The sequence below is a fragment of the Zingiber officinale genome, chromosome 10B (assembly GCF_018446385.1).
Source record: "Zingiber officinale cultivar Zhangliang chromosome 10B, Zo_v1.1, whole genome shotgun sequence".
Taxonomy (NCBI): domain Eukaryota; kingdom Viridiplantae; phylum Streptophyta; class Magnoliopsida; order Zingiberales; family Zingiberaceae; genus Zingiber; species Zingiber officinale.
Genome location: NC_056005.1, coordinates 17,522,256 through 17,594,344, shown reverse-complemented (window position 1 = coordinate 17,594,344; position 72,089 = coordinate 17,522,256). Strand labels below are relative to the sequence as shown.

The 72,089-nt window shown below is 37.7% G+C and overlaps 3 protein-coding genes across 3 annotated transcripts; all 3 read left to right on the top strand.

Annotated features, from left to right (window-relative positions):
- Window positions 1–26,338: 26,338 nt before the first annotated feature.
- Window positions 26,339–26,736, top strand: LOC122030232. Its single transcript, XM_042589405.1, has one exon. The coding sequence runs from the start codon at window positions 26,402–26,404 to the stop codon at window positions 26,636–26,638; it is 237 nt and encodes a 78-aa protein (XP_042445339.1). The 5' UTR covers window positions 26,339–26,401; the 3' UTR covers window positions 26,639–26,736.
- Window positions 26,737–27,508: 772 nt separating this feature from the next.
- LOC122029824 (serine/threonine-protein kinase STY13-like) lies at window positions 27,509–41,959 on the top strand. The gene is made up of 7 exons (XM_042588954.1): window positions 27,509–27,809; window positions 27,887–28,114; window positions 28,235–28,367; window positions 28,478–28,673; window positions 40,876–41,000; window positions 41,101–41,259; window positions 41,329–41,959. Exons 2-7 carry the CDS (start codon window positions 28,005–28,007, stop codon window positions 41,776–41,778), a joined length of 1,173 nt encoding a protein of 390 aa, XP_042444888.1. The 5' UTR covers window positions 27,509–27,809; window positions 27,887–28,004; the 3' UTR covers window positions 41,779–41,959.
- Window positions 41,960–50,816: 8,857 nt separating this feature from the next.
- On the top strand, window positions 50,817–54,641 carry LOC122029492 (cytochrome b5-like). Its single transcript, XM_042588494.1, has 3 exons — window positions 50,817–51,024; window positions 54,018–54,084; window positions 54,179–54,641. The coding sequence occupies exons 1-3, from the start codon at window positions 50,938–50,940 to the stop codon at window positions 54,427–54,429; spliced, it is 405 nt and encodes a 134-aa protein (XP_042444428.1). The 5' UTR covers window positions 50,817–50,937; the 3' UTR covers window positions 54,430–54,641.
- Window positions 54,642–72,089: the final 17,448 nt, after the last annotated feature.

Sequence of the window (72,089 nt, the reverse complement as noted above, 5' to 3'; positions counted from 1 at the left end):
TTATGCAAGGCTTTAGATCAGCTGAGAGGTTTGAAGTTTAGCCTACCTGAGCTGACTATAGAGGGCTTACTATACATTTTTGGGCTTACTCCTATTGACCTCGGGCTAAGTGCTATTTTTAGTGAGGAATTTTTCTCTCCCTTTTAGTTGTTTGTGGAGACTTTTCTCTTCTAATATTTGCTTATTTTATAGAAGAGGCTATTACGCGACCTTCCTTTTCAAAAATAATTGACTAAAGGGGGATGTTTTTGTTGGTGCGGTTAACACTAACGATTTAACCCAGGTTTTGATGAATGACAAATAGGTTAAGTTAGGTTTGTCGTTATCTAATGCTTTGATCGAGTATGCAGGTTAAGTCCAGACAGGTCGACGGGCTGACCGGATGTCTAGCACGAAGTCCAAGAGGGTCGACGGGCTGATCGGACGCTTGGCGAGAAGTCCAGCTAGGTCGACGGGTTGACCAGATAGCTGGCACGAAGTCCAAGCGGGTCGACGGGCTGACGGGACGCTTGGCACGAAGTCCAGCTAGGCCGACGGGCTGACCGGATAGCTGGCACAAAGTCCAAACGGGTCGAAGGGCTGACCGAATGTCTGGCAGGTAAGTAAAGGTAAGTCACTGGAGGAGAGTGACTGTGAGGATGCATCCCAGTTAAGGGACAGTAGGCGTCGGTCTAGTTTAGGTCTATTTTGGATCCCTAAATTGAGACCCTGACTAGGTTCTGATCTCGGGAAGACAGGACCTAACTCATAAATCTATATAAAATGTCTATACATATATTTTTCTAACTCTATTTTGTAGATACAAATGTAGAGCTTCAAATTCTGCACGCGTAACAACTGACAGAGCTTGATTCCGAGTTCGGAGTCAAAAGTTATGACCTTCGGAAGATGACTGTGTCAAACAAGTAGTTGGAGATGACTCGGATCAGCCAGATTCGAACTCTCCTCATCTGATCCGAATTTTTGAGATCTGATAAGCTCTGGAGACCCCTCCAAGGGGCTATAAAAGGAGGGGGTGAGCAAGCTTCAAGAACACAACTCTCAGAACGAAGAATCTGCTTCCTTGTGCTCCTGCTGCGCTGCGATCTCCGACAAGCTTTTCCTTTCTATTCTAAGTTTTTTTATTGTCGGTAATTTTTCCTTATTAGCAATATTGTACTTAACTTGTAATCTATATTTCGAATTGCTAGTGAATTGCCCAACGAAAGTACTCATGGAGTACGGGCCTTCGAGTAGGAGTCGTCACAGGCTCCGAACGAAGTAAATCCACTGTGTTCAATTTTCTTATTCCGCTGCGTTTATACTCATTGTTTTTCGAATCGATATTCACCCCCCCCTCTATCGACGTTTCACGATCCAACAAGTGGTATCAGAGCAGGTACCGCTCTGATTTGGTGCAACCATCAATCAGACAGGGGGAGAAACATTTCTTTTAATTTTTTTTCGGCTTTCAGTTTTTCGCATAACTTCAAACTGGTATTATTACCTTTTTGAAAAAAAATTTCGTAATTAAAACTAAATTGGTGCAACACCGATTTAGCTCTTTTTCATTACTCTTCTTTCTTCCTGCACTGCTAATCCAAGACCAAGTCTTGACACCACTTTTTAGTTTTCCATCTTCAGCATTCAATGACTCTTCTAGAAGGACGGAACCCTCACGAACCATCACCATACGATCAAGATTTCAACTACTGGAAGCGATTAATGGAATGCTTCTTAGGAAGCTTAGATTTCGATTATGTGCTAATATTGAGAAAACTCTCTCAGGACTCGGAACTGAACAAAAATGTAAGTAAAATTATTTGTAGTGTTTTACCTAACAATGTTTTATGCAGACTAGAAAAGTGCAAGAATGCGTGTGAGCTTTGGACCCAGTTGATCAAGCTTCACGAGAAGCCGTTAGAGTCAGACGATCAAGCCAAAATTGAATCCGAACTCGAGTCAGATCCAACGGAGAAGTTTGCTGAATTAGGGGTTGTGCTCAAGGTTAGTAATATTTACCAAAACACCCTTGCTAGTAGTAGTTTAAAATATGTGCATGTTAATTTGGATATGTCTGAAAGTATATGTGAAAATAGTGTACATGACAATACTTGCAAAAATACTCATAGGATATTTTCTGATAAAACAAATATAATTAATTCAGAAAATACCCCTAGGATATTTTCTGATAAAACAAATATAATTAATTTAGAAAATGCAGAAAATCTGAAAATAATTAATAAATCTAAAAATTCGAATTTAAACCTAAAAAAATTTGAAAATTCAAACAAAAAAGATGACAAGGTTAATATTGATCTAGATAAAATTAATAAATTATTTAATCTAGACAATATTAATCTAGAAAGTCTTATTCAGATAATCTAATTAACAAACAATTAAATATTAAAGATAAAACTTATCTAATAAATTCCACTAATTATATCAACTTAAAAGGTAAAGAAAATATAAGGATAAACTCAAACATTAAATCAAAAATAAATATAATAAATTTAAAATTAAATGTTAAAGATAACATATTAAACAAAGATAATCTGAAAAATTTAAAATTAACGGTTAATAAAAGATTAAAAGATAAACCTTTAAAGAAATATAATTTAATTAATTCAAATTTAAAAATTAATAAAAACTCAGTCGTTAACGATAATCCATTAAATAAAGACAATTCAATTAATTTAATAAAATTAAAATTGAAAGAAAATTTAAATATTAAATACACTCTTTTAAAGAAGGATAATTTGACCAATTTAATTAATTCAAAATTAAAAACTTAAATCTAAATTACAAATTAAAACTAAAACAAAAAAATCTTAAAAGGAAAATCAATAATTTAGGGGGAGGCTCCAGAATAGTTGGCACCTCCAAAACTAACTTACCCGACAGGGTAACAAATAACTAACGTACCTGGCAGGGTAATTAGGACTAGTTCAAAAGGGATAATAATTTAACTTGACCAGCAGTACTGGTGAAGTCTTGGATGATAGTACGTTAGGGAAGTTTAGTCTATGCATGTCTAGGAAGATATGGCTTCGACCTGGTGCATTTGGCTAAGTGGAACTGACCGAAGCTACCATTTATGGATCCTTACCAGTTAAACCAAGGTTTTGTACTAAGTCCAGTGGATAGGACTATTTGGAAAACCTCGAAGGCATGGTTACTCTAATGATGTCCAAGTAATTCACCATAGCCCAGAAGTTTATCCAAAAAATGCCTATTTGTTAGATCCAAAGCTAAACCTAAATCTAACACAAAGCTAACCCAAACCCTAAAATGGAATCTAATTCATCTCATAAAATAATAGGTTTCCCTTATTGATAATTTAGATCAGGTGAGATGACTAAGGACTTAAAATTAAATTAAAATGAAGGAAAATTAAATTAAAATTACAATTAATTTAAAATTAAAATTAAAATTAAGTTAAAATTAAAATTAAATTTATTTTAAAAATATTTTTTAAAAAAAAATAGTTTTAAAAAAATTAACTTAAAAGAAATTATTTTCTTTAAAAAAAATAATTTTAAAAACTATTTTAAAAATTATTTTAAAAATCTTTTTATAAAAATTATTTTAAAAATCTTTAAAAAAAACTATTTTAAAAATCCTTTTAAAAATACTTTTAAAAACTATTTAAAAATTATTTTAAAAATATTTTTTAAAAACTATTTTAAAAATCCTATTAAAAATTATTTTAAAAATCCTATTAAAAATTATTTTAAAAAATACTTTTAAAAATCCTTTCAAAAATTATTTTAAAAATCATTTTAAAAACTCTTAAAATTATTTTAAAAAAAAACTTTTTTAAAATCATTTTTAAAAATTATTTAAAAAATCTTTTAAAAACCCTTTTGAAATAATTAAAAAATTATTTTAAAAATTATTTAAAAACTATTTTAAAAATTATTTTAAAACTATTTTTAAAAATTCTTTAAAACTATTTTAAAAAATTCTTAAAAAAACTATTTAAAAAAAAATCTTTAAAAAAAAATTATTTAAAAAATTCAATAAAAACTATTTAAAAAATTCTTTTAAAACTATTTAAAAAATTCTTTAAAAAACTATTTTAAAAATTCTTTAAAAAAACTATTTTAAAATTTCTTTAAAAACTATTTTAAAAATTCTTTTAAAAATATTTTAAAATTCTTTAAAAACTATTTTAAAAATTCTTTTAAAACTATTTTTAAAAATTCTTTAAAACTATTTAAAAAAAATTCTTTTAAAAAAACTATTTTAAAAAAAAATCTTTAAAAAAAATATTTTAAAATTTCTTTAAAAACTATTTAAAAAATTCTTTTAAAACTTTTTTAAAAATTCTTTTAAAAACTATTTTAAAAGTTCTTTAAAAACTATTTAAAAAATTCTTTAAAATCTATTTTGAAAATTCTTTAAAAACTATTTTAAAAATTCTTTAAAAACTATTTAAAAAAAATCTTTAAAAACTATTTTGAAAATTCTTTAAAAACTATTTTAAAAATTCTTTAAAAAACTATTTTCAAAATTCTTTAAAAACTATTTTAAAAATTCTTTTAATACCATTTTAAAAATTCTTTAAAAAACTATTTTAAAAATTCTTTTAAAAACTATTTTAAAAATTCTTTAAAAACTATTTAAAAAATCTTTAAAATCTATTTTGAAAATTCTTAAAAAACTATTTTAAAAATTCTTTAAAAAACTATTTTCAAAATTCTTTAAAAACTATTTAAAAAAAATAGTTAAAAACTATTTTGAAAATTCTTAAATTCTTTAAAAACTATTTTAAAAATTCTTTAAAAACTATTTTGAAAATTCTTTAAAAACTAGCCTAAAAATTCTTTTAAAACTATTTTAAAAATTCTTTAAAAAACTATTTTAAAAATTCTTTAAAAAAATTATTTTAAAAATTCTTTAAAAACTATTTTAAAAATTCTTTAAAAACTATTATAAAAATTCTCTAAAAACTTTTTAAAATTCTTTTTTAAATTCTTTTAAAAACTTTTATAAAATCATTTTACATTTTAAAAATTATTTTAAAAACTTTTTTAAAAAATCATTTGAAAAAAAAAACTTTTAAAAATTATTTTAAAAACTTTTAAAAAATCATTTAAAAAATTCTGTTAAAAATTTTATTAATTTTTTTTTAAAAAAAAATCATTTTGAAAATTTTTTTAAAAATTATTTTAAAAACCTTTTTAAAAAAAATCAATTTGAAAAAAAAACTTTTAAAAATTATTTTAAAAACTTTTAAAAAATCATTTTAAAAAATAATTTAAAAAATTATTTTTAAAACTTTTTTTAAAAAAAATCATTTGAAAAAAAAACTTTTAAAAATTATTTTAAAACTTTTAAAAAATCATTTTAAAAAAATTATTTTTAAAACTTTAAAAAATCATTTTTGTTTTATAAACTTTAAAAAAAATCATTTTAAAAATTCTTTTAAAAACTTTTAAAAAATCATTTTAAAAATTCTTTTAAAAACTTTTGAAAATCATTTTTAAAAAATTCTTTTAAATATTATTTTTCACTTTAATAAAATTTTGTTAACTTTGAAAAAAATAATTTTATAGATTATTTTCACTTTAAAAATATTATTTAGACTTTAAAATTATTTTTAATCTTAAATATTATTTTAATCTTAAAATTATTTTTAAACTTAATTTAACTTAACTGGAAATTAAAACTTAAATTAAAACTTAATATTGAAATTACAATTAAAATTTTAACTTAAACTTAAAATTAATCTTAAACTTAAATTAATCACTAATATTAATTTAAATCTAAAATCAAAACTGAATCAAACGTATGTTAATTGTCATGTAATATATTATAAAAATCATTTTAAATCCCTTTTAAACACCGTTTTAGAAATCCTGTTAGAAATCTCTTTTAAAAAAATTTTATAATAATAAATAAATAAATAAATAAAAATAGTAATAATAATAAATAAATAAATAAAATAATAATAACAATAATAATAATAATAATAATCTTCTAAATTCATTTAAAACTTAGACACCTATCTTAAAAACTTAAATTCCATTAACTTAAACTTTAAACCTAATTATGTATAACTTAATTGTTTAAGTCTAACCTTAGTTGAGAACTAAAATTGACTTGAATTAAACCTTACTTAACTGTGTTTAATAACTTTAACTTCATGCTAACCTCAAACTAAATTAATCCTACTTAAAAGGAAGTAAATAAAAATAATAATAATTATAACTAACACTTTCAGTGACCAACTCTATCAATTAATACGAAATTTAAATTATTTCACTAAGTATTAAATTATTTAATCAAGTAAAAAATTAATCAATAAATTATTGATAATGGCCAACTGTTTTTGATTTATCTTATTAAACCTTAAACTGAAGCTTAAGCGCATGAATCTAATATTAATTATTGATTAATCAAACTCAAATAAACAATTATATCAAGGATACAGAGATAAATATGTAAATAATATAAGTGTTACCAAATCCCCTAGAATACTTAGGTAGACAAATGTGTTAGGGCTTGAAATTTAACACACTCAAACCTTAGCATTATATTAAGGGGGAGTAATAAATAAGGAGGATTAATAAATTAAAGGAGTATCAAATTAAGGGGGAGGTTTATTTTTTAATTATCTCCTTAAGTGTTATTTTTTTCTTCTCTTTAAAATCACTTTAGAAAGTTCTACCTCAATTTTTTTTTTAAAAAATTCTACTTTGAATATTTTTAGCAAATATTTTCAAAATTTTATGTCAGGTTCAGGGGGAGGAATTAATTAAAAATTTCCCTTTATTTAAAATATTTTAAAATTTGTGTTTGAAAAATGTTTTCTTAAAAATTTCTTAAATCTATTTTTGAAAACTAACTCTTATAAAACTAAATTGTTTTTAAGAATTGGGTTTTACTTTTTATTGAAAATTGATTTTTGAAAATTAGATTTAACTTAGTTTTGAAAATTGAATTTAAAAATCTAGTTCTTAAAATTTGATTTTACTTAATTTTAACAATTTGATTTGAAAGTTAAATTTTACAAAAATTAGTTTTAAAAATTGCTTTGTTATTGAAAATTGTGGAAATTAGATTTTTCAAAACTTAAATTTACAAACTAAGCTTCTCAAAATCATTTTCCTTAATTTTGAAAATTGAATCTTTTACAAACTTAGTGTTGAAAAATAAATTTCAATCAGTTTTGAAAAATAGATTTTTCAAACTTAGTTTTGGAATTTTGATTTTGAAAACTTAAATTTTTAACTTTGACCTTAAAAACTATACTTGAAAAATTAGCTATCTTTCAAAATTACAAAGTTATAAATCAGCTATCTTTCAAGACTTAGTTTTTTTTTCAAAAATTTTAGAAATAAAAGTAAAATAATCTATGTTTTAAACTCCCCCAGATTAACTTGACATTATTTCTTACTTTGTCTGAAGTCTGTATTTATGCTTACTTAATCCATGCTTACTTTTGATGAATGCCAAAGGGGGAGGGTTAGGTGGTTAAGTTAGCTAAATCAAACTGAAAATACAAACTAACTTAAAAACCACATAAATGCACGTTGTTACTTGTTTTTCCTTGCATATGTTTTCACTAACTTAACCAGGTTGTCATTCCATCAAAAAGGGGGAGATTGTTGGTGCGGTTAACACTAACGATTTAACCCAGGTTTTGATGAATGACAAATAGGTTAAGTTAGGTTTGTCGTTATCTAATGCTTTGATCGAGTATGCAGACTAAGTCTAGATAGGTCGACGAGCTGACCGGATGTCTGGCACGAAGTCCAAGCGGGTCAACGGGCTGATCGGGCGCTTGGCGAGAAGTCCAGCTAGGTCGATGGGCTGACCAGATAGCTGGCACGAAGTTCAAGTGGGTCGACGGGCTGACCGGACGCTTGGCACGAAATCCAGCTAGGTCGACGGGCTGACCGGATAGCTGGCACAAAGTCCAGACGGGTCGAAGGGCTGACCGAACGTCTGGCAGGTAAGTAAAGGTAAGTCACTGGAGGAGAGTGACTGTGAGGATGCATCCCAGTTAAGGGGCAGTAGGCGTCAGTCCAGTTTAGGTCCATTTTGGATCCCTAAATTGAGACCCTAACTAGGTTCTTGTCTCGGGAAGACAGGACCTAACTCATAAATCTATATAAAATGTCTATACATATATTTTTCTAACTCTATTTTGTAGATATAAATGTAGATCTTCAAATTCTTCACGCGTAGCAACTGACAGAGCTTGATTCCGAGTTCGGAGCCAAAAGTTATGACCTTCGGAAGATGACTGTGTCAAACAAGTAGTTGGAGACGACTCGGATCAGCCATATTCGAACTCTCCTCATCTGATCCGAATTTTTGGGATCTGATAAGCTCTGGAGACCCCTCCAAGGGCTATAAAAGGAGGGGGTGAACAAGCTTCAAGAACACAACTCTCAGAACGAAGAATCTGCTTCCTTGTGCTCCTGCTGCGTTGCGATCTCCGACAAGCTTTTCCTTTCTGTTCTAAGTCTTTTTATTGTCGGTAATTTTTCCTTATTAGCAATATTGTACTTAACTTGTAATCTATATTTCGAATTGCTAGTGAATTGCCCAACGAAAGTACTCACAGAGTACGGGCCTTCGAGTAGGAGTCGTCACAGACTCCGAACGAAGTAAATCCACTGTGTTCAATTTTCTTATTCCGCTGCATTTATACTCGTTTTTTGAATCAATATTCACCCCCCCCTCTATCGACGTTTCACGATCCAACAGTTTTAAATCAACGGGGTGAGGAATTACTAAAGGAACACCAATTCGAGCAAGCCTCAACTTCTATCGGCCTCCTCCCTCCAGCAGAACCTCCTTCTAGTTCCTCTTCTACTTCTTCAAACTCAAACACTCCTCTCATACTTAAGCATAAGAGGCCCTAATCAGAAGCCCTGGATTTATCTGGGCAGGCATCAGATGAGCGGGCTTCACTTAATCTGACCGAAGTTTCTTCTGGTCAAGGAAAAGAGCCCAGGCTCCCAAAACATTGTCGGCCTCACTCTAGACTCGTTTGGATGAGGTCGTCCTGTATTATGTCCGCGTCCCATGTGATCACCTAGGATCCTCAACCAGTCGAGACAACAATAGAGCCTTTACCTGCTCGACTGGCATAGTACAAGCTTTGAACACCCCCATCATCTTAGGGAGCCTTAAACAAACATTTGATACAAGGCTGGTTGGTACTACATCCCACATTTAGCAGTCGCGCTGGATCCTGGGTTGGTCAGGGTAGTGCTAGAACCATCCTCATATGTTTGTTCAAGGTCACCAAGGGTGTCCGATGCTCCTCCTTCAAGGCCTAACTCTCTGGTTGGCCCTCATCAACATTTCAAATAGTCCTACGGCTTGCCCTCTAAAAAAGGACTAGGGTCCGCTGCCTCATTCTCGTATGGGATTTTGAAGTTGAATAGTCCATTAGCCAAATCTTGGGTAAAGGCACGTGGACAGTCAAAAGGGGCCAGGGTGTCATCCTGCGTTGATGAACACACTCAAAATGCTACTATGGTAAGCTCCTAATTCAGCCTACCTCATGAATTAAGATCTCATCGTTGTTCCTTTTTCTCAGCTCTACGCTTCTGGACTATATTTAAGCCAACTAACTATGGATTTGGAGCGGGCTAACAAAACCCTTAGAGAATGAATAGAGGAATTAGAGGTTATTGCATCCACTCCAAATACCGAAGTGACTGCCCTGCGAGAAGAGGTTAAAGTGCAGGTTAGGCATCTTTCAGACATGGGTCAGCCCCTAAAGAAGTCTCAACTATTGGTGGTTTCTCACCAAGCGAATAAGGAAAGAGTAGAAGTCTTGTTACAAGCCAGCGAATCCAAACATCGGGCGGAAATCGCAATGAGGGCCAGAGCCATTTCTGACTTGACTCAGAAAAATGCTCAACTAGAGGAGCTAAAACTTTCTCATGCGTCCGTCTCCTTTGAGAAAATTGATGGATTATCTTCCAAAGACTTAATGATACTAGACCAACGGAGGAAATTAGACGCGCGAGAAGTCCAGCTAGAGTTGCAATAAGCTAAGTTAGAATCTGCTAAGGTTGAGCTGGAAACATATAAGGCTGGTGAGGACGAATGATTTGAGGCCAAGCGGAGGGCTTATCTCAAATCTCTTGATGGATTTAATAAGAAATTTGCCTAGCGCATTTCGAGGACTCTCTTCCATGCAGTTGCAGGAGTTATTCAACAACTAAGAGAGGGTGGATATCTATCAACTGACTTTCCTCGACAAGCCATAGATCGTCACCGACTACTTAAAGAGCCCCTAAAGGATCTATTAAGCAGATTTGACTAAGTGTATTTTTTCATATTATATAATCGCTGAAGGGAGTAAACTTTGAATGTCAAAATATGTATATAATGTTGGAACCCCAAGGTATTTTGATGTGATCAAACAAGTTAAGTTAGGTCCTGCTTTGTCTAACCCTTGTGTCTAAGTGTGTAGGAGCTTATGAACACAAGAAGTCGAGCGGAAGACGCGGCTAGAGAGAAGGACGGCACGGGAGAGAGCCAACGGGCTCGGTGCGTCCGAGGGACGAGGTGACTGCGGAAGAGTACACCGGTGGACGAGAAGAACATGCACGACGTTCGAGGGACGAGAAACTGGGAAGGAAAGCTGCTCGAGGAGAAGGCCGGAACTTGGGTTCGGGTGAGCCCTATTCCGGATGGCCGAGATCACCCAAGCTAGCGGAGCTGGAGCGAAAGAACCGGACCGAGACGAGCTGAACCGGAGCAGAGGTCCCCGACTGAGAAAAGTCAACTCTGTTGACTTTTCTAGTCCGGGCGCCCGGACCCGGATTTTGACCAGGATCGCGTCAAACACGATCTGATTGTTGGGGGATAAAATTTTATCCCCCCCAGGGCGCCCGGAATCCCTTCGGGGCGCCCCGACCAGTGCTATAAATATAACACTAATCTGCACAGTTAAATCATCTCACTTGTAATCAGTTTTCTCTGTGCTTTCATTTCTGTTTCTTTTATTTGTGCTGTCAAAGCTGTAAAGAGGTTACTCCGCCCGAAGGAGATCATCAGATAGTGCGCTTACTTTCCTTAGATTAGCAATCCCCTTATTGCAAACCAAGTAAATTTCTTGTGTCTGCTCTTTTCTTTTAGTCTCTTAGTTTTATTATTACAAGTGTCTGTTAAATTAGTTGAATATCCGAGAAATATTTTTTTGGTTTAATTTTTGTAGGGCAATTCACGCCTCCCCTCTTGCCGGCCTCCAAAGGGACCAACAAGTGGTATCAGAGCAAGGCGCTTCAGGAGGACTAACCGCCGATCGAAGCAACGAGATGGCCGGACCAAATATCGTTCCACCAAAATTTGAGGGGGTCTTTGCAGACTGGAAGCGACGTATGGAGGTATTCCTAAGAACTGATTTTAAAATTCGGTTTATTATGAAGTATGGTTTTGTAGCTCCGATGAATCAAGATGGAGAAGAAAAAGAAGAGAGTCATTGGACAAAGAAGGAGCAGAATGAGTCTGTAGCGAATAGCCGTGCGGAATATCACCTGCTGAGCGTGTTGCTGCCTCAAGAGGTCAACCGCATCGGAAGTTATTCATCTGCTAAAGAACTCTGGGAGAAGTTCCTGGAACTCCACGAAGGCACGTCCGAAGCGAAGCTAGCTAGAAGAGACATCCTCCGGAACAAGCTGATGAACATTCGTCTGGAAAAAGGTGAGAAGGTAGCTAGTCTCTATGCGAAGGTAAAAGAACTGATTACTGGTCTCGAGAACCTCGGAGAAACGGTAATAAATCGGGAAACAATACGCTACGCACTCAACGCGTTTCCCAGAACTTCAGAATGGGCATCAATCGTCAACGCCTACTATATTTCGAAAGATTTAGAGGTAAGTACTTTAGAAGAACTATTCTCCACTCTTTAATTGCATGAAACCAGGTGTGCAGGAACAAAGGAATCAAGCCAGATGATCGCACTAAACGCAACCAAGAAGGATGAACCCGAGTCAGATTCAGAAGATGATCAAGAAGCATACATGGTAAAGAACTTTAAAAAGTTTTTTAGATCTAATAAATTCAAAGAAATGTAGAATAAAAAGAATCCAAGAAATAGAAGAAGGATGCGTTGCAACCAGTGTCAAAAGGAAGGACACCTAAAAGAGGATTGCCCAGAACTAAAGAAGGACAAAGGCAAAATTCCTAAGAAGCACAAGAACCTAAAAGCTACTTGGGACGACACTTCATCATCTGAGTTCGAGATTCAAGAATATGTCGGGCTAGTGCTGATGGAAAGTTACGAAGGGGAAAGCACATCAGAACCTAGCATCGATGAAGGGGGAGCGACCTCAGATGAAAGCAGCGAAGCAAGGGGAGATTCAGGCTTCAAGTCTGATATGGTAAGTGAGGTATGCCTCTTACCCCCCTGATCAACTTTACTTTGGTATTAAGGCAATGGCTAAATCCATGTATAAATTAGAAAATAAAAATACCAAATTAGAAAATAAAATTTTAGAAACAAAAAGAATTTTGGCAAAATCATGTCTTATAGAGGATTTAGATAAATTGAAAATGAAAAACTAAAAGAAGAAATAGAAAGATTGAAAAAGTCTAATGGTTCAAATATTTTTAGAAATTATAGAGGACTAAACTGGTATTATAGATTTCACCAAAATCAAATTAGAAAAATATGAAAGGCCTATGTACCTAGAAAATATTTAATTAACCCTGTAGGAAGGAACCTCTATTGGGTTCCAAAAACCTGTTTAATTTAAAATTAAAATTAGACTTAGCATTTTCAGCAAAGAAATTAAACAACTAATTTCTTTATGAGGCTTTGCCTAAGGAAGTGGTTGTTGCTCCAATAACTAAGAAGGCCTAGTGCCTCGCCACGACTTGGAAGCCAAATATCGAAATGAAAAGTTTAATTGACTAACTGAAAAAACATTAATTTAATTTACTTAATGCTTTAAAAAGAGTTATTCAATTTGTGTTAGAAAATATTTAAAATTGATTAAAAAAAATTTTTCTTTGAAATTTTTTTTATGAAAATTGACTTAGAAATTTACCTTAGGATTTTTTTTTATAAAAATTGCCTTTAATTTTTTTTTTACTAAGAATTTTTTTATGATAACTGGCTTCGAATTTTTTTTTTATGAATATTGACTTAGAAATATTTTTTTAAATTAAAAATTTTTTAGAAATTGTTTTTAAGATTTGTCATAGAAACTTTTTTACCTTAGACTTGTTTAAGAACCCCTATTTTTTATATGATCAAAGGGGGAGAAGGATGTTAAGTCTAGGGGGAGGTAATATATTTTTTTAATTGAAAAATCTTTAGACTTATTTGCAAATTAATTAAAAATTAACTTATTTTATTACATCTGTTTTACCCTAACTTAACTTGGGTTGCTCACATAAAAAAGGAGGAGATTGTTGGAACCCCAAGGTGTTTTGATGTGATCAAACAAGTTAAGTTAGGTCCTGCTTTGTCTAACCCTTGTGTCTAAGTGTGCAGGAGCTTAGAAACACAGGAAGTCGAGCGGAAGACGCGGCTAGTGAGAAGGACGACACGGGAGAGAGCCGACGGGCTTGGTGCATCCGAGGGACGAGGTGACCGAGGAAGAGTACACCGGTGGACGAGAAGAACGTGTGCGGTATTCAAGGGACGAGAAACCAAGAAGGAAGGCTGCTCGAGGAGAAGGCCGGAACTTGGGTTCAGGTGAGCCCTATTCCAGATGGCCGAGATCACCCAAGCTAGCGGAGCTGCAGCGAAAGAACCGGACCGAGACGAGCTGAACCGGAGCAGAGGTCCCGGACCGAGAAAAGTCAACTCTGTTGACTTTCCTGGTCCGGGCGCCCGGACCTTGATTTTGACCAGGATCGCATCAAACACGATCTGATCGTTGGGGGATAAAATTTTATCCCCCCAGGGCGCCCGAAACCCCTTCGGGGCGCCCCGACCAGTGCTATAAATATAGCACTGATCTGCACAGTTAAATCATCTCACTTGTAATCAGTTTTCTCTGTGCTTTCATTTCTGTTTCTTTTATTTGTGTTGTCAATGCTGTAAAGAGGCTACTCCGCCCGAAGGAGATCATCAGATAGTGCGCTTACTTTCCTTGGATTAACAATCCTCTTATTGCAAACCAAGTAAATCTCTTGTGTCTGCTCTTTTCTTTTAGTCTCTTAGTTTTATTATTACAAGTGTCTGTTAAATTAGTTGAATATCCGAGAAAGGTTTTTTTGGTTTAATATTTGTAGGGCAATTCACGTCTCCCCTCTTGCCGGCCTCCAAAGGGACCAACATATAAAACATTATTAAATGGCACCTATTTTTTCACGTATCTTCAAAACCACATGTATCTTGTTTTTTTGTGCATTCTTGCATAAAATAGTTTGCCTGATGAACTGAGTGAGGTAATAACACCATGCAGAATAATCAAGTCAGGCAATTATTGTTGGTTAATCCTAGGAAAACGTACCGGTTTCACTGTACAAAATTTTTGTACAAGTGTCGAACCTTTCCTTAAATAACCTATTGTGTTCTTTAGAAGTTAAATTAGGAATCGCAGACAAAACATAACATCATTGATTCCAAATTTAACTTATCTGTTCTTAATGGTTTAGATTTGAATCGCAAGCGGAACTTAACACTATTGATTCAAACCTACCTAGATTATTAATTCCATAAATATTAATTTCCAAAATTGGCTTCCAGGACTGCATGGCGAGGCACATGGCCTTCTTTGATATGGGAGCAACCACCACCGCCTAGGCAAAGCCTTTTAAGGAAAGCTAATATTTATTTCCTTAAATAACTCTAGGTCAACCAAAAGGAACAATCGAAACACAAGTTCGAAAAAGAAGAAAACACAAATTCGAAAAACTATTTCGAAAAACTAGATCTAATTGCCTCTTGTATTTAGAATTCTTACAAAAAGAAAAACTAGCATGATGCGGAAAACAATTGCTAATTATACCTTCTTTTTGTATGCTAATGACCTCAAGATCTTCTGCCGTATTCCTCGCCTCGCCTTGGACGTCGTGTGGGCGACGATCTTCCAAGATGAACACCACCCTAGAGAGTCCTTCTCCTCCTTGCAATATTCGGCCACCACCACCTCTAATAGAAAAGAGAGCAAAGGGAGAAGAGAAGGGAGAGGGCCGGCCACCAAAAGATCACCCAAGCAAAAGAATAAGAGTTGTGTCTCATGAAGCCCCCTTACCCCTTCTTTTATATTACTTGCCTAAGGCAAATAAGGAAAGATTTTAATAATTTTCCTTTTCCCTTTTTATTTTCCTTTTCCTTCCTATTGATTGAATTAATTATCAATCAATGGTTCAGATCAATCCTATTTGGTTTAGGATTGGGATTGATTTAATCCTATTGGTCGGCCCTTGCTTGGGCACCAAGCAAGGTGGCCGGCACATTAAAAGGAAAAAAAAATTTTATATAAAATTTTACAAGATAAACTCTTATAAAATTTTACAAGCTCTCTTTCCTTAAGTAGGAGTTAAAAAAGGAAAGTTTCTAAAAATTAAAACCATGTTTTAAAATTTAAAAACTCTCTTATAAAATTTCCTTTTTTAACATGATGATAGAAAATTTTAATTTTAAAACTTATCTCCCTTTTTTCTTAAACCATGAGGATGGTTAAAAAGGAAAGTTTTAAAACTTTTAAAACTCTCTATTAAAACATGTGGCCAAATTCAAATTAGGAAAATTTTAAAAAATTAAAATCTCTCTTTTAAAACTTATAGTTTTCTACAAAGAGAAGATTTTAAAAATTCAAAACAACCTTCCCTTTTGGAATTATTGTGGCCGGCCCCTACAAGCTTGGTCACCAAGCTATAGGGTCGGCCCCTTCAAGAGGATATGGTCGGCCATTGCTTGGTCACCAAGCAATGGTCCGGCTCCCTTCTTGGACACCAAGAAGAGCCTTTCATTTGGATGGACTTGAGGCTATAATAAGGCTACGACAGGGATCTAGAGGAGAAATTGGTTTTGGCCTTCCGATGAGCTTGAGTATTCCGTGTTCGCCCCGAACACACAACTCAAGTTCATCGATAACAACTCATTCCACTAAAGAGTTATTACCGCACTACCGCACCAATCCCAAATTACATTATGGGCTCCTTCATATCATGAGTGTGTTAGTCTCCCTGTGTTTAAGATTATGAATGTCCACTAATTAAGTAAATTACTGACAACTCACTTAATTAATATCTAGCTCCAAGAGTAGTACCACTCAACTTTATTGTCATGTCGGACTAAGTCCACCTGCAGGGTTTAACATGGCAATCCTTATGAGCTCCTCTTGGGGACATTCTCAACCTAGATAACTAGGACACAGATTCCTTCTATAATTAACAACACACACTATAAGTAATATCATTTCCCAACTTATCGGGCATATTGATTTATCGAGCTAAACCTCACCCTTTGATAAATCAAAGAAATAAATATTAAATATATGTGCTTGTTATTATATTAGGATTAAGAGCACACACTTCCATAATAACTAAGGTTTAGTTCTTTTACTAAGTCAGTACAAAAATAACTTACCTAAATGATCCTACTCAATACACTTAAAGTGTATCAGTGTAATTTATTAGTTAAGATAAACTAATACTTAATTACACTACGACTATACTGATAGTTTGTTCCTTTCTATCTTATTCGCGAGCAACTGTTTATAATTTATAAAGAACTGACAACATGATCTTCTAAGTGTGACACCACACTTCATGTTGTCTACTATATAAATTAATTGAACAATTACATTTAATAAATAAATACAGATATTGACCAATATGATTCTTTTATTTTAGCAAATAAATGTTTACAAAAGCTAGGCTTTTAGTATACACTCTAACAATTATAACCCTTTAATATAATTATTATGATATAGCATTACGGGTAACTCTTCATAATTGATTACCAAACTAAATATTAAACCAGGAGGATGATACCGAATAGAATAACTAGGTCGGTACTTTTTCAACATTGATTGTCAGATTGAATAATAAACTAGACAAAATAATAACATCGAGCGAAATAATCCGACCGACTAATATAATGAACCCCTTATAACTAGAACCCGTATAGGAATTTAAGAGTCCAAAATGTAAAGACGCGAGAGTATTCTCACTTATAATCCAACCGATGGCTTGGGAGTCTGCGACAGACCCAGTCTGAGACCCGTGGGCTTATAATTTTGAGGCTTGAGAGCAAGTTTGCTTATAACCCGACCAATAGTTGGTAGTCTGGGACACGCCCGGTCTGAGACCCAAGGGCTTATAATTTTGAGGCGCGAGAGCATACTCACTTATAACTCAACTGATGGCTTGAGAGTCTGGGATAGGCTCGGTCTAAGACTCGGAGCCTTATAATTTTGAGGTGTGAGAGTATATTCGTTTATAACTTGGTTGGTGGCTCGGAAGTTTATGATAGACCCAATCTAAGACCTAGGGGCTTATAATTTTGAGACATGAGAGCATGCCTACTTATAACCCACCTGGTGGGTCGGGAGTCTAGGACTGACCTGGTCTAAGCCCCGGGGGCTTATAATTTTAAGGTACGAGAGCATTCTCGCTTATAACCAGGCCAGTAGCTCGAGAGTCTAGGATTGACCCGATTTGAGACCCGGGGGCTTATAATTTTGAGAGATTTTTCAAATGCATTTACCTATCTTCTCATTAAAGTGTAAAAGTTAAATATAATACACGAAAGAATTATAGGTGTACTTTTCAAGCCCTATAAGGTTATAGATGATTTAAGATAATAGGAGCCCGAGGTAAACTTTTGTACTACCCTGAATGGTCCTCCCAATTGTGGCTCCAGCTTGTTGACATCCCCAACTGGTTTAATCCGCTTCCAGCCCAGATCATCCACCTAAAAGAATTGGGGGATAACTCTTTTATGATAATTTTATCTCCTTCTTTGGTGGTATGCTATTAGCCGAGCTACCGTATTGTCTTTGATTTCTTCCACTAGATCAAGCTTCATGAGGCGTTAACCAGCATTGTCCTCATGATACAACTGTCTTCGATCAAATTCTACACTAATCTCAACCAAGACCACTGGTTCACCACCATAAATAAGATGGAAAGGAGTTATACTCGTCGTTTCTCGAGGGGTCCTTCAATATGCCCACAGTAAGGAGTCCCAAGTCGTATTTTTTTCAAGGATAACTAATAAGTGTGTGAATTCTAGATTCAAATCTATTTTTGAGTTTTCTTATTAACTTCGAATTAATCTTACAAATCAAACAGTATAAATCTAGAACCCTATCTCTTTATCCATAAAACTTGAGCAATAGCTCTCATGATTCACTATCATCTCATTAGATTAGCAATAATAAAGTTCAGATTTTAATGCATCATTAAATCAAGTAAAATAATTAATATATCATCAAATCATAATCACAATCGATAACATATAACAAAAGCGAGCAATTAACAGCTCAAGTAGCATTTAAATCTTCTAATGCCAATGTAGATTAGTCAAATAGCCATTAAGAATTTGCTTCCAAATTAAGCTAACGAATGTAATTCTTCAGGTTTTAGATTCTAATCAGATTAATCAATGCAAATTATCATAAAGCTAGCTCATGCTTCGAGTGGTTCAAACATCAAAAACAAATTTCAAACAAATTAAGTAGCTGAAACAAGATATGAAATGCAAAAATTCAAACAAAAATAGAATTTCAGAATAAGGAAATCAGATCATAAGATCTGAGCAATTGAAAAGCTAAATCTAAGATAAAGAAAACGTTCACAAACACAGATCGTCAATCGACCCTTCGTTCTGTTGATGAATAGAACCACCCCTGGCGAACTCCCTTTAGATGACCAGCGACAGATCTTCAAGCTTCTAGCCGTGCTCCAGATGAATCGCTCAACTCCTGGGAACCTCCCTTTAAGCTCATGATCTTCTGAAACAACTCACCGCACAGGAACAAAGCTTTGATTCCCGGTAAGCGATCGTCCTAATCGATTGATCGATCGATCCGAGTTACGCGGGTGAAATGGGAAATGGTAGTGGATCAGAATCGTCGAGAAAACTCCGTCGACGCTTCCGTTGCTGGTGGAAAATACAGATCGGGGAAACTCCTTCCGATTAGTGCATGATTGTGGAACGCGGAAATCGGAATCGCAGCGTGGATACCTCCTCGTCATTGTGTTCTGCTACTCGCCCGATGATCGCCGACACTCCTTAAAGCTTGCCGCTGATGAAGTACCACTAATCTTCGATCTGGAATGAACGGGAGCAACGGGAACGAAGAAGATGAACAGTGTAGAAATCACGAGAGAAACGCCCGAGCCCATAGTCACTGTAGTTTCTCACGCTTTTAAATCAACTCCCAATATTATCAAACGATTCAAAATTCTTCCATCTTGATTAACGGTCCAAACATCTCAGATCGGAATCAAAAACTCTGGATCTTCATCAACGGCTATGATCTACTTCCACATGGCTCGGATGGATCAGATCTTCAATGGATGTTTCAGATCTCTCTTATTCTTTATGAACGGTCCAAATTAGTTCTGGATTGACTCTCCTTGATTAGCCCCACATTTGAGCCCAAATTTAGTCTAATCTAATCAGATCGATGACCCTTTTGATGCCTACAAAGAATATATCAAAATATTATCATCAAATACTATGATTATAATCTAATTTTTAATTAAGTCCAAGATTAAATGTAATTTATGAAATGTGATGTAAATATGAGTTTAATCTATGAGAAGATTATTAAAACCATGCATTATGAATCAAAATATTATAGCAAAATCATGGTTATCAGTCACCTAGGGAAGTGACTAAGGTTAAGACCTCTAGGAGAAGCTCAAAGAGTTAATTTGGAATCCATGGCCAATGGATCTCAAGTGAGTATTGCTTGGGATTCTAGATGAGTCATGGAATGTGCTAAAAGGGTTTTGGAGACGGACTTGAGTCTCAAACCTAGGGAAATGACACAATCGGAGTCATATTTTATGATAATTGGTTTTGGATGTATAGATGTTATATAAACTAATGCTAGGGATGCATTGTGGGTTGGTATGGTCAAATACATCAAGAGGAAGTCAAAACTAGGACTTTAGGTCAAGGTTCAATTGAACCATTTAGCTAGTTTTGGGTTTTACGTCAATCTTGGGATTGGTGATAGATATATTTTTAAATATATTTTTTTTCAAGTAGACATTGGTAAAACAGATCTCTCTACAAAATTTGAGAATTTTTGGAGATCTGTGAAATTTCTGGTGTATTTCTAAAATTGGATCAGAAATATTAAAAAAGGTTGAAATAGGATACCAGTCGACTGGTACAGATATCAGTTGACTTGTAACAGTGAATTTCCAATATAGAGGGCTTTGTGAGTTGAAATCAAAGAGGGCAGTCGACTGGTACTTGGGGCAGTCGATTGATACCAGTCTGAAAGTGTTTTTCAGTGCTGATTTTGATTGTTTCAACTCGTTCAGATGTATGAGATCCATAGGGGATAAATACATGAGTTTAGGGTTAGTTTGGATGACAAGTTTTCAACAATTGGGATCTTGTTGGAGAGCTTTTTGAATGTTAGGCAAAGGGGGAGAAGTAAGGTTTAGTTGGGAAAATCTTAAGTGTCTTTGTGTAGGGAGAGCCTTGTGATAGGTTCTTAAATATCTCTGTGGGAAATTCCTAGCTCAATGGAGAGCTTAGGTGTAGGAAAAGCCTTGTGATAGGTTCCAATGCATGTTTGCATTTTGTTTCGACGCTGTAAATCCAAGTGTGTAGCTTTGACAACGTAAATCCATTCGGCGGTGTAACTCCAAGTGTAGCCTTGGCAACTTAAGTCCATTCGGCAGTGTAAATCCAAATGTGTAGCCTTGGCAATGTAAATCAATTTGTTATTAGCATATTTATTTACTATTTGTTTTCCCTAACTTAAACATATTGCTAAACATTAAAAAGGGGGAGATTGTTGGAGCAATCCCAATGGTTCGTGTGGCCATGTGTTTTGGTGTTTGGGCAAAGGGTTTAAGTTAGATTTACTCTTGTATTTGACATGTGTATGTGAGTGTGCAGGTTTGCAGGATACACATATGACTAGACTTGATGACTTCGGGTTCGGTGAAGGATGGAGCATCCGAGGGACCATGGACAAGGTAGCAAGGACAAGAGCCGAGAGAAACACACTTCGAGACATACACGAAGGATGACATTGAGACAAGTCGTGGGCTTGAATGCATCTGAGGGACGAGAGCCAAAGGAAGAAGGCTTAAAGGCAAGAGCCGAGGGAAGCGACTGTTAGAGTGTATACTAAAAGCTTAGCTTTTTGTAAATATTTATTTTGAAATAAAGAATCACATTGGTCAAATGTCTACATTTATATGCTAAGTGTAGTTTTTCAATTAATTTATATTGTAGATAACATGGTGTGTGGTGTCACATACAAAAGATCATGTTATCAATTCCTTATAAATTATAAACAGTAGCTCACGACTAAAATGGAAAGAAACAAACCATTGGAATAGTCGTAGTGTAATTTGATATTAGTTTATCTTAACTATAAAATTACACTAGTATACTCTGAGTGTATTGAGCAGGACCATTTAAGGTAAGTTCTTTTTATACTGACTGCATAAAAGAACAAGACTTTTGTTATTATGGAAGTGTGTGCTCTTAATCATGATATAATAACAAACACATATACTCAATATTCATTTCTTTAATTTATCAAAGGGTGTGATTTAGTTCGATAAATCAATAGGTCCGATAAGTTGAGAAATGATATTATTTATATGGTGTGTTGTTGATTATAGAATGAAACTGTATCCTAATAATCTAGGTTGATGATGTCCCCAAGAGGAGCTCATAAGGATTGTCATGTAAACCCTGTAGGTGGACTTAGTCCGATATGACGATGAGGTTGAGTGGTACTACTCTTGGAACTAGATATTAATTAAGTGAGTTGTCAATAACTCATTTAATTAGTGGGCATTTTATATCTCAAACATAGGGAGATTAACACATTCATGATAAGAAGGAGCCCATATAATAATATGGGATTGGTGCGGTAGTTCAATAATAACTCTTTAGTGGAATGAGATATTATTGATGAACTCGAGTTGGGTCTTCGGGGTGAACATGGGAAGCTCAAGTTCATCGGGAGACCAAAACCAATTCCTCCTCTCGGCCCCTGCCGTAACCTCTTATTTATAAAGTGTTATACCTACCCATACCCACCTTCTTACCCACCTTAAGGTGGCCGGCCAAGCCTAGCTTGGAGCCCAAGCTAGGGTCGACCAAACCAAGGTGAGATGGTGGCCGGCCCTAGCTTGAACCCAAGCTTAATTGGCCGACCACATTAAAATAAAAGGATTTTCTTTTTAAAAATATTTTCTTATGTGGAAGTCATGGTTCTAAAAGAGAGTTTAAAATTTAAATATTTCCTTTTATAGTTTTCTACAAAAGATTAAGAGAAAGGTTTGATATCTTTCCTTATTTGTAGTTAAAAGGAAGATTTTAATTTTTGATAAAACTTCCTTTTTTGTAACCATCCTCATGATTTTAAAAAGAGAGTTTTAAAATTAAATCTTTCCTTTTATAGTTTCTACAAAAGATTAAGAGAAAGGTTTGATATCTTTCCTTATTTGTAGATTGAAATGAAGATTTTAATTTTGAGAAAACTTTTCTTTTTGTAAATCATCCACATGTTTTAATAGAGAGATTTTAATTTATAAAAGTTTCCTTTTATAATCAACCATGAAGGGAATTTTTTAAAGAGAAATTTTTATTTTAAAAATTTCCAGAAACAAATTAGGATGTTTTAATTTTGTGTTTAAACTTTCCTTATTTAGAGGAATTGAGGTGACCGGCCACATTAATAGAGAAAAGGAAATTTATTTTAATCAATTAAATTTTCCTTTCTATGGCAAAGAAAATAAGGAAGTTTTTATTAAAACTTTCCTTATTTGCCAAGATCAAGGAATATAAAAGAGAGGGTAGAGGTGTCTCACCTCATAACAATATACATCTAGTATTCTTCTCTTCTCTTCCTTGTGGTGGTTGGCCCTCCCTCTCTTCTTCCTCTTCCCCTTTTCTTCTTCCTTGGCCGGTGACATCAATTCTCTAGGAGTCCATTGGTGGCCGAATTTTGCTTGGAGAAGAAGTAGAGAAAGGAGGCTTTGTTTCTTTGCATCCCTTGGAGCTTAGTTGGTGGCCGAAGTTCTTCAACTCAAGGAATTTGTTGTTGGTCGAAACTTGCTTGGAGAAGAAGGAAGCTTGGGTGGATTCTCATCTCGGTAGATCGTCGCCCACACGACGTCCGAGATAAGAAGAGGGATACGATAGAAGATCGTGAGGTCTATAAGTTACAAAAGGTATAACTAGTTATTAGTTTCCGCATCATAACTAGTTCATCTTTTTGTTTAAATCTTGAAATAACAAGCACAAGAGGCTAACGTTTCTAGGTTTCGGATTTATGATTCGAATTTGTGTTTTTTTTATTTTTTTGATCTTGTGATTCAATTGTTCTTATTGGTTAAACCTAGGGTTACTATAAGGAGATTAAATATTGAATTTCATTGAAAGGCTTTGTCTAGGAAGTGGTGGATGCTCCCATAACCAAGAAGGCCTAGTGTCTCGCCATGTTTAACCTGGAAGTCGATCTCTGAAATAAATATTTAATCAAATTTGTAACATAGGTGGATTTGAATTAAGAATGTTAAATATCGTTTGCGATCCAAGTCTAAACTTCTAAGAACAGATAAATTGAATTTGGAATCAATAATGTTAAGTTCTGTTTACGATTCCTAATTTAATTTCTAAAGAACACAATAGGTTGTTAGGAAAGGTTCAGGACTTGTATAAAATTTTTGTACAGGGGAACCGATACGATATTCCGAGTAGCAACCAACAGCGACTTCGAGGCATACGCGAAGGATGGTATTGGGATGAGCCGCGGACTTGGATGCATCTGAGGGACGAGAGCCAAAGGAAGTAAGATTGAAGGCAAGAGGTCAAAGCTGTGAAGAAGAGTCAAGTGAGTCATGAGAGTCCGAGTGTTGAGAGAAATGTACTCGAGATGGAAAACCCTAGGTTTAGGGTTGTACCAGTCGACTGGTACTGAGATCAATCGACTGGGGGTGAGCACAGAGAGCTTATGTGTCCAAAACGACTCGGATCAGTCGACTGGTACATGACACCAGTTGATTGGTAGAGAGCCGTTGAGAGAGCCATTGGGCTGGAACTAGTCAACTGGTGCAAGGATCAGTCGATTGGTAACGGTAAAATAGCAGTGTTATATTCTTCCAAGCTCTATAAGAAGGAGCTTAGGATGGTTGGCCAAGATGACGAAATTAGACTTGGTTAAAGCCTAATTACTAATCACCAAAGTGCTCAAGGTTCTCTTATGTCCAAGTGTTCTTGGTTGGTGTTGTGGTGAGGTTTCTCCACCCACAAGGAGTTGCTTGAGTAGCCGGAGTTTGCTGGAGACTAATCCACCGAAAGATCGAGATCGTCCACCTCAAGCATAGTCATGGAGCAGGAGTCCTAATCTCTGAACCACGTTACATCGACATGCATTAGTTTGCTTGTCTTTTTTTTTGTCTTTAGCTTTCGTATTCATATTAGTATTTGTATTTCCACTTGCACACTAACGAATACGTAGGAAACGATTAATTGGTGTCAACGTCTATTCAACCCCTCTTCTAGCTGACCGCAAGATCCCCAACAATCGTAACATCTTTTATGAAAAATGATGTTCTGCTTTTATGTTCAATTACCTTAAAATAACTGATAGTTGGGAATGAGCAGAAGGAATGTTTTCCCATAATTATCTTTCATTAACTTTTAACATGTCATATAGTTGTTGATATTCAAGTATTGAAAATGAAAAATTCATTTTCATCGTTAATTGGGAAGGATTAGCTAAGAAGCCCGAATTCATCGTTAATTAACGACAGCAACACATTTCCATTGCTAATTCTTCCTAGTTAATGACGGAGCTACGGAAACTCGATTCCATCGCTAATTAACTAACGACAAAAATATGTTTCCCTCACTAATCCTTCCCAGTTAACGATGAAAATGTGCGTCCGTCATTAATTAACAACGGAAAAGAGTTCCTATCATTACTTAGAGATGGAAATTCTTTTTCATCATTAATTAACGAAGGAAACTCATGTCCATCGTTAATTTTGTCGTTCATATGGTTTTTTTAGTGGTTAAATTTGAGATATTCATCTTTGTTATTAGATTTAGATATGTTGTGATTGAATTAAAAAACTTATTTAACTTAGTTTTGATATGGATAGTTTGTATCGTATGTTATGTTGTTTGTGAATATATGGATTTATAAAAGAGTTGTGATATTTGTATCAATTTGTGTTGTGAATGTGTTGGACTGATCGTTTATGATTGTGTGTTGTTTGATGTATATATATATGTGAACAGGATAAATATAAAAAAGGGAAGATTTTATCAAAAGTTTTATGAAATTCAACAATGGAGTGATTAAAATTACGTCATTGAAACTAAGACGGAATAGTAACTCCATCTATGAATTTAGTGACGATTTTTAATTTCATTACTAAATAACGATGAAATTAATTATTCGTCGCTAAATTTATTGATAGAATTAAATATATTATTGTAAATATTAGTAACGGAATGTTAATATCTATTATAAATAATTTAATTCCATCTCTATTTCACGACGGAACTAAATTTCTGTCACAGCAACCGATTTTATGACATGAAAATAATCAATTGTTAGTTTATCGTTATTCTCAAATAACGACTGTTATTCTGTCGCTAATTGACCCTTTTTTTTTTTTTTTTTTTTTTTTGCTCGCAGCGTGACCTTTTCTGTATTTCAAATTAGCAATTAACAAAAGTCAACGCTGATGACCAACAATGACAACGAGAGACATTATATTTATAACAAAATACAACCGCTAACGGTCAATGGCGGCAAGAGATCTACCCAGGAATAGTGACCGTCGGTGACGTTGATCAAGAAACGAGTACGATTAATTTTGATTAAAAGAGAAGAGTTTACCAACGATTGCCTTTTCTTTTTCCACTTGCTCAAGCAAACATAACTGAGCCAACTACCACAAACCATTTACGTCTACGTTCGGCGTGGTCAACGTAAATTTAAAAGCTTCTGGAACACGTGGCAAATAAAAAACTCCTCCAGGCCAATCCAAGATCCCTCCTTCTAGAAAGCAGATCCCACAAACAATAAAAGTCAACGCATCCGGAGCACGTGAGATATTCAATGCCATGGGCGATGATCTCACCCTTCACGTTCTCCACTTGCAATCCGAACCGCAAAGATAAAACTATCCAACGCGAGCGCCTTCCTCTGCGCGCCAGCTTTCAATATATAATAAGCAAAGATGAGCCGCCTTCGATTCCCATTCAAACAAGTCACCGGAGCCGGCACCATTTTCAAACCCATCGATGGAGAGGAGCAGCTCTCTTGGGACGACGTCGTGGGCGGACCAGTGGGACTACGGCGGGTCGTCGGCGGTGGCGGCAGGGAAGAATAAGAAGGGCGGCGGCAGCAGGTGGAAGGGCGGAGTAGAGAAGACGAAGGCGGTGGCATCTTCGGGGTTGAAGAAGGTGAAGGATGGCACGGTCAATGGGTTCAATTGGATCAAAAATAAGTACCAGCAGAGGAGGAGCCGAAAGCAATAAGCCTCGTTCGATCTTCTTGTACTTTTTTTTAAATCTGATATCGTGTTGCTTTTGGGGTTTGTCATCGCTTTAATTTAATCCATGGTTTAATTAATTAATTTTGTATGTGCCCTTTTTTAGTGTTTATGTGATGCGTTATTGTTGGAGCAGATCATGGCGATTTGTGTTGTATTTGTTGATTGAATTATTTCAATAAATATATTTGTTATTTTTTTCTCAACGCAATAGATTTTTGAATAAACGATACGCATTAATTATTTTTCACAACAAAAGCTCGAACAAATTGTTAAATATGATAAAGGTTTGCATGTGTAATTAAGAACTTATTTTATAATTAAATAAAATTGAGTAAAATTAATTAATCCAAAACATTTTTAAATTTAAGTTGAAACTAATATAATGGTCTCAGTTGCAAAGGAATAATTAGATCCTGAAATTGGTATTCTTATTGTTTGAAAATTTCTAATATGAGGTTTGAATTAAGTTGTAGAACTAATTTTTGTATCATATCTAAACAAAACTAAAACTCAATTATCTAAAGTTAAACAAATTGACTTTCTTTTAAATATTGAAGTTTCTTTTCCCTCTATTTTTATTGAATTTGGGTAGAAATTAAATTAATGAAACAAAAAATGATTAGAATTGAATTCCCTGCCTCTTCTCTTTCTTTCAGGAAATTAAAAGAAACCGACAAATTAATTTTCTTCATTTCGTTCACCTGCAATGTTAGTCAGTAAACTCACATAATGAATTTGCATATGGAAGGCCTTATATGCAATATCATATTTGGCAGGGGTGCAATGGAAAGGATATTATTAATTCCATAAGACTAAAAGATTAATTAAATATTTTTTTGCAAGTAAATGGCATAAATGGAAAGGTCCTCAAGGTCGAGGCAAAATGTCGAACTACAATATGGCATGATGCTACATGATTGTGCTTGTGCTGGTCGCGGTACCTCTTCTTCATCGACGTCGCCTCTCTACTACTTCTGCTCGAACAACTTATCCTCTCTTCCAACAGATGATTTCTTGAGGCCCTCCAAGTCTCCAACCTTTTCATGGTTTGCTTTCTGTTTGCCATTGCTAACACGCAAGAAGGGGCAGGTGATGAAGACGATTGACGTTAGCACTGGCATTTGGCTTTTGGATGTGGAGTAGGAAGTTTGGAGGTAACTTGGGCTCTTGTTCTTGTGATAAAAATTTGATTTTTTTTGCAGCTTATGAGTAATAGGTGTATTTTTGGAAGGCTGTGGAGTGATAAAATACGCGAAAAGCGGGGGGTTTTTGATGCGTCTACTGTCTCCACTATACTTTCGTGGTTCACTGTGAAGACAAATACTAGATACGATCAATTTTCTGCTGAGATGGACTCTAATGACGGGTTTCTGGATCCCAAGTGGCTTATTGATCCCAAGTTGCTCTTTGTCGGCTCAAAGATTGGGGAGGGTGCCTATGCTAAAGTGTATTCGGGGAAGTGAGTTTCTTTGTTCTAAACTAATTGTTCACGGCGTCCTTGAAATGATCTAGAACACTTTCTTGTGTATCTCCACTTTTTTCTGTTTTGTGATGGGCGCTTGGCTGTTCTTGGCTGCAGGTATAAGAATCAAGATGTTGCTGTTAAGATTTTGCACAATGAACCTAACCCTGAGGATATGGAGAAGAAAGAGGCAATGTTCATGAGGGAGGTGACTGCACTGGTACAAGTTCAGCATAATAATCTCGTTAAGGTTCATTCTGGTGATGTTTTTCTACTTCCAACTTTTCCTTTTCTTTCACTGGATTGCGGGATATATTGGTTGATCATGGTATTTGGCATTTGATTTCATGCCAATTGCAGTTTGTTGGAGCTTTGAAGGAGCCTGCGATGGTAGTGGTTACAGAGCTTCTGGGTGGGGGCTCTCTGCGAAAATACCTGAGGAACATGAGGCCGAGGAGCTTGGAGCCTGTTGTCGTAATTGGCTTTGCAGTAGATATAGCTAAGGCTGTGGAGTGTCTTCATTCTCATGGAATAATTCACCGTGATCTGAAGCCTGGTACTACATTGGATGATTTCTTAGTGTTAGTGATATACATGCTTATTGATTTGATTCTTGCTGTTACTGCTTGTTATTTCTGCACATTATCTCGAATGCTACATCCACAAATTATCTGAAGCTTGTTAGTGCTTGATCATTGCGCAAGGCCATTTCACTAAAACTGTATCATTACTTTCCATTGAGGTTTGGCTAATCACGAATCCAATACCCATTTCTATCATCTTATTGTAACTATAATCAAGTTGTTTTGGATGGATGTTTGATATCTATTTTACTATTCATTTTTTAGTTTTTTCAGAAAGAACAAAAGACTAAAACATATTGAAACAGATGTACATGAGTACGCTGATACAGGTTTACTGGTTTCACTAGTAATAATGGTTTAGTTATATTAGAATGTCGGTTTAGTTATATTATAATGTCTTGTCCTTGGTAATATGTCCCTTTGTTGTTGAAACAATGCTGATTAGAGGCACATATTTCAGCCTTTGTTTTGCTGAACTTGGAATACTGGTCAACACATCAACGAATCTGAAACAATTTAGTGAAAGGAAAGAAATGTCAAAATTTTGAACTCTCAATAGATTAACTGAAAACAAAACCATAGAACATAGATTAATTGAAAACAAAACCATAGAACAGTGATTAACTGAAAATAAAACCATAGGTCCACATTCCTTTCAGAAATTGAACTACAGTTCAGAGGCAAATGTCACTGAATGATACATGAATAAAAATACCTGATTTTATCAAGGCCTACATCCACAAGGACAAGGAGATAAATTGGTCAATGCCTACATCCACAAGGACTAGGATATAATTTCCAAAGGAGATTACAAAAAGATTACAAGGTTTTTGAGTATTCACCACCTATTGTTCAGCATCTGCACATCAGATCGACCAAGAATACAAAATAACCTTTTTATGATATGCAGTGTTCCAGCTCAGTTTGAGGTTTTCGGTCAACAAGAAAACCTTAGCGAAGAATACATCTATCCTACATGATGATTCTAAACTGAGATGGATAATTTATTTTTAGGAAACATTAGAGTTTTCTTTAATAAACCTTTCCAAATAAATGTAGGCAAGACATGAGGTCACACTAAGGTTGACCTGTGTAACCTTGGAGATCATGAAGTGTATCATGAATTTATTATCATAAAAGGTATCCATAAAATCACAAACATTTATGTTCTTTCTATTTGCTATTTCAAAATTGGGCATCCTTAATATGATCAATGATTTCTTATAGTATGTTATACTCCTATTATGTCAATTTATGTCATTGTACAACATTGCAAAAGTACAAAACTAGTTTTTTAACACTAATTTATATGATGGAAATTTATTTCAACTTTTCAATCTAAGACCTAAAAAATAGTCATTTTTAAAAATTTATTTGATATAGGGTGATTGTCTTGTGTCATTATATCACCTTTTGCTTTTTTTTTCTTTTTTTTTGTAATGTGTATTTTTGACTGTAACATATTATCTTTTACTTTCGTATATATTGATTTATCTCTGACCTCATATTATATCTAGATGAATAAAAAGAAGGTCAAATTTTTTATCAAGGTTGATTTGGGGCTAGTTAAGCTCAGGTGAGTTGAGTGAAGCTTGGTTCGAAGTTGTCTATTTACTTTGCCCAAGGGGATGCAGTTCGGCCTAAAATGGTTTGGTCCGGGTTGAGTTTGCCACTTAGAAGCAACTGGGACAAGATGAACAAGTTAGTCTAGGATGAGACTCATTAAAATTAAAAGTTTGATCCACTAGGTAGAGTTGGGTTGAAGCAGATTTGTACAAGTGAAGAAGTAGCATTAGGGGTAGCTTAGTCAAAGTAGATCTCCTTTTTTGCGCTTTTTTTCTTTGCTAAAGTTCTTGAAGGGCACTAAAATCTTGAGTGTTATGAAGAATTTCCAAAAAGATCTAAGGAAGCTCCGGGAAAAAATTGCTATAAGAAGCTACTCAAATGATTTGAGAGCTCCCTTTAGTAGGACATTGGAAATGAGCACCTCCAATACCCTTCAACACAACTCATTTCTTATTTGGCCTTGCTCTTTTGCTATGAATTAACCTGTGCTCACATTGTGGCCCTTTGGGTACACATGGTTCCATCCAACAATGTTCAAATTAGCAGGTGTTATACTTACAGTAGCCATTTTTGTTGGAGGTGGTATTTTTTACCTTGAATATTTATGTAATGTGTGTTCTATAATGAATGCAGAACTTGATCTTAGGTAGAAATTTTGATGAATCAAGTTCTTACCATTCTACATGCAACTTGAAATCCTTAATCATACAAGTACCTAACCTTTTTAAAATTTACAGTTAACTACTTGAGCTCTCCAACTGAATATTTAACAAGACGTGCAACCGTAAGGTACTCAAACAAGACAATCATATTTTTACTCAAACTAAACAAAATAATTATTAATAAGAAGGTTTATACAATCCAACTTAAGCAGGAATAAAATTGGTAGTACTAAATCTTACAATCAACTTGGTTAACAACTAACATTGACCGAGTACAACAACAACTAAGCATTATTCCACTATGTGGAAACGGCTATATGGACTCTCTTATGCCATTGGGTTCTATTCTCGACTCTATCATCATCTATATTTAAATAAATTTTACCTTGTTTTACGTTGTTAACCAAGTCTTCTCCGATCTTCTTCTTTCTCATTTAATGTGTGTATTTGTCATAGTTTCACATCACTTAATCGAAGTATTTATTAGTGATTTAAGTATATGTCCGTACCATTTTAAATGTGTCTCTCAGAGTTTTTCTTCAATAGGCGCAACCCCGACTTTCTCTTTAATATTCTCATTTTTTAACCTTTCTATCCTCATATATCTTCACATCCACCTTAACATCCTTATCTCTACGATTCTCATCTTCTGTTCATGTGATCGAATTATAGCTCAACATTCAACTTCATATAACCTACCAGACCTAGTCACCATTTTGTAGAACCTCTCTTTAAATTTTAAAGGTACTTTACGTTCACAAAGAACATCCAATGCTCTCTTCCATTTCAACAATCCTACTTGTACTAAGACATCACTCTCAACCCCTCTATTTTTTTTATAAAAATGGTGCTAAATACTTAAAGTTTTCAGTTACAAGTAACTCATTATCTCCTATCTTAACAATCACCTACTACGTCTAATATTGCTAAACTTAAATTTTATATATTATGTCTTTACTTTATTAAGACAAAACCTTTCACTTTTAGTTAACAACTAACACTAAGTACAAATTAAAAAAGAATATTTAAATATTTAAATATTATTCTATATGGACACTAAATACTCAACTTGTATAAATTTGAAATCACATAATACCCACAACTACTTGGATGGGTAAATATCAAATACTTGCTTTGCTTAGAAATGAGTATTTGAACTTAACTTAAATGGGACAACTATCATAGGCACCTGGGTAAAACCTATCTGATTTTCATCCCTAATTCTGGGATGTTAATCATAGTGCCATTGTCTTTATTCATACCACTATGCAACGCTAGAATTTCAATGAAGTTGATATATTATTTTGATAGGAGACTTGATACGTGCTATATCTAATGATGCAATGTTTCTCCCAAGTGGTTGAATTCAACTAAGTTATTTTAATGTGTTTAGCAAAGGATTTAAGTTAGCTTCATCAGCTTTTAATAAGTGCATCAAATGGGTGGAGATTTGGTATTGTACACATTGAGCTCATGGAACTCGTGACTTGACGTGGTTAAGGTATTATGGTTAACTCTGTAAGTGAGATGAATTATGCTTGCTGGCTTAGAGGTTTGCAATGAGGTGGACTTGGAAATGAACAACAAAGGATGCCTTGGAGCATCTGAGGGCCCAAAAATTCCTAGTGAAGCGGACTCTAGGATGAGAAGCATGAAGCAATTGTTGGTTTAATATCTCGATGACCTATAACAAGGTAAGCTCGTAGGTGATTGAAGAAGAAAAACATGGAGTCTATGAGGGATTGAAAATTTCTAGCAAGGTGTATTGTAGGATAGCTCAACTTTGTAAGTGAAAAACGACGGATGGTATCAAAGGAACTGAGGATATGATACAAAGTGAACTAGAGGGCAACATAAAGCATCAACAAGGTTGAAGACCTGAAAGCTATGTGAGCTGTGAGAGATTACGAATCATTGTAATTTGGGGTTCACACTTTTAAACATGATCAAGACAATGTGTGTCTTTAGATGTGACAAATGTGTATCTTTAGACAGCCGGGTTTGTCTACCTAATGGCTTGTAGGAAGCCTTCGACCAAGGAATAATAGGTTCTGAGTTATAATAAGTGGTTCAACTCAATCTTGATCTTTCCAAAAAAAATTATAAGGGAGTAAGTCGTGTGAAGTCAGGATCTCTGAACATATTCAATTGACTAAAAGTGAGCCTCATCAAATTGAAGTCTTTACTCAACTCAAGAGTTGACTGAATGCTAGGCTACTTGAAGTCTTGAGTAATTGTCTTATGTTCTAAGATAAGTTGTCCAAAGAGTTAGCTACTGAATGACTAAGATTTTTTTCATTCGACTGAAGGTAGACAAAATAGAGTCATTATAGCCTATTCTATATAACATTAGAGATAGTTTGGCTCCATAAGGGTGCGTCAAAATAAGTATGATCTTGCTGCTACCAAGTGCTTAAGATGAATAATGTTCAAGGACTTGCAAATCTAATTCCTGTTGGATGTACGCCAATGGGAACATTTAATAAGTCTATTTGAATTGGTTCTAAATTAATGGAATCTCATCATCCATCTATAACGAATTGGTATGGTATATTCATACCATAACATATGAGCAGTAAGAACTAGAATTCTTATCGATACTGGAACTCATATGGAAGAAAATGGATTTATGGATGGAATCAAACATTTATTGGTACCATTTTCTATTGCACAATCTGGGCAAGGACATAAAGGACCAAAAGTTTTGATCTTAATCAAGTGTAAAACTACAGTGGGATGATCTTGATAACAACTAAATTAGATAGCAAGAATACATGACTTTATTGAAAAAAATATAGTTTTAGAAGAGATCTTTAAGATTTAATTGGAAAGAACAAGATATTTGAGATTGAATGCTAATCATGGTTTGAAATCTCGTATTGTGCTAGGTGAAACGGCTGAAACGTATCGTTCCACTAGGCACCAAGGTTCAAAATCTCGAGCCGTGCTAGTTTCGGTGTTTGACCGGAAAGATACTATTCTAGCATCGTATTGATGCTCTGATGCATAGTGTTGGTAACAAATTAGAGGTTGAAGGAGGAAGGAGATGAAATAAAGAAAAGAGACATTGTCTATGCAGTGTTGTATAGTATCGAGTTTTAGTAATTTACCGGAATGATATGTTTTGATTGTTTTGCCCGGCATGATACAAGATTTAAAATCATGCTTAGCATAGACAATGCTTCCTTACTATGTGATCCTGTCCGAGCGCTGAGTCGACGGACGCTGGGGACGTGGCACTCTCCGTTGTCTCCGACTGGTAGTGTAGATCTCCGGCGAACCTGCAAAGAAGCCGAGCCGGGAGGGGTTTCCCAGCGACGACCCTCCGACGCTCAAGTCAGGTAACGAAGAAGCAGAGTAACGTTAATGTAGCTACAGTGATGAATAATGCATATCTCCGTCGAAGTCTGGGGGTCCTTATATAGGACCCCGGGGGCATGCTTCTCGATGCGTGCACGTTTCCCCAAACATACCTCAGTAGGGTTGTGTCAGAAAAGCATGTCTGACGTTATTCCGCAATCGTTCGAGCATATCCCTGATGTGACGGTGGAAACTTCCACCGTACGATATTCTGTCCGCTCCGGCCGCCGACCATGCTGTTTGTCGGCGGCAGGTGTCTCGAGGATGAAGTTACCAGCTGTCCTTTTTGTCTCTTTTGCGCCCTTACTTATCTCCGGGCCGAGTGGACCAGCCGCTCGGCGCTCCTGGCCTTCAGGAATGCTCCGGTACCTCAGACCGGGCCGGGAAGCCCTGCTCGTGTGCTCGGATGGGATTGCACCTTCTTGCTCTGTGGCTCGAGCGCTCGGCCTGGCCGCTCGGCCTAGAGACTTTTTACCTTGAGCATCGGAAACTCGACCCCTGGTCGGGCTATCTTTCGTCCGGTCCGGGGGACCCTTGGTCGGACGTCCGGTCGGCCGGATGCTTGGTTGGCCCGCCAGTCCGCTCGGCCTGACCTCTGCTCGCTCGGCACGACTTTGGGGGTTGACCCTCTTGACCATTGACCTTCACGCGTCGTTGACCTCCCGTCAACGAGGATCCCCCGTCCTTATCACCGGATCACTATGCTTCATCTCCTTCCTTCTTTAACTTCAATCTATTATCGGCACCATGCATGAAAACATTGACAGGATATCGAAACAATATCGTTCTAGTTAAAGACCAAAACATTGACATGGCTTGAGATTTTGAACTTGGATGCTAATTGCGAAATATCTAATTTATGAGAAATCTTACATATTTGATTAGAGAGCACATTATTGCTAGGATCTTGGGTTTAAGTGCCATTTAGTATTAGGGGAAATCTTAAACATTTTATAGGAAAGAACATGAATACATGTTAACTTACAATTGTCAACTCTTGATAGACGAAGATAATAGCATGGGGATATATACCCAACTCATGGCTTCAAGAGTGGATTGGTAATGATTAGTATGACCACAACTTCAGAACATATCATTTTAACCTTTGATTGATATATTGAATTGGCACAAGAAAATATCAGTGTTGTTCATACCGATTAGTGGGATATATTTACCAAGATAAGGCTTGTCTTGGCTAGTACTATCAAAAACTAAGACAAGAAGATTCTCCTATGAGTTATTCTTCAATTTTGTTTGTTGGTCACAGAAAAGAGATATACTATATTAAGTGATGAAAAGAGAGGCAGTGCCAATTTGGAAATTAATAATAGTAAATAGGAGCTATGCTAGAATTGGAGAAATTGAGATGCATCTGTAACACATTCATGTTTGTTTCATGCAGTTGTGCTAGTTCAAGTTAAACTTTCGGTGATTATTCAAGATATATTTATAAACATGTGAAAAAAATAGTTCTAATACCAAATACACACACACATAGAGAGAGAGAGAGAGAGAGAGAGAGAGAGCAATATTTGATTTAGGTGTCGGAAGACTAATTAGCTAATGCTATCATACGATTCACGATGCTGATTTTTGATATTCCAAATAATCATAAGTCATGTTGCTTATCATATTTTTGAAACTTGTTGCGTAATAATTTTAATTCAACTGTTATTCTAATTGCTATAGGTTTATAGTTGTATATAACAAGCCAAGTGGGATCAATTATATAATTAAAAATCATGAGTTATTCTCAACATATTTTGAAATACATTGAAGCATGTGAGTGTCGTTACAAGACAAAATCAAAACCGTAGACTAAACCTTCAGTCAAATGAAATTTTAAACCTCCCAACTTTCATACAATTTAACCCAACATCAAAATAGTATTTCTTAATTTGTAGTTGATTTATTTAACTGCGACAATTTGGCTTGGCAGGTTAAGAAACAATCCACAATTAATATAGATATTTAATTTTAAATAGCATATGCAAGCGTGTGATCAAGTCATCCCATAATGTACATTATGTACATGAGCAAATGTGATTTAAAAAGATGTTTACAAGTTTTCATCTTCTACATATCATATGAAATCAATCAATATAAGCAATTCGTTAAAAGTACATTATTCTCACCATATAATGAGAACCAATAATCACAACTTCCAATAGACACTTAGCACCCTATTGATCTCATATGAAAATTTACAAAAGTCATTAAATGGATACTCATGTCAAATACAATGACCTACATTTAAAGCCATCTAGGTTTACATAACAAACCATATATTTATTTGACATGCATTAAAAAGGGCAGCCCGGTACACGAAGCTCCCACTATGCGGGGTCCCGCGGAATGATCCATTGTACAACCTTACTCTGTTTTTTGCAAGAGGCTGTTTCCAGGATTTGAACCCGTGACCTTTTGGTCACAAAGCAACAACTTTACCGTTGCGCCAAGGCTCCCCTTCTTATTTGACATGCATTAAAGATTTAAAATTTCATGTCATGCCAAAGTTTTAGTCTCTAATTGGAATGGTACAATTTTGGTGTTACATCAAGCCAAGCCGACATTTTGCACATTCACAAGCATGCCAAAGTAAATCCAAAAAAGTTTTAAAACTATAATATTCATCCCCATGGATTGTTACTTCGGCATTTGTCTATATGAATTAAATCACTAGAATTAAAATTTCAGAGCATGCCAATATTACAAGCATCTCAACTATTGGTTACACATTGCTAATACCAAAATGAGAATTGTGCAAAAGATAAGATAAACTATCAATCCAGGCAAAATTTTAGTGCTTTGCCAAAACAATAAGGTTTCAACATTATATTGTGTCAATATTGGATATGCTTTGGTACACATCGAAACATGCCAAGATGACACAATACTCATCTGCATAGCTAGCATGAGAGACACAGTAGACTAGAGATCATCCGTCAAGTTCAGTATCAAATTTTAGTAATTTTCCTAAATTGTACATTTTGATCATGTCACTTAGCACGACATGAAATTTCAAACCATGCATTGAACTTAAATCATATTGAACTATGGAATCAAATCAATATCCAACTTCATCATTCTAAAATTTTGTATAGAATCTACCAAACTAATTTCTTGACATGAACCAAAGGGGCATCAACCAGCACAACAATACCTAATAAGGAAAGGGAGGGTGACACTACAATAGGTGTGAGGGGTTGCAATGAGAATGTGGACAAGGGATTGAGGGGCTAGGGTCAATTTACGTTCTGAAGTTTTATAACTTACTAGACAATACAATCGCTTCTAAAACTACGAAATCAACTAATTGGAAGCATCTAAATGCTCCCTCTTTAGCCACATAAACAAATGCATAGGCAAACTTTAAAGGGGGCTGCTTAACTACCATATGTAATTGCATATAACATACGTACTCAGGCTTCCTGCCACCATATAACATACGTACTCTATGAAGTTTAAAAGCCTTATTTCATTATTTTAAACAAAACAAAATTGATTTTAAACCTTAATCTACCTTATTTAGTAGTTTGTAACTTTGTAGTGCTAACTTATTAGGTATCTTAAAAGTAGTAAATGCATTAGATATCGACATAATATTTTAGTAGTTTAATATTGACAACATATGCCTCCAGATATACTTTAATAGTTATTTTATAGATGGTAAGTAAGTTAATTTTGGCTATATGTAACTAATTGGACTACGGTTTATCATTGTCGATCATGACTATTATTATATGTATTTTATTGACGTGGTTGGAGACTCTCTTACCATTTTTTTCCTTTTATATGCTCTTGTGCAGTGTAGCATACATATGCTATGTGATTGGTTGACAGCGTACTGCCAACATATGCCTTTTAAATTTTATACATTTTTAACTTTTAGATATCCTATAAAATTGCATTGTCTTTGTTTTGCTGGTTTGCTCACTGATTTTTTGAATCATTTACTTATAGACATCCTATCAAATCTCATTGGTTTTCATATTTCATATCACTGGCTGGCTCATCAGTTTGAGTTGGGTGTTTTCACCAGTTTTATTAGATTTTATGCACATTTGGACCACCTGTTCTCCTAGCTTGGTAATTCTCACTGGTGCAGTCTGGTTTTTATAATTATGTCATGGAATTTGTGCTTATATGGTCTTTAGTTCAAGGAATTTGAATTTTATGTAGGTACGCATTGGCAATACAGAATTATAAAAGGAAAAGATACATAGGAATCACAGAATTTTTTGAATAGGAATGCTCTATTGAGTGTTGTTATTTTAGTTTCGTAATCACTCATTTGGGTTATTAAGGTTTCTGTTATGAAGCCGCAAGTGCACGACTATGTTATCAGTAATAAAAATATCGATCCTACAGGGACTGTTGATTAATTACTAGTTAACTTCGCACAACGAATTATCTAGACAATCGGAAGGTCGTTCACAAACGCGCGCGCGCGCGCGCGAGAGAGAGAGAGAGAGAGAGAAGGGAAGAAGTGAGAGAGATTGAGAGAAGAGAGTAGAGAAGAGAGAGGAAAAGAGAGAATAGAGAGAGAGGAGCGTAGATGAATGAAGGATGATAGATTTTAGAATTTCGGTTTCGTTATGATGCTAGTTAATGTCCCTATGTATTGTTCATCTACCTAACTTCATGCTTATACTCGTGTAGGGCTTCTAACTAGAGTCGGGTGCAACCCGGCGAAAGTCGTACCGGAAAGTTCACCCGAGTCCTAACGCCATTAAGTAAAGAAGCAACTCTAGAAAGTCTAGTTAAAAGGTTACCCTCTGTCACAGGTCCCCGGTCATACATTCCTAGAGTTATCTAATGTACTTCCTAACAGTAGCACTAGAGTATCAACTCCAATTAGAATGCCCTAATAAGGATTAGTCCCTATGTTAAGATCTTTTGACTCTAGAAAGTGGGTACGTATCGATACCCTCTGTCACTAAGGGCATATATGTCCAGTTAAATTGGTATCCTCTGTCACCGAGGATCCCCTAGTTATCCAGTCTAGTAGCAACCTTTAACATAGAGACAAATCCCTTACATCTACATGAATTGACCTCACACATATTTCGTCAAACACATACAAGACACAACACACATATAACATGATATAAACACATCATTGCATAGGAAAATATTCAAATACATAGTCATATATCACAACTACTTCCTACATCTTAGATCTAGAGAATCTACTCGATAGCAAGGGATTACAATCCAATGACGAATAAAGAAGCAAACTATAACTCGATACATGGAGATAAAGAGAAGAGAATGCTTATCCTTGAAGCGTGGCGTTCTTGGAGGCGTTCCCTTGCTCCGAAGGTGGATGAATCGGTGCAGATCGGCGAGGATGAAGCCTAGGGCTCCCCCAAGGGGGAGAACCCTTCCCCAAGATCCAAAGATGAGTGAAAAAGGGGAGAAAAACCCCTTTTATAGTTGTAGACATGGCCCTTGCTTGGGTTGTGACGCGGCCGTGTGAATCCACATGGCCATGTGCTACCTTGGCTCTGCTTCGGTGGCACGGCCGTATGGATTCCACACGGCCAAAGCCTTCTTCTTCTCTGGAAATTCCACACGGTCGTGTGGATTGACACGTGTGTCAAGGCTGTGTGGACTTAGACCATTTTAGCACATCTTAACGTGATATTCTCGAGTTGAAGTCATTAGCAAAGTTGTAGATCTTGAAGTTAGTTACAATTTGGTATAAAGAATAGCCCAAAACTCCAACCGAGCGAAAAGTTATGGCCGATTTACTTTTGGTCTGCAATGCTGAAAATGACATGGCCTTGTGGAATTGACACGGCCGTGTGGAATCCACACGGCCAGGCCGTGTGGGTAGTGGTTTGTGCCATATTTTCACACGTCCATGTCTCGTAAGCACGGCCCGGGCATTTTGGGAAGCTCTAGACTCCATTTAAGCTCTGTTTTACTCCAAATCGCATCCTATCAATCAAAATAAGCATATAATCTACGCACATCAATTTCATTATATTTTCAGAAACACAAATGTTTGTTCTTTTAGAAGGTTTTTAATGCTCATATGGCCATTGCATTCCACCACCTATAGTAGGCACTTCCCACCCGTGGGAGTGAAAATAAGATACTTTCATGAATTTCATTGTGATCTCATGAGTTTCTGCATAAAGCTTATTATGTTGGTTAGTTCTTATATAATGGGGTCAAAACAAGTAAGCTAGTTTAAATAAGTAATCTGAATGTACTGTCAATCGATGAAATCTTATATGGAATATTATAGAGGGTCAAGATTATTTGAAGTAATCTCCAAGGGTTACCATAGGTGTATCCCCACTAGATATTTGCCACTGGGAAAGAAATAAACTACAAGCTACTTTTCATCACATATGACCAACTTCTGAAGTTTGTTTAAGATTTCTTGGTTGTTTTGCATCATTACTGAAAGATTGCAAATAACTTCCTTTCAATTTCTACTGGTAACTAAAAGCATTCTTCATGCTTCCAACGTCTCGTCCTTAGATTCTTCATGACCTTCCTTTCAAATATTCATTCTAGTTTTATCATGCATTATATCATGACGACATTTTGATCCTTGTTTCTGTTGCAGAAAACTTGCTATTGACTACAGATCTGAGAACTGTGAAACTAGTGGACCTTGGTCTGGCAAGAGAGGAAACAGAAACAGAGATGATGACTGCTGAAACTGGGACATATCGTTGGATGGCTCCAGAGGTCTTCTTAATGTTTTTTTTTTTTTTTTTTTTTGACAATTCACTAGCTTGCAGTTGAATCTTTGTTATCATTTGGTTGCTCATCTTTTCTCCTTTTATAGTTATGCAATAATGTCACGTTAAAGCGTGGGCAAAAGAAACATTATGATCACAAGGTGGATGTATACAGCTTTGGACTGGTGTTATGGGAGATGCTTCATAATCAGCTTCCATTTCAAGGGATGTCTAACCTGCAAGCTGCCTTTGCAGCTGCTTTCAAGGTAGTCTCACTGTGCTTTGCTTGTGGTCTCCTCTGATGAAGTGAGGACTTTATGCTTTTCCATATTTAGAATGCCAGGCCCAGTACAGATGACCTCCCCGAAGAACTGGCTTTGATCTTAACTTCTTGTTGGATGGAGGATCCAAATGCAAGACCCAACTTCACCCAGATTGTGCAGATGCTTCAGCAATATTTATCCATTATTTCACCACCTGAACAAGTGTTTCCTAACCCAGACATGACTTCTCAAAACTTTGTTTTGTCACCTGAATCTCCCGGAACGAGTATTAACCAGTCCTCCGAATCGCCGGATGATTTGCCTGTTGATATGGTCAAAAAACCAGTTCCACTGGGATGCTTCCACGGTTTCAACCGAATCAAATTGTCCTCAGATTCCTGGCGTAAATGGTTGACCAAACCCAGCCGATCTGATTCTACCAACTGTAATACGAGCATGAAAGGAACAACAGAGAACATACAAAGAGGATTCTTTTCCCGCTTCAGCCACTGCCATTGGTAGTCACTCAAAGAGATGACAAAAGCACTACAATGCGCCGAATTCTGGGAATAACCAAGAGAAATTTCAGGTGCTTTACAAGTAAATTTCCTTATATTTCTTGTTAATCAGAAAAGCAGCAGTTCATGATAACAGTGAAAGAAACTCATATTGAGGAAATATAGAAAATGCCTTATTGTGCTTGTCTTTTAAATGCTATCTATTTCATTGTTACAACTTAATTCTGGTAGATTGAGGTTATTAAATTTATGGTAACAGCACATTACTGTCAAACAAAAGTTGAGTTGATTATATCCCTAATATCAAATGTAACATTTGATATCAGCAGTTCAGGATGACATAATAATTGCAAGCCTTTCTTGCAAAGCTCATTCAGATACCAGAAATCTAGTCTTCTTTTTTCCCTGCAGAAAAGAAGAAAGCAGGATTCAGTAGTTTACAGCACTGTTGCATTTCTTATATTATGTTTTCTTATCATGGAACCCTACTTAATATTTGTTTGGTAAATTTAATAAGGCCATGATGCAAGAGCACTGGCCTTCCAACTCATTGTACTTTCTTAGGTAACCAAACTGCAAGCCCTGCATTATGAGCAAAGCTATAAAGCATAGTCCTATTTGTGATCATATATATATAATTACAAAGATGATTATAAATCTATCAGTGAGATGAAAGACTGGGGCTGGGCTGAAAAAAATAGAAATGAAAGAAAGGAGTCCCTTGGTGGAAATCTAATATCATATCTCCCCAAGTAGATGAACATACCTTAATATCTATAAACAGTAGATTAAGAGAAACATATGGAGATTATAGCCATGATTTGATCATTAATCATAGGTGTCTCTATTAATGTCAATTGTTCAACCATCAGCAGTCACTATCTTCATAAATTGTGAATGTGGGTCATGTTAGTTGGTAATCAATAATTGCTCGTATTGGAAACATCATAATGACTCAACTCAAAAGGTCAGAATGACTCAATTCGGAAGGTCAGACTCGAGAGCTCGGTCGGTATGACTCAATTCGGAAGATCAGACTCGAGAGCTCAGTCAGAATGACTCAACTCGAGAGATAGAATAGAGAGCTTAGACTGAAGAGCTTGGAATGACTCCACTTAGGAGGTCAACCTCTGAAACTACCAGCAGATAACGAGATCATATAAGTATGATGTACTGATCTGAAAGATAACTACTCGAGGTATTTATCTAAATTACCATCCTTGTACAACTGCACTATATAATTGAATGATTGCACTTTGTTATATTAAACTATGACATCTATTTATTATTGACAAAAAAATATTGAAATAAATAAATTGTAACATCGAATGATGTGGTTCACCTAACATAGAAAAAAATGTATTAAAAAAAGTGCAGCACTAGATATGCAGAGATCTATGACACCTTAACTTTCCAGCAAGTAGCATTGATGGAGAGAATCATGACCCACTTGTGCTTTAAGATAAGTGTATACCTAAATGATTAAGTGCTGTGATTTAGTCTGTCCCCATGACTAGATGCATAGGAAATGGACATGAGCTCCCGGGACTTAATGTGATGGTAAGAGATAAGATGAGTTCATATAATCGTATGTAACGAGTGTTTGATTTTTATGAAGGATTGTGATGTTTGAACCATTCGCGATGTTAGATTGTCTTCAGAATTCATGTGTTTTTTAAATTTACTCTGATAGTCAGTTAGAAATTTTTACATGATTAAATTAGGCTTTTTAAGATTAGTCCATTCTTAGAATTGGATATTTGAATTGATAAAACTTTGATTCTGTGCTTTTAATTAAATCTTTTAATACAGAAGAAAAAAAAATCGATTCATATGCTCTATTTGATCTAGACTTGTGCTCTGAGGTCAAAATCTTACTATCTTATTAAAAATCTCTCCCCTTTACTAACTAAATTTGGTGAAGTCTAAAATAAATTTACATTAATATCTTTTTTTTCTATTCACACTAAAAATAATTCCAAAGTTTATTAGTAATTCCACAAATGAAATAATCAGTGATATAGAGTTCGAGACTTGGCTGCGGCATATTATTATGAAATTTTCTCATTATTAATTTTCTCTGGTTGTTTTATATTTTATATAAAAAAAATATAGTTCTCTTTAGTCCCACATCTTAGAATTGACAACACTATGATCAAAGAAGCTTATATAAATATTTTAGGCCGACAATGTTAAAAAAAATATACTTTTCTTAGTTCTTTTACTAAGATAAGTATAATATTAAATTTAATTAATTTTTTTTCATAAGGAAGTCGTAAGGGTGACACTCGAAAATCCAAATAATTCGGATTTTCAAAGATCTAAATAATTCAAATTTTCAAAAGTCAGGTATTTTATCCTAATGACTCTACTTTAGTATTTTAAAAGAAGGGGTAGAGGAAATGCCTCGAGCCAATGTCCGAGTACGAGGCGCTACGGCGCGGAAGTAACCCATGCCATACTCTTAGGAAAAGCTCGAACGACCTTCAACAAAAGGGTACCTGTACCCGAAACCGACACTGGTGGGTAGGTAGAGAATACCTAGGGGCGCGAGACAACTCTCTCTAAGGAACTCGGTAAAATAGCCCCGTAACTTCGGGAGAAGGGGTGCCTCCTCACAAAGGGGGTTGCAGTGACCAGGCCCGGGCGACTGTTTACCAAAAACACAGGTCTTCGCAAAGTCGTAAGACCATATATGGGGGCCGACGCCCGCACACGCGTCGCGTGTGCATGATCACTAGTATTTATGGAAAATGCCCAATAATGAGGCATTTTTTAATAAAATAAATAATGATAAATTTTTCGATAACAACAAATTATGATTATTCAGGAAAAAATATTATGTCGATCGATCTCAACCATCGTGATTTGTTAAATATCCCTGAAACGGAATTATTCTTAAAAAACTATTGGCAAGGTAACACCGATTTTAAAATGACTGGTACTATAAAATTTTTCTACTAAATAAAGATAAATCGAAAAATGTTCACAGTGAAATTTCTAGAGGTTTAGTATCATATAATTACATGTCCCATTTGAAAAAATAAAATCTTATAAATATATTATAACTAGCTATCAAATTGTGGATGCGTGACAACTTGATGCCTTCTGTTACACTGTAAGTTGTAGCTCCCGGGGTAATAAATTCTTATCGTAATAAAAGGTGATTACGCTCATCCCATGTACCCCTCATAGTCCGTCTATAGATTATATAAAAAGAGGTAAATTACAGATAAATTTATTATTAGGAAATAATTATTATAAGTAAATAATTATTTATTTCTTAGTTATTAGGGAATAATTATTATTAGAAAATAGTTATTTGTTTCTTAGTTATTAGGGAATAATTATTATTAGAAAATAATTATTGTTTTCCTAATTTATGTATTTTCCTATTTTTACTTATAATGGTATTTATATATACCATATGTTATCATTAATAATATGTGTGAATTCTATCGTCAATATGGTATCAGAGCTCTAAGCTTAACAGCAATCTTTTTTTTTTCTCTTTCTTTCTTTTCTCCACAATACCTACCAGCCGTCTTTTGCAACGGCTGTTGCCGATGACATCATCTGCCAGTTATCTCTCACAAATACTCCTGATTCTCCTACCTCTCTTGTGGTTCTCAATGTCAATGCTCAGGTACCGTTGAAACTCACCACCTCCAATTATTCCACCTAGCGCTTGCAGTTTACGTCTCTTCTATTCGGATATGACTTACTGGGTTTTGTTGATGGCTCACGTCCCTGCCCCCCCTGCGCAGATAACACTTACAGATGCTATGCTCCCTCAGGCGAATCCTAATCATATTCTTTGGCTCCGTCAGGATCAACTTCTCCTCAACGCTATTATAGGTTCGATGTCTCCTACTCTTGTGCAATTTATTTCTTCATCAACTCCATCTAGAGACGCATGACAGACGCTGGAGAGAACCTACGCCGCTCCCTCACATGGCAGGATTATGACTCATCGTCAAAATCTTGCCAGCCCTCAACAGGGTAACAGTCTATCACTGATTATATGCAAGACATCAAAAGAAATATTGACGCTCTTGCGCTTATGAATGTCAAAGTTGACTTTGATAAGCTCTCTATTCGTGTCCTGAATGGTCTTAGCCAAGATTACTGTAATATCTCACATGCTCTGCAAGTTCGTGACGTCCCTATTACCTTTGATGAGCTATTCGAGCAACTCCTCAGCTATGAAGCCCAATTAAAAGTCTTAACACCATCTCCATCTTCGATGTCAGTGACTGCTCTTGTGGCTCCAATAGGGAATTCTCGTAATCGGTATTCAAACTATCGTGGTGGTCACCAGCAGGTTCCACCTATATCCCATCACCTACGCATGTCTACTCTTGAGTTATCTACGCATCCTCCTGCACATCCAGCTGTGTCTAGTCTCAATCGTTATCTTGGGTGCTGTCAAATTTGTGGTGCCCAAGGTCACTCTGCTCGCCAGTGCGGTCATATGACTGCCTCGATGCTTGCTCTGCTTCCACTGGCTCCTCCGCGTGCTCCGCGTCCCACGTATAGTGTGCCGTTTGCTCACACTACCGTTCATTATACACCTTCGCCTAATTCTCGGGAATAGGTTGTTGACTCTGGCGCCTCTCATCATGTCACCACTTATCTCGCTACTCTCTCGTTGCATGAGCCTTACTTTAGGAATGATAGCGTCGTCATTGGTGATGGTTCTAGACTACCTATTATACACACTGGTTTTTTCTTTCTCTACTCCATCTTTCCCTTTAGTTTTCTCCAATATTTTATTTGTGTCAACTATGTCAAAAAATTTGATTTCTGTCGTAGCACTTTGTGCTACTAATCATGTTACATTTATTTTCTTTGATTCATATTTTCAGGGTGTTCGATCGTCGTACGGGAGCGACACTGGTCAGCGGGGTCTATAGAGATGGTGTCTATTACTGGTCAAAATTTATGTCTACGCTATCATCGCCTTCCGCCTTTTCTATGTCTGTCTCGTCATCTATTTCCTTATGTCATAGTCGTTTAGGTCATCTATCATTAGATGTTTTGCAACATTTTTTTTTATCCTTGGGTCTTTCGTTTTCTGCGAATACTTTGTCTAATTTTCATGCACTTCGTGCAATATTAATAAGAGTCATAAATTGCCCTTTCATAAATCTAGTATTTTGTCTCATACTCCTTTGGATATTATCTTTTCTAATGTTTGAGCATCTCCTATATTATTATTTGATGGACTCAAATATTATGTTATCTTTATTGATCATTTACAAAGTATATATGGCTTTATCCTTTACGCAATAAATCGGATGTATACTCTACCTTTATTGCATTTAAAACTCTTGTTGAAAATCGGTTCTCGATGACTATAAAAATGCTATTCACTGATAATGGAGGTGAATTCTTAGCCCTTCGCTCCTTTCTTACTACTCATGGTATTAGTCGTCTTACCACTCCTCCACACACTCCTGAACACAATGGATATTCTGAACGTCATCATCATCATATAGTCGAAATTGCTCTCACTTTATTGGACAAAGTATTTATTCCACTCACTTTCTGACCTTATGATTTTGCTGCGACAGTCTATTTGATTAACCGCATGCTTAAGGTCGGTCTCTCCTATATGTCCTCTTTTGAAAAATTATTCACCACCGTTTCTGATCTTTCTAAGCTTCGAGTTTTCGGGTGTCTATGCTTTCTGTGGTTGCACCCCTACTCTCACCACAAGCTTGATCTCAAGTCAACCTCTTATGTCTTCCTTGGCTATTCTCTCACCCAAAGTGACTTCCTGTGCTATGATGTAGCTCTCAAAAGAGTCTTTGTATCTCGTCATGTTAAGTTTGTGGAGTATGTTTTTTCCATTTGCCATCACCTTCTCCTTGGATTCCACAGTAATAGACATTGAATCTGAGCTCTTTGCTGCACTAGTTTTCCTGTGGGACCCTCCAGCACTGATGTCGCAACCTACCACTACCGTAGCTGTCCACAAGTGACTTCTTCACCACTGTCATCATCGCCACCATCATCTCCACCATCATCACCTCTTGTTGTTGGGTCGTCCACGCTGCCTGGTGGCAACCGATCCTCTAGCCCACCAGCTCTTTCTCCCTCTCTCGCTTCTCTAAACCAACATCCCATGCAAATTCGCTCCAAAAATGTCATCTACAAACTCAATCTAAAGTATCTTCTTTATACTAGTCTTCCACGACATTGTGAACCCTCCTCTGTCACGCAGGCGCTCAAAGATCCGAATTGGGTACAAGCCATGCATAAAGAGTATGATGCTCTTCTCCGTAATCAGACTTGGACTCTTGTCCCACCTTCGTTAGACCAAAATCTTGTGGGTAATAAGTGAGTGTTTCGCATTAAGCATAATTCTGATGGCTCAATTGATCGATATAAAGCTCGCCTTGTTGCCAAGGGTTTTCATCAATACCCTGGTGTTGACTTTCATGATACATTCAGCCTTGTTATTAATCCAGTAACAATGCACATTGTTCTTAGTTTGGCTGTGAATCGGAGGTGGTGGTGTCTTCGCTAATGTAAACAATGTGTTTCTTAATGGTCATCTTGCAGAGGAGGTTTATATGGCGCAACCTTCGGGTATGCACAGTGCTGAGTTTCCAGATCATGTGTGTCGTTTGCATAAGGCGCTTTATGGCCTGAAGCAGGCTCCGCGCACCTGGTATTTGGAGCTTCGCGCTTTCTTGGTCTCTCTTGGCTTTATTGCATCCCGAGCTGACACCTCTTTATTTGTTTATTCTAAAGATGATACTATTATTTATTTTCTTGTATATGTTGATGATCTAATCATTACAGAGAGTGATGCTTCTTCTGTTGACGAGTACGTAAACTTCATGCAAAATTTATATTAAAGATCTTGGGGCTCTTTCCCTCTTCTGCGGTATTGAAGTTCGCCCAACCTCAAATGATTTTCTCTTGTCTCAGCAAAAGTATGTCACTGATATTCTCTCCAAACACAACATGCTTGATTCCAAGCCAGTCTCTACTCCTATTGCTACTGCCTCTCGTCTTACTTTGCATGATGGGTCTTCATCTTTTGATACGACTAAGTTTCGACAAGTGGTTGGAGGCTTACAACATCTCCGTATAACTCGTCCTGATATTTTCTTTGCGGTCAACAAGCTTTCACAGTTTATGCATGCTCCTTCAGAGACGCATTGGAGTATTGTGAAGCGTCTACTTCAATATCTCAATGGTAGTAGGGATCTTGACATTCGTCTTCTTGCGGATATACTTTTTACTCTTCATGGTTTCTCCGATGCAGACTGGGCAGGAGATCCAGATGATCGATGTTTTACAGGTGCATTTATTATTTTTCCAAGTGCTAATTCGGTTTCCTAGAAATCTACCAAACGACGCACGGTTGCACGCTCTTCGACTGAGGTTGAATATCGTGTCATTACCTCTGCAGCAACTAAGATCCAATGGATTAAGTCACTTTTGACAGATCTGCTTCTTCTGGTTACCACGTCTGTTGTGCTTTTTACTAATAATTTGGGTGTCACGTATCTTTCAGCTAATCCTATTTTTCACTCTCGGATGAAGCATCTAGTTATTGCCTATCACTTTGTTCATGATCTGGTGCAGGCCTCCGAACTACGAGTTACTCATATTCCTGCTAAGGATCAGTTTGTTGATGCACTTACAAAGTCATTTTCTCGACCTCGGTTGTTTGCTATTTGCAACAAGATTAGTGTCATTTCTAGGACACCATCTTGAGATAGCGTATTAGAAAATAATTATTATAAGTAAATAGTTATTTGTTTCCTAATTATTAGGGATAATTATTATTAGAAAATAGTTATTTGTTTCCTAGTTATTAGAGAATAATTATTATTAAGAAATACTTATTATTTTCTTAATTTATGTATTTTCCTATTTTACTTGTAATGATATTTATATATATCATATGCTATCATTAATAATATGTATGAATTCTATCGTCAATACTTATAACCAACCACCCAGTGACTAGAGGTGAGAATTGACCTCTTGTCTAATTATAACAAAGCTACCAACCTTTAGCCAACTTGGCACCTTGTGGGGACTAAATATTGAACTAAATAACATTAAATCTGAGATGATCGATCTGATCATACGAAAATTTCTCACTAATTATTAAGATAAATCGAAAAGTATTCGTAACTTGTAACAAGAAAATTTAATATTATATGATTGTAGGTCTCATTTAAGAAAAAAAAAATCTCACTGAATATATATCTTATAGTTGAGGATCAAACTATACTGGATATTCCGCTGCATAGCCTCGGGGCAATGAAGATTATCAGATAATTAATAATAATAATAATTAGATTGAGCAAGTAAACGAAATGTGATGAAGTAACGTGGAACCAATTCCAAGGTAGGAGAGAAAAAGGAACAATTAAACAAACTGGTTTAGCTGCTAACTCCAAACAACTCAGCCATTTAAAATTAGGCTACATTTTATTTATTTTTAATTAAATCAACAAAAGGTCAATTATACTCTAATCACAAGATACGTGACTCCTGGGTCGTTTATCTCAAGTGTGTGATCTGACTAATCAGATCAGATTCGACTTTATCTGGTGCAATTAAAACTCGAATTACTCGATAATGTTTCTCACCTTGGTGCAATTAAAATAATTTAAAACTCTAGACGATGTAATGATTAGATTCATTCAAGTAGTTAATCAAAATCTAAAATTTTATTTTAATTACAGTACACTGTAAATTTTTGTAGTGGGATGATAAATTTAAAAAAATTTATCATTTGATGGGCCTCCGTAAATATTTTTTAATTTATTTTAGTAACGATAAAAAGTTTTCGTAGGTCGAATATGCCACCTTTAGGATTCGTTGTTCGAAAAATCAAATAGTTGGATTATTTAAAAAACACCTCATTATTTTCTTTTAAATTGTATTAACTATTCAAATTCTATGTTAGATATGAAAATTTTAAAAAATAGTAGGGATGTATGTGCAATTGTGTTTCCGAATATTCATTTTGACAAAAAATAAATACGTCCGGTCGCCCCACTCAGCCCTCACCAAACCCTCGCCACGGCGGCTTCACCTACCCACCACTGCCTCTCCTTTTCTTTGGATCCATCGATTCCACGTTTTATCGAGTTCGCGGGGAGCGAGAGCGATCGGGAGGAGCGAGATGGGGAGCGATGTGAAGGTCTACACCCTGACTGAGGTCTCGACACACAACACCTCCAAGGATTGTTGGCTCATCATCGGCGGCAAGGTTGCGGTTTTTTTTCTCTGTTGGATTATGTTGGTCCCTCTGGTTCTCTTTTCTGTATTGGGAGAGATCTACTAATATTTGTTCTCCCCTGATTTGTGGGATTATATGATGCACGATTCGATCTGTTTTTGCAAAAGAACCGCCTTTTGATCTCCATTTTTTTGGATCTTGTCAAGGAGACCTTTCCGTGTAAGTTTTGGATCTTGGATCCCTACCAAGCTTCCTGTTATGATTATGATAGAACTATCCCATAAAAAAAAAATTAAAATATCTTAATCAAAACAGCATCGTGTTGGATAAATATGTTATCCATTCTTTTCTCACGAAATATTCTATCGTCTATTAGCAGTAGTTGAACTATTAAGGCTGTCTCTGAGGAAAAGAAAGCATGAGAAAGATAAGAGAGAGAAACTGTCTTTCTTTCCTTGAGAATTACATCTGAATAGGATTAAACTTACCATTGCAATGCCTCTGACCTAACTCCTATCCACTTATGGCCTTTTTAGTCATCTGAATAGGATTAAACTCTCTTTCACTCCCTAACTTTCAGAAGAAAAAAGAATTTCCATCCTTACAAAGAGAGATAATTAAAGTATATATATAAAAAAAGCCTACTCTCTTTACTTTTTAACCATATATAATACGGGCTTTTCCCTGCCTTTTTCGTGGGTCCGCTAAAAATAACTTCTTTTCTTCCCTCTTCATATCCCATTGAACAATTTTCCGGATGAATAGAGAATGGATAAATCAACAGATGGATCATCCTTTTGTTGTATCCTTTGATGGTAATAAATGGATATTTTAAAGGATGCATGTAACTCACGGAATGATTTCTTGATCTTCTCGTTCTTTTCTTTTGTCTTCTCTACATATTCAATTTTTCCATTCATAATCATTTCAAGGAAACAAGTGTAATAACTCTCTTAAGAAGTTTTCTGTTACCTGCACAGTTTTGCATTATGTGCAATAGTGCCAGGTTTAATTCCTTCTTAGCTCGATATTGCTATGTTTCTCAACTGTAGATGTCCTAATCCTCTTCTTAGCATACAGAAACATGTTTACTAAGCTTCGATTTCTTTGAACATTTTCATGAAATATTAAAAGATGCCATCTGATTTAAAACTAATTCACCCAAATATTAAACAATTCGTAAAGGCTTTATTGAAAAATGAATAGACTGTGGTGAATAACAGCTCTAACCCAAGAGGTTGAAATGCTATGATAATGCTGCATGGAAATGGTCTTTCTGTGCAATCCAATTCCAAGAAAATAGCATCCTGAGAAGTGGTTTGCATGTTTAGATCCAAACAGGAAACAAATGCAATTAGGTGGGAGAATTTGCAAAAACATGATTTGTGATTCCAGTTTGTTGGATATCACAAATATGAAAATAAGGCCAGCAACGTACACTTGATTCCAAATGTTTGCTGCCAGAAAGAATGAGAATTGGGCCAGAGATGGAAAATTTTCCCCTTTATCTTGCTGTTAACTGAAGGCCTATTTATCTATTTGATGAAAGAAGAATACACCATCTAGAAGAGAAATTACGATACACTCTCACTGTGGCTAAGTCTAATTGTGTTGAACTACAGTTTGATTATAGTATATTAAGTATGGCAAACTTAATTCTTGATAGTTTAAATGGTTCAATTTTTGTTAGTTTTTTGTTTTACTGATCTTACAATGGATGATGTCCATTTTCATGTCATTTGGAGTTTGGCACATTCAGTTTCTGATTTTTTTTTTTTCCCCAGATTTGCAGTTGATCTGCACAATAATATAATACAACGTGCACCTGTACACCTTTAATCCCTAGACAGGAATTTAATATTGAAGGGGGATTTTGCTGATTTTGTTATTGTTATTTGTTTTATGGCTGTTGCCTCCAGATTTTGATGCTTACATGTACTAGCATATATATCCTGGCTTACTAGGTGTCCTATTCTGTTTGCTTGTTTGGTCCATCATGAACCTATTTGTCCAAATTCCATGTTCCTTTGCCTTTTATGCAATTTGATCCGCGATTCAAGCTGTTAGACTTAATTGTGATTGGGTTGCTACTAAACATATAAATTTGGTACTTTTAGTATCTTATACTTTTTTTTTTAATAAGTGGTCTCCTAATCTTTAAAAACTGTTCTGATACATCATTGATTTAATTATGGCAAGATCTTGAGAAAATAAAATCAATTAATTCTTCTTCTGAAAGTTTGTGATGTACCAGCTACCTAACCTAATAAGACTAATTTTAACTATTCATATATTTTTCACATGTACACGTGTATACACTGGCCCATTTTTATTGGAATGCAGCATACTTACAGGAGTTTGACTTGGGCCAATCCCCTTCACTGAAACTCGTTAAAGTATCTAGTTAGAAACTTGTTAAATTGTTTCTGTTTTGACATGCAGATGTATCTGATTAGTTATACATATACTAGTAACAATCCAATGAAACTTATTTTTGGTCATGAAAACAAAACTAGAAAGCAAGTGGGTCAAACACAACGGAAAAATAAATATAAAGAGAAATGAAGTATTTTCCATTGGACATATCAGTTTGTTAAGGTTGAGATTTGGAAATGCACACTGGGAAGGAGGGATGTAGCTCAATGGCAGCTTGGAATGGTAATTGGTGAGGCCCTGCTGGATCTGTGATCAGGTTGGGGAAGGCGAATAAGGAGGTAAGAATGATAAGATTAATATGTAAGGTCATTATGGAAGAGAAGTTAAGAAAATACTACTATGTGTAACAGTATGTGAATAGATCATAGCAGGTCATAAAATAAGTTGAATAATCTAAACATAGCGTTGCTTAGAGGTGAGATAAGGTTCACAGGGTGGACTTCAAATAATTAACACAGTGGTTATTGTTGTATATATTGCTTCTAGTATTTATTATATTATTTTTCTTGAAGATTTTAGTATTCCAATTAGTGTGGTGCCATTGTTTCGTATTATAGTTGTCTTTTTGTGTTTCTTATTTTTTATAGGTTTATGATGTTACCAAATTCTTAGAGGATCACCCTGGGGGAGACGAGGTTTTGTTGTCATCAACTGGTAAATAGACTAATCAATCATTTGGAAGAATGCGCAGCTTGAATAATTAATTAATAGGATATCTTATGGTGGACTTGTGTATTCCTTTTGTCAGGTAAAGATGCAACTGATGATTTTGAAGATATTGGTCATAGCTCTTCTGCAAGGATAATGATGGATGACTATTATGTTGGAGAAATTGATGTCACAACAATCCCTAAGAAAGTAACCTACACTCCTCCAAAGCAACCGCACTACAACCAGGACAAAACATCTGAGTTCATTGTCAGGATCCTTCAGTTTTTGGTTCCTCTCCTCATCTTGGGATTGGCCGTCGGCATCAGATTCTACACAAAATCAGCTTAAAAATCTTCTCACCCATAGTGAGGGATTTCATAGAAAGTGGGTTTTTACAATCTCCTATATATGTAACATTGTTACAACTTCATATACTTTTGTGTGGTTGCTAAATGCTTGCTTGTGCTTCAATTTGTGAACACGCCTATTTGGATTTTATTAAGTGCCTCTATTGTTAGTGAACTAAATAAGCATTAATTCCCTAAGAGTCTTTTTATTAAGTTTTGTGCCAGTGTATTTGCTATAGAGACTCTTTTTTATTGTCAGTGTCTTTGTGCGGTTTGCTAACCGATGGAGGTTGTCTTTGTGCTTGTTTTTCTGATGAACTGATTCGTACGATACAATGACTAGTGAGCGTGAAAAATTCAACCACCTGCTTAAATTATTTTATTTGCTTTTTTTATTAAACAGCTGGCTTGAGTAAAAACGATTTATTAAAAAAAAGACAGATGGTATTTTTTTTCATATAAAGAGTTAATAGCGTTGGCTACTTTGCTTATATAGACAATAGTTAGAATTAACAAATGTAAGACCATATCTGCTCCAGGGAAATCTATTTTATTACTCTTTTGAGAAATTTGTTGATGAGGTTTTGTAAACGCCAAATAATTGATCAAGGAAAATGAAAAAAATAAATACCTATTTCTTTAATTTAATTCATAAAATAAAGTATAAGCTTCATTATTTTTTTTTTGATTTATTCAAATATCCTAAATAATACATAAGATATAATCTAACTGCTAGCTCATGTTAACCTTTCTAGCTTAACTTTGTGGATTAAATTGGTTCATTATGGTAACTTTTCTGTCGAGATTCGAATCCCAGATCTCATTATGATAATACCTCATACATTAACCACTAGATCCATCGGAGAGGACGGATTAAATTGATTCAATTGGTTATAAAATTGGTCTTGATTGATTAAATTAATTTGTTGCTTAGTCTTCTTAATTTACATTGATTGACTTGATCAACCAATAAATTTGACTTGTTTGTTCAACTCATTTAGTTTGACTCACCTAACTAGTCTGATCAATTTTACTTATTTATCATAGCTTTGTTCTTTTAAGAGTTTAATTATTTTTATATAATGAAATCTATACACTACCCAAAAAAAACAAAAACAAAATAGTAAAATAGCGATGATTTTTTAGCGACGAAATTAAATTTCGAAATAAATCATCCCAATTTACGTTGACATATTAATTTGTCGCAAATATTATTTTTTTAAATATTTTTTTCATAAAAATATGTGTTAGCGATGAATATGTGGAAAATAAATCATCGCTATTCTTTTAGCGACGAAATATGAAGTTTGTCGTTAATTAATATGATAAAAGTGAGAAAAAATACTACTAATATTCGTATATTAGCAACGAAATATGCTAAAATCGTCGCTAATATATTAGCGACAAATTATTTCAGAAGTTATCGTTGATATTTTAGCGACGAAAAAACCCTTATTCGCCGCTAACATATTACTTTAGCGACGAAATATTTAACTCGCCGCTAACATTCACTAAAATACCTAATTTCCCCGACTCGACGCCACTCTGCCTTTCTCCTCGCACCACACTTTCTCTTCTTCTCCACGCGTACCTCTTCTCCGGTGACTCCAGCGACTCTGACAGAAGCCTCCTGCTCCCTTCTCCTGCGCCATCCTACGCCACACTTCTCCTCCTACGACTCCTGCGACCCCGGCACCTTCCCCTCATTGCTTTTTTACTTTTTAGCTGCCAGCAGAGACCATCCACGCAACCTCTTGCCCATTGTCCATTTATTGTTTACGGAAGCACCACATCTAAGTTCATCTTCCCTCCTATTTCTGACGATTTGACAACTGACTGACTACTCCCTCTGGAAATCTACTTGTTAGTAAGGTATATTCACTCTTTTTTAACCATATGAAACTACAAAATCTAATTATAGATTTGATTTATTGAAAAATTTGGTAGTACTCACCGTTCAATCATTAACACTGAAAATAGGTCATATATGTAAAAGGATCATACCAAACAAGTACTATTAATTAAAAATAGACAAGTGTAGATTTTTTTTTTCTATTAGCTGAAGCTATTAAATAAATGATTGTCAAATCAAACTTAAGGTATAAATGCCATATTTATGATTTTAAACAGAGCAACAAATCTACAGCATATGAATCATGAAAAGAAAACAAAACTAAGCTCTCGGTGCAGTTTAGTGGGTCCAGTGTTGGACTTGGGACCCTCCTAGTCAAGGGGAATCAATACAAACTTACAAACAAGCCTTTTCTCAAATGGATCAACTTTCGGGTTAACAAGTCAACCAATCAAAAAACTAAGGTGCCCTACAAAAGGTTGTGCTAGTCTTGAATAAACAAGATGACATGTAAGTCAAACCGCATGTTGGGTTACTCCAATCTCCCCTGATATATGAATGTAAGTATAATTTTTATCCTTTATCATCTTTTGAATTAGTTGCCATAAAATTAAACTTAAAGAGTAAGTCATAGGTCCAAAGGAAGCATTAGTCTTACATCATCAATCAACTAAATGTGAAGTCACTCAGCTAAAAAAATCATTAATACAAGAAACTATATGTAACATCAAATAAGCTCTGCGCATTTATTGTAAAATAAAATCTCTATTATTTATAAAATGAACATACTAACCATCCAAAGCTAATGTGCCCATGAGCAAACAATACCAGTGGTTGATAACAACATAATATCAAAAAGTGAAATTATTGAATTTAGACACATTTCCAGGCTTGAATATCATACAAAAATCAACAAATCCAGTCAAAACAAAAGAAATAGTTTCACCATCATTTAGAACAAATAACATACAAAACATAAATCTTTTTACCATGCAAACATATAGGAATATAGAAAACAAAAACAATCTCTATGTTATCAAATTTTGTCTCAGATAAAATCGTACCAAATTAAAATAATAATTATTTGAAGCTAAATTAAATTATTATCTACCGCAAATCAAGAATCCGAGATGGGGTGGGCAATGCAAATCTATAAGTTGTCATGTCAAATAAAAATTTTCAACTAGTATGACAAAAATGTAACCAACAAATTAAGTCAAGTGCCAGCAAATCTCTAGTTGTTAGTTGGCCACATATGATTTCAGAAAGTTTGATAACCTTGTCTCTAGGTGATTATAGTAGCTATACCTAGTTTAGAATTGTAATATTTCTTTTTTTTTTTTGATAATATAGTCATTTAAAAGTATGTAATGTTAGGTCACATGTGTAGAAAATTTTCTAGTCATCCAACCTATCCTTTTGTGATGCATTATGGTCATACTTTAGTTTTTATTTGTTTAATATGACATTTGGGACTTCAAGTCTCCATGTTCACTTATGTCAATTTAACTTAGGTGTTGATACCTTTTTACTCTTTTTGCTTTAGGAATTCAAATCTTTGAGTATAATTTATTTTTTTCCCTTTGTTGACCTTGATGCTTAGATGATAATTTTAGGATTATTTTAATGCTTAGATGATAATTTTAGGGTTATTTTGATGTTATTAATTAATTTTAGGATTATTTTATTGAAAATATGAAATTTTTTATATATTTAATCAGGTTATAAATATGGATAAAAGTTGGATAATGATTGAGAATCGGATTGAGCCTGAATATATAAATGGGCGAAATCAGTTTTTAAAGTTGGCAGATAATTATATGATAAGTTTAAATTTATCCAAAATTCATTGTCCATGTAGAAGGTGTACATCATCTATTAATATAAATATTGTCAATGAAAATGAACATAATTGTGGTTTTGAAGAAGATGATTTTGAAGATATGTTTACTGATTTAAGAAATGCAGAAAATATCAATACCAGTGCACCTCAATTAGATGATATTAATGCAAATGATATTAGAAGAAGTTATACCTCAATATTTGAAGAAGCACAAAAAGAATTGTATCACACTTGTACTAATTTTTCTGCATTCAATTTTTTGGTCAAGTTAATGCATGTGAAAGTGTTAAATGGGTGGAGTAATAAATCTTTTGATATGTTACTTTAATTATTGCAAGAGGCATTTCCAAAACCAAATGCGATTCCAAACTCTCATTACGAAGAAAAAAAATGTTAAAAGAGTTGGGATTGACATATGAGAAGACACCCAAGATGAGTTAGCATCAATTAAATCAAGACAAGATATGTTTGAACAAATACTTAACCGATTGGCACCTAGAGCATTAGATTCCTTGATCCATGATTCATCTTTAGCTCCACCACCTCCTCCTCCGTCTTAGGCTTTGATGTTGTAGACTTTTGGATAGAAACATGATGTTCTGGACCTGTTTTGAATTGGTTTGGATTTTTGGTTGTGAACTTGGTTGGATTGTTGGTTGTGAATATGTTTTGAATTTGGTTTGTGAATATTGTTATTATATTTGTGTTGAAGTATGAGTTAAATGTTAGAGTATTTATGAATTTGTTGTTATAGTTTGTTATAGTTGTGATGTTTGGTATATATACAAATATGTACACAGTATATAAACGAAAATATTTTTTTTTTAAAAACCAGTGGTTAGCGACGAATCAAGCCAAATTTGTCACTAAACTATAATATTAGCGACGAATTTGGTTTGATTTGTCGCTAATATAATTATTGGCGACTGATCCGGCGGTAAGAACAGGGACCCACCTCTGGGGGAAGTCAACGCCACATGGAAGTCAAATGGTCAAATGGCCGACCGGAGAATGGGAGACCGGTCGGCCGAACGCGGTCTCATCAGAGTCAAAGGCACTTGGCGAGGAGGCAGGGTTCCGACGCTCATGGAACAGGGTCGACTGGCCGATCGGGGAGCCCGCTCGGCCAGGCAAAAAGCAGCAATACTGTGAACGGTCAGTAGAGCACGCGATCAGGAAACTCCCGAGTGGACCAGTATCGTAGACCCGTCGGACGTAAGGAGACGCCCGACCGGCCGGACGCTCGGCATAGAAACAGAAGATACAAAAGGACAAGGGAAACATCTTTTTCTGACAGCAGACATGTTCTACGACCAGGCCATACTCAAAATCTTACGACAGAGGGATTCGCTGTCCCATCAGAGACATGCTTAGACTGTAGCGGTATGGTGTCAAGTAAGCTCCTCTGACAAGCCCATACTACGGTATGGGAAAGGACACGTGTACACCTCGGTGGGTGTGCACTCGCTTCTCCACAGCCCTATATAAAGGGTCTCACACTTCGCCTGAGGTACGTTTTTTCCGATTCTCGGAGCCACCCCTTTGTTGTCCACTTGCCTGACTTGAGCGTCGGAGGATCGTCGCCGGGAATCCCTTCCCGGCCTGATTTCTTTTCAGGTTCGCCGGAGATCCGTACGACCGGTCGGGGATCTACGTCAGCAACGCGGAGAGCGCCACGTGCCCAGCGCCCGTTGATTCAGCGTTCGGACAGGATCAATTTGGCGCCGTCTGTGGGAACGCTCCTGCATCCGATCGGAAGCAATGGACGAAGCTGGACGACCGCACTCGGTGATGCTCTCGACAGAAGAACTAGACGCTCTGATCGAAACACGAGCAGCTAAGCTTGTGGAACAAAGGCAGAAGTCGTAGGCCGAGCGGATTGAGCAGCAAGCAACATCAGCATCAGGACCCCGAGCGGAAGCACCGCAGGCCACGGTTCCATTTCATCGGGCTCTATTTCACACTCCTCCTGAAGCCGCAGCAGTTAATCGTGATCGAGGATCTTCATCAAATGAAGTACCAAGACGAGACAACAGAAAAGGCAAGGCCCCCTGAGCGGATGCCTCGCCCGAACGGATCAACCGTCAATTCTCAGAGGCCATCCTGCGGGACATTCTGCTAAAGCACTATGTGCCTCCGGCGATCGGTGAATACAACGGAACCACCGACCCAGACGATCATTTGGGTAAGTTCGACAACACCGCTAACCTTCATCAGTACACAGATGGAGTGAAATGTCGAGTTTTCCTCACCACCCTCTCGGGATCGGCTCAATGGTGGTTTCGGAGGCTTCCGGATGGATCCATCACAAGTTTCAAAGACTTCCGAACGACCTTCCTCCACCATTTTGCAAGCAGTCGGCGCTACCAGAAGACTAGCATCAGCTTATTCGCCATCAAGCAAGAGCCTAGAGACTCGCTCAGAGCTTATATCCAGCGATTCAACCAGGTGACCATGGACATTCCAACGGCCACCTCCGAGACAATGATGAACGTATTTACGCAAGGCCTCGTGGACGGGAACTTCTTCCGCTCGCTCATTCGGAAGCCGCCCCGGGACTACGATCATATGCTATACTGGGCCAACGAATACATCAATGTGGAGGAAGCTCAAGCGGCCCGAAGGAAGGAAGCTCCAACCGAGCGGGCACCCCCTGCCGAGCGGAAGCCGCACATTGCTCATCAGCCGCCCAGAGGACCGCGAGCTGAAGCATCCCGCCCCCAGCAACATGCAAGATCCCACGCCATCCAAGAAGTGTCTGCCGAGCGGCCCAAACCTAAAAAGAAGGTATGGACCCCAATGTTTTGCTCATTTCATCGGACAGACACGCATAATACAAGAGACTGCCGAAGCCTTCCCTTGATCGCCCACCTCGTTCCTCGGAGTGGCGGCCGTCGATCGTCGTCATCCAACAGGCGACAGAGACCTCGTGAAGCCGATCGGATGATATCCGACAGGAGGCAGAGACAGACTCCCGATCGGCATCATACTCCGAGGCATGGGGACAATCCCCGGAGGTCTAGGGAGCAGCCTAGGTCGTCCGCTCGGGAAGAAGAAAATAGAAACAACACTTCCCGAGGCGAAATCAACATTATAGCTGGCGGGCCGACCGGAGGCGACTCTAACAGAGCAAGGAAGGCGAGCGTCAGGCAGCTTCAGATCCACGCGGTCGGCTGTAGCTAGGAAAGAGCGAACGGACCCGAAATCAGCTTCGGACCCAGGGACTTGGAGGGAGTCGAAGTGCCGCATGACGACGCTCTCCTCATCAAAGCGGTAATAGCCAACTATACTATTCACCGCGTTTTCATTGATACAGGAAGCTCGGTCAATATCATATTCAAAAAGGCCTTCGATCAACTACAAATTGATCGAGCCGAGCTGCTGCCCATGACAACCCCCCTCTACGGGTTCACGGAAATGAAGTTCTGCCGGTCGGACAGGTCCGACTGGCTATTTCGCTGGGAGAAGAGCCGCTCAGAAGGACGCGAACTGCAAACTTCGTAGTGGCCGACTCTCCTTCAGCATACAACGTCATTTTGGGGCGACTGACGCTCAGCGAGTTCCGAGCGGCCGTCTCCACCTTCCACCAGAAAATCAAATTCCCGGTCGAAGATAAAGTGGGAGAAGTGCGAGGAGACCAGCTTGCAGCTCGGCGATGCTACGTCGAGATGGTCCGAGCTGAGTTTAATTCCGCTCGGAAGGCACCAAGGATCGAGGTAAATGCCATAACCGAGAAACCACCCTCTTTGGTGTATGAAGAAAAGAGGAAGTGCAGATTCACCCGACCCGAGCGGAGGCCACCACTTTCATTGCGGTCGATCTGGAGGCGACCCAAAAAGAGGAAGTGATCAAATGCCTCCAGAGAAACTGTGATGTCTTCGTCTGGTCGACACATGAGCTACCCGGAATTTCGCCGAGTATAGCGCAGCATGAGCTCCACGTCCGACCGGACGCTCGGCCGGTGAAGCAAAGAAAAAGGGATTTCAGCGCTGAACAGAATGCCATCATCCGAGCGGAGGTTGAGAAGCTCCTGGAGGCCAACCATATACGCGAGGTCCAGCTCCCGAGCTGGCTGGCGAACGTAGTATTAGTCTCCAAGTCGGGCAACAAGTGGAGAGTGTGCATAAATTTTCGGGATCTCAACAAAGCGTGCCCGAAGGATTTTTATCCTCTGCCTCAGATCGATCAACTAGTGGACTCCACAGCTGGCTGCGAGTTGATATGCATGCTCGACGCCTATCAGGGCTACCACCAAGTGCCGCTCGCCTGAGAAGATCAAGAGAAAGTTAGCTTCGTCACAACCGACAACACTTTCTGCTACAATGTGATGTCGTTCGGGTTGAAGAACGCGGGGGCAACCTACCAGCGCTTGATGAACAAAGTGTTCAAGGAGCAGATCGGACGTAATTTGGAAGTATATGTGGACGATATTCTCATCAAGTCGGTCTAATCGGCAGATCTCTTTAAAGACATGGAGGAGACTTTTCGAATGCTGAGGCAGTATGGAGTTAAGCTGAACCCTCAGAAGTGTCTGTTCGGAGCAAAAGGCGGGCGTTTCCTGGGCTACATAGTCACCGAGCGGGGCATCGATGCGAATCCCAGCAAGGTGAAAACTCTACAAGATATGCTGCCCCCAAGGAATCTGAGGGAAGTACAGCGCTTGACCGGTCAGATAACAACATTATCCAGATTCATCTCGAAGACGGTCGATCGGAGTCTCCCGTTTTTCAAAATCTTGCGCAAGGCCACCAAGTTTCATTGGGATGAAGAATGCGATCGGGCGTTCGAAGAGCTGAAGGCATATCTGAACTCTCTGCCTGTGCTAGCCAAGCCAACCGTGGGTGAGCTGCTCTGTATTTACTTATCTTCAACTGAGCATGCAGTAGGCTCGACATTAGTGAGGGCGAGCGGAGAAGAACCCGTGTATTTCTTAAGTCATATTTTAAAGGACGCAGAATCTCGCTACACTGGGCTCGAGAAACTAGCTTTTGCTTTGGTCCTCGCCGCTCGGAGACTTCACCCCTATTTCTTGGCACATACTATCATCGTCCGGACGAATAGTCCATTGGGAAGAGTGCTGTTGAATCCAGAAGCATCCGGACGACTCATCAAATGGACAACAGAGTTGAGCGAATTTGATATTCAGTATCAACCCCGCTCGGCGATAAAGGCGCAGTCCTTGGCAGATTTTGTCACAGAAGTACAAAAGCCTCAGCCTGAAGCTATGTGGAAAATATTTGTGGATGGATCGTCCACTCGGCTCGGGAGCGGAATTGGTGTGTTATTACTTTCTCCTCAAGAAGAAAAGATGCACTTATCTGTCCGGCTGGATTATATAGCTACAAATAACGAAGCGGAGTATGAAACCCTTATAGCAGGCTTGCAGGCCGCCCGACATGTGGGGGCCGGTCGGGTGACGCTGCATTCAGATTCGTAGCTTGTCGCTCAGCAGCTCTCAGACACTTTTGAAATTAACAACACTCGGCTCAAACTCTACGCTGAAGCTTTCGAAAAGCTCAAGGCCAATTTCAGAGAGGTCATTATCCAGAAGATACCCCGAGCGAAAAATCAGGCAGCAGATGAGTTGGCCAAACTGGCAAGTTCAATAACGTCGGTCGTCATCCAGCAGCCAATTGAACAAGTATCTTTGGTGGCACACGTCGACCGGATGGAGGGCCTCGCGTTCCCGAGTGACTGGAGGACAGCCATCATAGAGTTTCTGCGCTCGGGTGCTACACCATCCGATCGGGAGGCTGCCCAGCTATTAAGAAGGAGAGCCGGTCGGTTCACGCTTATTGGAGACCAACTCTACAAGAAGGCTTTCTCCCGTCCGCTGTTGAAATGTGTGAGCTTGGAAGACGCAGCATATATCCTCCAAGAAGTGCATCAAGGATCATGCGGAGGGCATCCGGGTGGACGATCGCTGTCTAAGAAGATCCTGCTGGCCGGATACTTTTGGCCAACTCTGCAAGCAGACGCCGCTCGTACAGTCGCGACGTGCCTTTCCTGCCAGAAGTATCACAACTTCTCTCACCGACCAGCGGAGGAAATGAAAGCAGCTACCGTATCCTGTCCGTTCGACCAGTGGGGGATGGATATCGTGGGTTCATTTCCTATAGCGACCGGTCAGCGAAAGTTTTTGCTAGTGGCTGTTGACTATTTTTCCAAATGGGTGGAGGCCGAGCCGCTAGCTAAGATCACCGAGCAGATGGTCAAAAAATTTATTTGACAGCATATAATTTGCCGATTCGGCATCCCTCGCCGGCTAGTATCAGATAACGGACAACAGTTCGTCGGGAAGCAACTCAAAGATTGGTGCAAAAGTTATGGCATTGAACAGCACTTCACTTCCGTGGCGTATCCTCAAAGCAACGGCCAAGCGGAAGTAACCAATAGAGAAATCCTTAGAATTCTTCGAGCCCGACTGGACCACATGGGAGGAAGCTGGGTGGACGAGCTGCCAGGTGTTTTATGGGCTATCCGCACGACCCCAAAGGAAGGAACGGGCGTCACGCCTTTCCATTTGGTGTATGGCGGCGAAGCGGCTATTCCGGTCGAAGTCGGCGTCGAGTCCGTCCGGATCCAGGATTATGATGATGATAATAATGCCGAGCGAAGGAACATGGAGCTTGATCTGGTCGACGAAGATAGAGCCAAGGCGTCCGTCCGGCTGATGGCGTACTGGCAACGGATGAAGCAAAACTACAACGGGCGCGTAATCCCCAGAGCATTTCAGGTTGGCGATCTTGTCTGGAAGAAAGTAAAGCCGGTCGGCGACGTCGGCAATCTGGAGGCTCCTTGGACGGGCCCCTTCAAAGTCATCGAAAAGCTCCGCTTGGGCGCTTATTATTTGGAGGATGAAGACGGACGGCGGCTGGATCGACCATGGAGCGCGAATCATCTCCAGTCATACCGAGCTGGGTGAGAGGTGCGCTAAATGTAATTTTATATAGGTTTTGGTCGTCCATGTCCTTGTAATGCAGGAAGCAAAATGGTTAAGATAGCAAATATCTTCGCCGAACGGCAGTGTTAAAATTAACCTTAAAGGTCGTCGAGCTCCGACGTTAAAAATCGAGAGACGAGTCGGCGTCTATAAACCCCCCGAGCGGAAGACCGTCGAACTCCGACGTTAAAAATCGAGAGACGAGCCGACGTTTATAAACCCCCCGAGCGAAAGACCGTCGAGCTCCGACGTTAAAATTCGAGAGACGAGCCGGCATCTATAAACCCCCGAGCGGAAGACCGTCGAGCTTCGACGTTAAAATTCGAGAGATGAGCCAACGTCTATAAACCCCCCGAGCGGAAGACCGTCGAGCGCCGACGTTAAAAATCGAGAGACGAGCCGACATCTATAAACCCCCGAGCGGAAGACCGTCAAGCGCCGACGTTAAAAATCGAGAGACGAGCCGACATCTATAAACCCCCCGAGCGGAAGACCGTCGAGCTCCGACGTTAAAAATCGAGAGACGAGCCGGCGTCTATAAACCCCCCGAGCGGAAGACCGTCGAGCTCCGACGTTAAAATTCGAGAGACGAGCCGGCGTCTATAATCCCCCCGAGCGGAAGACCGTCGAGCTCCGACGTTAAAATCGAGAGACGAGCCGGCATCTATAAACCCCCCGAGCGGAAGACCGTTGAGCTCCGACGTTAAAAATCGAGAGACGAGCCGGCGTCTATAAACCCCCCGAGCGGAAGACCGTCGAGCTCCAACGTTAAAAATCAAGAGGCGAGCCAGCGTCTATAAACCCCCCGAGCGGAAGACCGTCGAGCTCCGACGTTAAAAATCGAGAGTCGAGCCGGCGACTATAAACCCCTCGAGCGGAAGACCGTCGAGCTCCGACGTTAAAAAGCGAGAGATGAACCGGCGTCTATAAAGCCTCCGGCCGGAAGACCGTCGATAGCTTTTCGCGTGGTACTACCCGGTTGTAAACGCCGACCAGTAACAGGTCCTGCTATTAAGGCGAGAATATTATGGCCGAACTGCTCCCTTATAAAGAATACTTAGCGTGAGAAAATTTTGGCCGAAACAAAGGTTAAGGATGAATACTGGTCGAGCAATCAAATAACAAACAAAAAATAGAGTTCATTTACGCCGAACGGCGGACAGGCAAAAGAAGTAATAACAAGAGTATTTGCACCGAACGATGGGCATATAAAAAATGGATCAAATACTCTTCATTCATCAAAATTGAAAAGGGCGTTGGGGATAGAGTCTATCATGACAGCCAGATCTTCTGGGGGGACGGACAGCTCGGCGGGTAGATGGCCCTTAGTCTTCAAATAACCAATCGCCATCTTAATAGCCTCTTCAAAAGTTAAAGACAGCTTGTCGCTGAACTTTTCACCGAACTCGTCCGAGCGGAGGAAAGCTTTCCGCACTTCAGCCGACCGACCACACTCCCCGTCCTGATATTCTTTGAGCGTGGCTCGGGAAGCGTCAAGGGCAGCCTGGAGATCTTTCAAATCCCCTTCAAATTTAGCTCGATCGGCCGAGCGGCCCTCCCGTTCGGTGGACAAGAGGTTGCCCAACTCTTTGACGCGTTGATCTAGTCCCCGATTCTCCACTTTCATAATATCCAGGTCTGAGATGGCCTGAAGCTTCCGGTTAGTCGCAAGCTTTATATCGTGGTCGCGCTTCTTGACCACAGCTTCAAGACGAGTCACCTTAGCCGTCAGCTCGGAGGACTTTCGCTGTTCGGATTCCAAAAGATTTTTACTTTTCTCCAGCTCGGCGGATGAATACCCCTAGCGTTCCCCTGACAGTTTGAGCTTTTTCAGTTCATTTTCCAGCTCAACCAGGCGATTGCTAATTGCAATCTGTTCCACCCAGGTCTACACAGAAGGAGAGATGTCAAGGGATAATTAAGAAGGAACACCAGGGGAGAAAGAATATACCCCGGTGGCCCGCTGCAGATTGCTGTCCCCCAACTGACTGGGAGTCATGAGCGTGACACGAATTCGGGCATCCTCCCAAACTTTGGCAAGAGGCCCTGTTAGGGTAATTTGCTGCTCGGGGCTCGTGGGCCGATCGGCCTCCAAAAGTTGTTCCTCGGACGGAAAGCGCAAAATGGTCTTGATCACCCGAGGGCCGCTCGGATCATCCTGGGTCTCAGCTACCTGATCAGAAGGTCCCCCAATAGTAGAAAGGTCGCCTAAGCGCCTGAGGCGACGGCGAGTGCGGGGGCGAGAATCAGTCGGCTCCCCTTCGGGGAGCGCCTCAGGCAATCCAAGCTGGGAGGGCGTTCGATCCGAAGAGAGCTGCTCGATGGTCGCCAGAGCTCCTTCTTCTCGATCGAGAGGAATACCACCCGGTTCAGAAAGCAGCTCACCAGAGGGGACCAATGGTGGCGTGGGGTCCGCCCGGCGTCTCTTCCGGGTCCTTAGTGGGGCGTCATCAATAGGAAGAGTCTCCTCCCCGGCTGGGGCGGATGAAGTAGCGTCACCCGCGGCTTCATGTACGGGTGCTCGAGCGGCTGATACCTCGGGGGCGGACTGTGTCCCTTCAACCCCCGAGCTGGCTGGGACAAGCCCCCGCGCAGCGACCTCCTTTTCAGTAGCCGCCTCAATCTCTACGGCTCTCAGCTTCAGGCATTCGGTAGCCTTAGCGCGCCACATGATCTCAACTGCAGAAAAGAAAAATAAATCAGTTAAAGCAAAGGAGAAAGATAAAGATTAATCCTTACCCATGCTGCAGGGAATGCCAGCCCGAACGGGAGATAGGCCGAACAAGTACATTACTCCCTTAAGGAGTAGCTTATCAATGTTGTATCGTTGGCTGACCAGACGGTTAGCTGCATGGAGGTAGGCTGGATCGCTCTTGTATTTGCCGATCTCTGGTTGGGTCGGCACCGTGGTCTGCCACTTGGTTCGGAAAAGCGGCGGCTCGGGGAAACGCACATAGAAAAAGTATTCCTTCCAGTGCTTGTTGGAGCTCGACATATTGCTAAAAAGAACAAAACCAATCCTAGTTTGGAAAATGAAGGTGCCCCACTCAGATTGTTTTGGATAGTAGAAGTAATGGAAGGTTTTGGGATCCAGAGGGATGTCGTTCAGCTTGAAAAGAATTACCACCCCGCACAGCAGCCTAATTGAGTTCGGAACAAGTTGGCCGAGCGGGAGGCGGAAGTAATTACATACTTCCAAGATGAAGTGATGTATAGGAAACCGCAGGCCGACCAAAAATTGATACCAAAAAAAGCAAACAGTGCCGGACGGCGGGTTATTGGGCCGGTCGGAAGGAGTGGCTAATATTATTTCAAGGTTAGTGGGGAACTCATAAGTACGAACGAGGCGAAGAGCATCTTCCTCATCAAACCGGCTCTCCATAGCCATATACCAAAGACCAGGGGCGGAGGTAGCCGGTTGTGAAGTGCTCGCCATGGATGGAAGAGTGATAGAAATAAAAAGTTGAAAGAAGCGAAGAAAGCGACGGCGGATACTTGAAATAAAGCAGGAGGAATAGCCAAGGAACGATGCGAAGGAATGACGAATAACAGGAAAGCAAAGCTTACAGGGGAGATAAAGACCGGAAAAGTGGGCTGCTAAGGCGCTGGAGATCGTCAGGAGGCAGAAAGACAAGGTCAATGGAGGAAGAAGAGCCGTGAAACACGCGAAGGAAGAAATGCGGCGAGAGGAGAAGGGGATTTTATAAGGAAGGGCCCGAGCAGCCTAAGCCGTTGGATGCAGGTCACGCGAATCAATGCCGCATCTAACCGTTGAATTCAAACATCAGCTGCCCCATCGGAGGTAACGCCGCCACCGTACAATGACGGCAGCACAGCCACGTGGCATCCAACCACTGGAACGCATTTAATGAGCGCGTGCTCGACCTTAATGATGGAGATTGGCGGAAACTTCGAAGAGATGCTGAGTAATGGTAGCGTTGACTGGCGTTTTGACTGCCCCTGGTTTCCGAGCGGATGGTAGTTGCAGCACGCCGCTCGACCCAGCTGATGGTCCAGTCAGTTGGACTAATCGCCTCCTTCAACTAGACTTGAAGGGGAGGCAAGTGATCCGGCGGTAAGAACAGGGACCCACCTCTGGGGGAAGTCAACGCCACATGGAAGTCAAAGGGTCGAATGGCCGACCGGAGAAGGGGAGACCGGTCGGCCGAACGGGGTCTCATCAGAGTCAAAGGCACCCGACGAGGAGGCAGGGTTCCGACGCTCATGGAACAGGGTCGACTGGCCGATCGGGGAGCCCGCTCGGCCAGGCAGAAAACAGCAATACTGTGAACAGTCAGTAGAGCACGCGATCAGGAAACTCCCGAGCGGACCAGTATCGTAGACCGGTCGGACGTAAGGAGACGCCCGACCGGCCGGACGCTCGGCATAGAAACAGAAGATACAAAAGGACAAGGGAAACATCTTTTTCTGACAGCGGGCATGTTCTACGACCAGGCCATACTCAAAATCTTACGACAGAGGGATCCGCTGTCCCATCAGAGACGTGCTCAGACTGTAGCGGTATGGTGTCAGGTAAGCTCCTTTGACAAGCACATACGACGGTATGGGAAAGGACACGTGTACACCTCGCTGGGTGTGCACTCGCTTCTCCACAGCCCTATATAAAGGGTCTCACACTTCGCCTGAGGTACGTTTTTTCCGATTCTCGGAGCCACCCCTTTGTTGTCCACTTGCCCGACTTGAGCGTCGGAGGATCATCGCCGGGAACCCTTTCCCGGCCCGATTTCTTTGCAGGTTCGCCGGAGGTCCGTACGGCCGGTCGGGGATCTACGTCAGCAACGCGGAGAGCGCCACGTGCCCAGCATCCGTTGATTCAGCGTTCGGACAGGATCAACGACGAATTTGGTTTGATTCGTCGCTAACCTGGCTGCATTTATCGAAACTGGGGACGTAGTTTTAGCGACGAATATATATAAATCGTAGGGAATATTTTAGCGACGTAATAAATAAAATCGTCGTTAACACTAACTATAGCAATGATACTAATTAAATCGTCGTTAAATAATTTACGGCGAAGTAATTTACTTTAGCGACGAATAGTTTAACGTCGCAAAATTATTAGCGACGATAATAAAAAATTTGTCGCTAATAGGTTTACGACAAGCTTATAACAGCGACTCTAGCGACGAAATTTTATTGACTCGAATATTTTTCAACGACGAAAAAATAGTATTAGCAACGAGAAAAATCGTCGCAAAATATCTATTTTCTTATAGTGATAAGAAATACTTATTTCTGAAATACAATATGGATTTGGAAAATCACAAGTGTATAAATATTGATACATTGAGCTATGTTTTAATCACATATAAAATAACTATTCTAAAAATAATAATTCTGAATACATTATATATAATACTATTCTTATTCTTATGAACCCAATAATATCAATATTTCTATAAAATATACTATAATTTTATAATATAATGAATTTTCAAATCTAACTTAGTTATTATTTTAAGTATTAGTTGTTTGGATTTTTAAAATTTTCCTGTTTTTCAATACTATTTTGTTTTAAATCTCATTGACTATTTATACAATTTTTACAAATCAAATTTGATAAAATAAATTTTTATTTTTGAATAATTATATTACTGGAATGAAATGTCATTCAATAACTTATAGAATCTTTGTAACGACTGATGACTAGTCTATATATGGAGTCTTTTTATAATTAAATATATCGAAAATTAGGAGCCGAGATAAGTTAGTCTCAGTATTTAAAAAAGAAAAAGAATAGAAAAATTAAATAATAATAATAATAATAATAATAATAATAATAATAATAATAGACTTTGTTGTGATTCACGAAATAAATAATTTCATAATAGTTAATTTCTCACTTATGTTAGCATACAAGTTCCTACAAATTTCAGATTCAGCACTTAAATTTCATTATATTATCACGTCCGGCTTTAATCTCTAGGATTAATTTCAGCTTGATGACTTTAGAATCATGAACAAACCAAAAACAGGGTTTAAGAACATTTTTAGAGAAATAAAATTGAGAAGGATCAAAATGTTATTTTAATTTTAAAATACTTGTAAATAATTTTTTCCATTTGTCCAAGCTAATTCTCAAAACTAGTATTGGACGTATCAAAAATTGATAAAAGAGATAATTGGGATACAAAGAATTATAAATAATTTCTTAAGTGAAATAAAATATGTTTTTAACAAAATTTTTTTTTTATTTAAGTTTTTTTTTTAACAAAATATTTTGCCAATTTTAAAGACTCGAAGTAGTACTTGTCAAAGGTCCCTAGTCAACGATGGATCATCAAACCATGTGACGTCTGATCCATTACGTCTGATCAGTGACGTCATATAAGATGATTCAGAAAACAACCCATATGACGTCTTATCCACGACAAGATAAATCCTGCTTGACCCACTCTCGTGCTGAGAGCCTGAAATTTAACTTTTTTGATATATTGAAAGAAATCACTGATCAAAAGGAGAGATCCAATCCAAGAAGAAGAAGGAAGCAAGGCGAAGAGGAAGACGCGGAGATCTGCCCATGCTCGAGGCGTAAAAACAAAGCCGCCTCACGCTTACTTTCCGAGAAACTTATGCTGCAGTTACTTGGACGTTTCGCTTCCTTCTCGATATCGAGATCAGTTCAAAGTCCCATCTTTCACCAACTTTTAATCGGTAGCGTCATACAAGAAACATTTCTGAGTCTGTCGTCGTTAGCAATAGCATATTCGATGCTAAATCCATACAGTTATTGTTCATATATCTCCTTCATTTCGCGTCCGCATGCATCTGAACATTCGTCCTTGCTTAATTTGTACGACTCAGACATAGTCAGAGTCAATATATGTTGGTATATATATATAAATCAAGTACGAAGATCCATGAACTCCAGATTTTGATCTGCAACAGTTGCTGGCTTTTCCTGGAGTTGAAGTCATCGCTTTGAATAGTTTGGAGAAGAATGGGAGCTAAAAGCTCAATCGAAGGCAGAAGGCGGGAAACAAGATCTTCATCTCCTCCCTA

What these genes read in the sequence shown, in the direction of transcription:
- LOC122029824 (XM_042588954.1), top strand. Translation starts at nt 28,005, where the DNA reads ATGGACTCTAATGACGGGTTTCTGGATCCCAAGTGGCTTATTGATCCC. An exon ending in TCACCGTGATCTGAAGCCTG is followed by an intron (nt 28,674 to 40,875) that starts GTACTACATTGG and finishes TTTCTGTTGCAG; the next exon opens with AAAACTTGCTATTGACTACA. An exon ending in CCTTTGCAGCTGCTTTCAAG is followed by an intron (nt 41,260 to 41,328) that starts GTAGTCTCACTG and finishes TTCCATATTTAG; the next exon opens with AATGCCAGGCCCAGTACAGA.
- LOC122029492 (XM_042588494.1), top strand. Translation starts at nt 50,938, where the DNA reads ATGGGGAGCGATGTGAAGGTCTACACCCTGACTGAGGTCTCGACACAC. An exon ending in GGCTCATCATCGGCGGCAAG is followed by an intron (nt 51,025 to 54,017) that starts GTTGCGGTTTTT and finishes TATTTTTTATAG; the next exon opens with GTTTATGATGTTACCAAATT. An exon ending in GGTTTTGTTGTCATCAACTG is followed by an intron (nt 54,085 to 54,178) that starts GTAAATAGACTA and finishes TCCTTTTGTCAG; the next exon opens with GTAAAGATGCAACTGATGAT.
- LOC122030232 (XM_042589405.1), top strand. Translation starts at nt 26,402, where the DNA reads ATGGAGAGGAGCAGCTCTCTTGGGACGACGTCGTGGGCGGACCAGTGG.